General features: G+C 33.3%; 5 protein-coding genes and 1 long non-coding RNA gene across 13 annotated transcripts; 4 read left to right on the forward strand and 2 right to left on the reverse strand.

Annotated features, from left to right (window-relative positions):
* Positions 1 to 7,314: 7,314 nt before the first annotated feature.
* LOC121204611 (uncharacterized) lies at positions 7,315 to 8,624 on the reverse strand. Its single transcript, XR_005899762.1, has 4 exons — positions 8,568 to 8,624; positions 7,992 to 8,080; positions 7,692 to 7,823; positions 7,315 to 7,475 (listed from the first exon to the last, which is right to left on the reverse strand). It is a non-coding gene; the product is annotated as an uncharacterized lncRNA (long non-coding RNA).
* A 14,699-nt stretch (positions 8,625 to 23,323) lies between these two features.
* Positions 23,324 to 26,260, forward strand: LOC107919938 (syntaxin-22). The gene is made up of 7 exons (XM_016849383.2): positions 23,324 to 23,783; positions 24,168 to 24,261; positions 24,401 to 24,540; positions 24,799 to 24,870; positions 25,311 to 25,468; positions 25,566 to 25,666; positions 25,875 to 26,260. The coding sequence occupies exons 1-7, from the start codon at positions 23,596 to 23,598 to the stop codon at positions 25,938 to 25,940; spliced, it is 819 nt and encodes a 272-aa protein (XP_016704872.1). The 5' UTR covers positions 23,324 to 23,595; the 3' UTR covers positions 25,941 to 26,260.
* A 137-nt stretch (positions 26,261 to 26,397) lies between these two features.
* LOC107919940 (uncharacterized) lies at positions 26,398 to 28,500 on the forward strand. Of its 2 annotated transcripts, none has more exons than XM_016849384.2 (7): positions 26,398 to 26,762; positions 26,847 to 26,936; positions 27,022 to 27,176; positions 27,410 to 27,530; positions 27,775 to 27,894; positions 27,967 to 28,037; positions 28,131 to 28,500. In XM_016849384.2, exons 1-7 carry the CDS (start codon positions 26,655 to 26,657, stop codon positions 28,360 to 28,362), a joined length of 897 nt encoding a protein of 298 aa, XP_016704873.2. In that variant the 5' UTR covers positions 26,398 to 26,654; the 3' UTR covers positions 28,363 to 28,500. The 2 variants fall into 2 exon arrangements, with proteins under 2 accessions (XP_016704873.2, XP_040930732.1); XM_041074798.1 differs by having other exon boundaries at positions 27,452 to 27,530.
* A 154-nt stretch (positions 28,501 to 28,654) lies between these two features.
* Positions 28,655 to 35,420, reverse strand: LOC107919937 (calmodulin-interacting protein 111). Of its 4 annotated transcripts, none has more exons than XM_041074797.1 (11): positions 34,852 to 35,420; positions 34,561 to 34,719; positions 33,314 to 34,185; positions 32,530 to 32,734; positions 32,050 to 32,257; positions 31,063 to 31,556; positions 30,401 to 30,827; positions 30,175 to 30,255; positions 29,852 to 30,042; positions 29,593 to 29,780; positions 28,655 to 29,006 (listed from the first exon to the last, which is right to left on the reverse strand). In XM_041074797.1, coding segments are annotated over exons 1-11 (3,114 nt in total). In that variant the 5' UTR covers positions 35,140 to 35,420; the 3' UTR covers positions 28,655 to 29,005. The 4 variants fall into 4 exon arrangements, with proteins under 4 accessions (XP_040930731.1, XP_016704869.2, XP_016704870.2 ...); XM_016849380.2 differs by having other exon boundaries at positions 28,655 to 29,010; XM_016849381.2 differs by lacking the exon at positions 30,175 to 30,255 and having other exon boundaries at positions 28,655 to 29,010; positions 30,569 to 30,827.
* A 1,643-nt stretch (positions 35,421 to 37,063) lies between these two features.
* Positions 37,064 to 41,345, forward strand: LOC107920110 (alpha,alpha-trehalose-phosphate synthase [UDP-forming] 5). 4 transcript variants are annotated; one of them, XM_016849638.2, is made up of 4 exons: positions 37,064 to 37,307; positions 38,032 to 40,107; positions 40,292 to 40,565; positions 40,818 to 41,345. In XM_016849638.2, exons 2-4 carry the CDS (start codon positions 38,120 to 38,122, stop codon positions 41,142 to 41,144), a joined length of 2,589 nt encoding a protein of 862 aa, XP_016705127.1. In that variant the 5' UTR covers positions 37,064 to 37,307; positions 38,032 to 38,119; the 3' UTR covers positions 41,145 to 41,345. The 4 variants fall into 4 exon arrangements, with proteins under 4 accessions (XP_016705127.1, XP_016705129.1, XP_016705128.1 ...); XM_016849640.2 differs by having other exon boundaries at positions 37,085 to 37,307; positions 40,768 to 41,345; XM_016849639.2 differs by having other exon boundaries at positions 37,090 to 37,307; positions 38,016 to 40,107.
* Positions 41,346 to 41,640: 295 nt separating this feature from the next.
* Positions 41,641 to 43,656, forward strand: LOC107919112 (transcription factor MYB39). Its single transcript, XM_016848641.2, has 3 exons — positions 41,641 to 42,529; positions 42,626 to 43,282; positions 43,396 to 43,656. Exons 1-3 carry the CDS (start codon positions 42,261 to 42,263, stop codon positions 43,430 to 43,432), a joined length of 963 nt encoding a protein of 320 aa, XP_016704130.2. The 5' UTR covers positions 41,641 to 42,260; the 3' UTR covers positions 43,433 to 43,656.
* The last annotated feature ends 28,248 nt before the right edge of the window (positions 43,657 to 71,904 follow it).

Here is a 71,904-nt window from a genome sequence, read left to right on the forward strand (position 1 = left end):
CTATGAAGAAATAAATGAGGCACATGAATCTTGTCTCCTTAAATACTGCCTAACTGATACAATCCTCCTTTATGGTGGATCAATAGTACCCAAACCTCATGATTAGTATGCCTACCGTGAAACTATTAACATGTGTCTTTCTAACACTGTATAGACATTAGCATCCACAGGTCTTAATATCCCGGGCATATCCTAACATGATTATGCCAAAACATCTTTGAATTCTTGGAGTAACTCAATGATGATTCGCTTTGTCTTCGTGGCAATGCAGGCTCCGATCTTTACCTCATGCTCAAAATGTCCACTGACCCTTTATAGAGTAGGATCTATTTTTCATCATGTTCTACCATCCTTAACAAAATCAGGACATAGGTTACAATCTCTGTCATCTTCAAAGTCTTGAAATCCACTTAAACACATATCTCACCCTAAAAGGGAGTCAGTTACAGCGTTGCTCATGTCGTTGATATCTGGGGACCTATTGTAGGTACAGTATGGAAGGCGATCAAATTTGAATTTGACGTAAAGGCATATTTCCAAAGAATAAATGATTCTAAGGATAATTATTTGTATGATATGATCATGAATAAAGAATAAAAGAATATTTAAAAGATAGTCCAAAAAACAAAAGAATGTATACTATGAAATGGAAAAAAAATTGAAAGAATATTTGCTCAAAAAGATGCATTTTATTGAAATAAAAATTCTGGACACAAGCTTATGTCACAAAAAGGATTCTTATTGCCTCTAGGCCTAAAGCAACAAACGTGTTTTGAATATTACTCTAAATTAGCTCTAAAAATATAAGGATCTCTTCTACAGTCCCATTGTTAAAAACACTCCCAAGTATGCAAAGATTTGGAAACTTTTATTCTTCGATTCTCTCTTCGGATATGTCATTTAGATTCCCCGATATTCCTTCCCCTTTTGACTTTTTCAAGGCATAGCAGCCCTTTTGCCCTCACTTTCAAATATCGCATTTACTCCATTATCAGAGTGATTAGGTTCTGAGGAATCGTCGAACTTCACAATTCCCATTTCAATGAATCTTTCGACCAACTTTTTAAATGTAGTGCAGTTTTCGATTGAGCGTCCCGTTATTCCTGCATGGTATTCGCATTGGGCATTCTCAATGTACCATTTTAAGAATAGAGGTTGCACGGGTTCCAAGTAGAACGAAGACAACACATGCACATCGAAAAGATTCTAATTTGGAAGGTATGCTCACAATGTTCACTTCATTTTTCTTGTTTCTCTGGGTTGACTTTTTAGCGCTCTGTCCCGCATCTATCTTCTAACTTCTTACCATATTTTCAGTCATCTCACCGGACATTACTATATCTGAAAAGCTCAGAGTAGTGCTTCCCAACATATGGTTAATGAACAGGGCTTTCAGAGTATTGATGAAAAGTATGGTAGTCTTTTTTTTTAGGAGAGGTGGCTGAACTTGTATGGCAACTTCCCTCCATCTTTGGGCGTTTTGCCAGAAACTCTTATTCAGTTTCTTTTTCATGCTTTGTAAAGTGATCCTATCAAGAGTCATATCCGTCACATGACCATACTGCTTCATGAAGGCCTGTGTTAAATCCTTCCATGAATTGATCTGGGTACGGCTCAATTGGTTGTACCATTTGGATGCTGCCCTAACCAAACTTTCTTGGAAACAGTGAATCAATAATTAGTCACTATTGACATACCCAGTCATTCGTCTGAAAAGCATGGTGATGTGAGCTTTGGGACAGCTAGTCCCGTCATACTTTTAAAATTCAGGCATTTTGAACTTGTAGGGAAGTATTAAGTCCGGAACCAAGCTCAGGTCCCTGGCTTCAATTCTACGATAATCATCAGCATTTTCCATCTCCTTGAATTTTTCCTCTAGCCATTTGTACCGGTCTTCTTGTTGCTTTAGAAGTTCCCTCTTTGCTTTTTTCATTTCGTCTAGATTAGGAACTACAGGAATGATTGGATTGCCCCTCAGATTGGAGCCTGAGCCTATTGGGTAATCCACTGGTGCCGAGGTACCGACCTGATATTTCTGGATAGGATGAACATTTGTCGGGGTGAAACCTAGAGGGTAGAGAAGCCCCCCGTTGTCCTCCTCAGCATTATCATGGAGTTTTTTCCTTTTCCTAGCCCTTTAGTCAGTAATTGGGACAACTGATTCATCATATTCCTTTGAGCCTCTAGCACTTCGTCTCTCATATCTTGTCGGATCTTTGTCAGTTGCTCTTGCATTTGTATTTGTAACTGGTCTTGCATCTCTTTTTAAAGTTGCTCAAGTCTTTCCAATCTTTGGTCCATATCTTTTGTCTTAGTACGGGTATCGTAACGACGCTTGGTTGGTAAGTTTTTATGGGTTTCCAGATTAACTGAAATGATTTCAATTAATTAGGGTCTTTTTTGTGAAAATCTAATGCAAATGATGCAATGCAATGCAAATGCATGGGATGAATGCAAAAGAAAGATAGGCGTTGATTCTGAATTCAATTCTATTAGAACAACATTTCTAAAAACCAAATTCCTTTACATAAAACGGATTACATATACGGCCTTGCCCTCATATTCCAAGCAAAGACATCGATCCCTTTTCTTCGTAAAAGTCAAATCTCACAAACTTCCAATAGATGCCTCCACTAGCTCCTTTTTGCTTGATCCTGGACGCGACTTATTACTCACTTATCCTCGTGATGCTTGTTAACTCATTTAAGAAAGTCGAGACATGATGGCTCTCGAATAATCTTTATCGGCTTGAATCCTCAAGCAATAAAACAAAGTCTTGTTTTCCTCCGCGATCTATCAGCCTTATTTTGTTGTGTTTACTTGGTCCATATTCAAACAACCGTATTATAATTCACTTTATCAAGAAATCCGTTTTCCCATGACAAACTGTTCTATTTAACAATCGAATATAAATCAACACCTCCTTTCTATGATGATTAATGCAATGCAATTATAAACAAAACAAAAACAAACACATTAGTAAGAAGAAATAAACAACAAATAAAGCACCTATTTGGGTAACCACTAGATTTCGGGTACAGTTCTACTTAAGGTGGACTCTTAAGGTTCACTATATATGGCTCGATTCTAAATACAAGGGTACCTGAACCAGCAGATTCCTCAATCCTTACCCATTATAGGCTCATGTGGATCGAGTTCAATTTAGGGGAATACATTTCCCTATGGCTATGCAAAGGTGAAAGCCTCACGAAGACATAGGTACTGATGTATCCCAAAAGCAGTTTACTAACCCATGCGGAGGTGAAAACCTCACGAAGGCATAGTTTCTCACTCCCACTTAAAAGGTGTGGCCACAACGGTCATGCAATATAATGCAAGAATATGTTACGAGACTCAAATCACAATAAACATATGACATGACACAAACAAATGTAATAAAAGGATTGTAATTTTTCAAATCTGATTTTCTATTTTCGACAAAAGGACATAAATTAATTAATTTACGGCTTGACTCTCTTGTAGTCCCCAATGGAGTCACCAAGTTGTCGATACCATTTTTTTATTTGAAAAACGGGAGTCGACTTAAAAACAAAAATGGAGTCGCCACCGATCTTTTTCGAGGTGTGATCGTCACCTTGAGATTGATCATATTAATAAAACATTCTGATTTATTAAAACAATGATTTTGGGTTTACGAAATTCGAGAAAAAATGGTTCGGTAGTCGTTACGCATGAGGAAGGGTTAACACCCTCGTAACGCCCAAAATTGGTACCAATTGATTAATTAATGTCCTATTGTCTAAAATTAAAAAAAAATATTTTCAAATACAATTTCTTTTAAAACAGTTGAATAACTCAAATTGAACATTAAAATTCTCTTGTTTCGAAGGAATATAATATCACATCCAGCATGTTAGGACATGATTCTTTAAACCTTCGAAACCACAATCAATTCTTGATTTCCAAAAGCTCATACATTTGAAAATTACAAAAGGATATTCGATTATTTGGTCCAATGAAAAATCGAAACCCAACACGTTAGGGCACGATTTCTCGGATTTCCAAATATAGAACATTGCCTTTATTTTTTAGAAATCCTTATCTCGATATACAAACTGTCATATCCAGTGAGTTAGGACATAACACCTCGAATTCTTGAGAATAAGCTTTTATTTGAAACTTATGCAGTTTGATTGAAAAAAGGGTACTCGGTTACTTAGATTCAACGAGGAAAATTGGAACCCAGTAAGTTAGGGCACAATCTTCTCGAAGATGCCAAATACCAAGTATTGCCTTATTTTAAAAACTTTTGAATAAAATAATTTTAAAACTTAAACGATATTAAAATACGACCTTTTAAGCGAATAAAATGCGATGGAATAATAATGTACAACGCAATGTAAGAATTCATAAACAAAATGTTACAATAATGAATCACAAATAACAAATAAATACAAAGTAAGAAAATCTAAAATAAAATATAAAACAATTCTAAGCAAATTATACATAAAAAGAATTTAAAATAGATGTTATAAAAGCGATCTAAAGTATATAAAATAATATAAAAAAATAGTATCCATTCAAGATAAAATAATATATAAAACTCTTTAAAAATAATATATAAACAATTCAAAATATATAATGTGTAAAAAAAGTTTGAAATACATAATATATGAAAATATTAAAATAACTAATGTATAAAAATTTAAAATGAGCGTTATATAAAAAGTTAAAATAGATAATAACAAAAAATGTAAAATAAATAAATAAATAAATAGAATGTTAATAACAAAAGTTAAAAACATATATAAGAAAAATAATAATGAAAATAATATTAGTATATAAATAGAAATAAAAATATAATAAATAGAAATATAATAATAGTAGAAATATAAATAGATAAATAAAAATTAGATAAATAATAATGGTATTAGAAGAACAAAATAAATATAAATAGAAACATAATAATAATAGCAATAATATATTAAATTAATTAATTTGATAATAAAATAGAAATAATAAAAAAGAAGAAGATTAAATCGAACCTTAAAACAAAATTTTGGGGAAAATAAAAAATAAATAAAAGGAAATTGACCAATTTGAACATGCGAATAACAAGGAGGGACCAAAAGGGAAATAATCCCCACCCTCCAAAATGCACAGCTTCAAGGAGGACCAAAATGCAGTCAAAACAAATTTTAGGGCCAAATTTTTTTTAAAAAACTTAATTGAAAAACAATAAAAAACGGAAGGGCTAAAAGGCAATTAGACGAATTTAGAAAAAATAAAGAAATTGAAATGAAATGGACAAATTCCTACTTGATTGAAAGAGAAAAGAAAATAATTCAATTCCAATAGAAATAGGAAAAGAGAGAATAATCCAATTCTAAATTGAGGTAGGAATACAAAAGTCCTCCCTTCAAAGAACAAAATACCTTTATTTATATACATGAGGTTTACTAAAAATAGCCTAACTAATTTAATAATAAAATAAAATAAAAAATAAAAATCATATCTTTCTATTTTTAGCCTTTTACCAAGTCAACAAATTTTGATAACTCCTTGGCTTTCATCATCTTTTTGATTTGGCTACAATTTAATGATTGTCTTTCAATTTAACCCCTTTTGGCTTTTTTTCGACCGATTGCATTATTTAACTTCGGTTATTATTTTTTGGGGGGCCCAGGCCAAAATTAGCCTATTATAGACATATTTTAAAATTTTGATCCTAAATCTACTTTTATCCATTACCTCTCCTAACTCTTAGGTGGTGTTTGGCCCATTCTCATGATAAGAATTTATTAAAATGTGATTATTGAGAAAGTAAAATTACAATATTTGGTATATTAAGAAAGCACTTACAGTAATATGTTTGGTTCATTAAGTACTTTACTAAAAATTTGTTGGTAAATTTCGAAATTGCGTCATTAAATAAAAATACAATTTTGATTAATTTTAACCCTTTTCAGTTATATTTATTATTAATAAAAAATTAGTTTATCATCAACAAACAAGTAATTTTATTTATTTATTTTTGATAATATTAATATATTTGTTTTAAGTAAACAAAATTAATATATTTATCTCATTAATATACGATTAAATTGAAAATAAGATTTAAATATTTCTTACATATTAATTTAAAATATAATTTAAAATTTAATTCAACAGTATTTAAAATAAATTGAAATTAAATAATTTCTATGATTTTATGGTAAAAAAGTATTGAATAAAAACAAATTAACAAATAATAAAAAAGATGGGTGATTTTATCTCAAAGATAAATTTAAACTTTCCAATTACGCAGGGAAGTTCTTTTCCTACCAATATTCAAAGGAATCACATTCCTATGGTTAAAAGAATGTAACATCCCTAATCCGTATACTTAGCCGGATTCGAGTCATGGAGTATTACAACATCATTTTTAAACATTTAACATTACTTACACACAAATGTTTAATCATAATTACAAATAATTAAATCACATTCCATTTATATCAAACATGCATTTACGAGCCTTATACCGAGTTTACGGGACCCTAAAAATAGTTTGGAAACATTCTGGGGTCAATTTGAATCAAAACAGAAAATTTAGGAAAAAGTTGAAAATTTTAGAAACAGGGGTCACATGGCCATGTGACACAGCCCAGACCGTGTGGACATTCGAGGTTCAGACACACAACCGTGTCCCAACCCATGTGTCCGCCCGTGTGTGTAGTTGAATTAAGGTCACATGACCGTGTCGCAGGCCGTGTGCATTCGATGTTGGGTCGCATGATCTTGTCGATGACCGTGTCTCAGACCGTGTGACAAACTGTTTTAAGACATGCGGCAGTGTGCCAGATTGTGTGAAACCTACACCTAAAGATAATAAGGCACACAGCCGTGTGGATAGGCCGTGTGTGACACATGACCGTGTGACAATTTGTGTCTTAGGTCGTGTGCACCAAATTTTACTTCAAAAACAGGCAAACTTAACACCTAACTTGTCTATCAATTCGTACCTAAAACCAACCTTAAAATATCACCAAATACACTTCAAAACAAGTCAAAACATACCAATTAATAGCTACCTAAATGACTAACCAATGTGCTCTCATTGACACCACATTTCATACAACAAATAGCATGCAAAATCTTCCACCAAAACACACATATATACACCTAAACATCAATAACCCTCAATCCTATTTACCACATTAAACTATACAACATTCCAAGCTACTCAACTTGTAAAATTCACATCCAAAGAGTTAAACTCATAAGGCAAACATATAATCATTTATAATTTATATACAATTATTTGCTTTAGAACAAAGCATAACTCAAAAGTTTACATAACAACATCCACTACATGTAACCTTTACTAAGATCAACTATACACCAAAATGGCCATTTATCATGACCTTAACATCTTAGGTACATGCCAAAATATAAAAAGAGAACATTACCAACATTGAGTTCAGGATTATCGCTGAATGCTGGGTTGACGGTAAAAATTATAAGTACCTAACCTGCACTCAAACAAATTATCAAATAATGAATAATTTCAATAACACAAAGAACTACATATGGATTGTTAATTTAACAATCCATAAGTTTAGAATCTTTAACATATAATGGTTATTACCACATAGTTTACCATGAAGTTCATCATATCCATTTCATGCTATCTCTTATTTAACAACAAATTTCAAGGGATCAGTTAAACATCAATAATATTGAACAACCTGTTATTGGCACCAAGTGCCTGACGGATAAACTGTGACAAAGTTTTGCGCCCAGCGCTAGTCGAATAAACCGACGATAGGTGTGCCCCGCACTAGTCGGATAAATCGATGATATCAATTGTGTGCCTAGCACTAGTCGAATAAAACCGTCAAATACATATGTAATTTCATAATCCACATATCCTCATTTCATAATTCAAGCATTTGCATATACATATAAAAATAATTAAGATATCAAAGTAATTATTAATTTATTTAAAATAAATAATTAGAGTTCGAGTTCAAGGACTATGAACTTACCGAAATACAATAGATGCTATGGATTGGGGACAACTACTCGATGACCTTTTCCTGTCCACGGTTGATGCCCGATCTACTCTTTTCTCGATCTAAATATAAAAATTTGATTCAATTATTCAATTTGAATAACATAATTTATTTCAATTCAATCAATTACCCTTAAATCATATTTTATACTTTTACCCTCAATATTTGACTTTTTAGATAATTTAGTCCTAATTTCGAAACTTAATTAATCCACCTCCTTAACCAATCCCTTAGCTAACCGAATATACATATATAATCCTATACAGTCCCTAACTCTTGCAAATTTATAGATTAACACTATACTATTTTAATTTATAACATTCAAATCCTTGAAAACTAATACTAGCAAGAATCCGTGCTCAATATAATAATTTTTCATACCATAAAACTTAATAATTTAACCTACATTTCCAGCACAAAGAATAGCCTCAAAAAATCAGTCCCTATATTCATTGTATTTTATCAAATTAGTCCCCAAGTAGCTTGATTTAGCTTCAAAGGGTACCGAAAATGCAAAGTCTATTAGAAATAAAAGTTTAAAATGCTTACATGCAAGGCCTTCAACAACCGAAGCTTCAATTCCCCTCTCCTATGGTGTTTTTCGATGGCCAAGAGAAAAATTAAAGAAGATGACCACTTTAACTCAATTGTTTGTTTAAGTTAATTTAATTTCCAATTTACTATTTTGCCATTTAAAAACCATTATATTTACAACAAAAATCGATTCCATAAACCTTCACTAACTAGAGATTTGGTGTTATTACCCACTAAGTCCAATAATTTCCTTCTTATAGCTATTTAACACATTTCCTAATAAACCTCAACTTTTGTATATTTTATGCTTTAGTCCTTTTTACTTAATTAGTTATTTAAACCCTAAAATTTCACCACCAAATTTTAATTCGACATATATAATACCATATAAATATTAATTAACTAATATATATTGACTCACTAGCCGTAATTGTGATCCATAACCTTAACTCCCGACACTACTGAAAATAGGTCGTTACGAGAAAGTTGCATTCACAAGATTGTTAATAGTTCTTAGCATACCGGCTTTTTTATAAAAGTAACCCTAAAAAATAAATTAATTATCAAAATAACCTACCTTTTTAATTATGTACAAAAATAACCCATTTTCTACAGTAAAAAGTGGTGGAGCCATATGATATGGCGCCACCACTTTGCCACGTCAGCCAAGGGTATTAAAAAATTATTTTTTAGTGGAGCCATGTTGAATGGCGCCACCAGTATAAAATACTAGGGAAATACTAAAAAATCTGAAAAAACGGGGGACTTAAAAAAATTTCCATTTTTGGGTGGAGCCATTCTAAATGGCGCCACCACTTTTCTAATTTGTCAGGTTCTTATATTTTTTTTTTACTTTTTTTACTTTTTTAACTTTTTTACTTTTTTTCTTATATTTTGCCTCTTTCTTAGATTTTTTTCTTTTTTAAGTTTTATATTATTTTCTTAATTTATTTTACTTATTTAATTTATATTATTAATTTTAAAAAATTTGTAATATATATTTAAAATGTTTTATAATATTTTTTTTAAATTTTTAATTATTATTTTTAAAAATATTTTTTAACTTTATATATATTTTTTTGAAATTAATTATTTATAAATTTTAAAAATGTATTTTTCAAATTAATTTTTTAAAATTTTAAAAAAATAATTATTTTTTCTTTTTTTTAGTTTTTTGAAGTCTAATTTTTTTCTTATTTTATTTTGTTTATCTATTTTATTTATTTTTATTATACATTTCTAATTAAATTTTAGATTAGTTTTTCATAGATTTTGTCTTTTTCTTTAATTTTTTTTGTTTTTTAAGTTTTATATTATTTTCTTATTGTATTTTGTTTATTAGTTTTATAATATTTGAAATGTATGTTTAATATATTATTAATTTTACATAGAATTTTTAAATTAAGATTTTATAATTTTTTTGTTATTTTATTTTAGTTTATTTAATTTATTTATTTCTTATTATTAATATTTAAAAGTTTGTAATGTATATTTGAAATGTTCTATAATATATATTTGTTAAAATTTTAAATATCAGTTTTAGATTTTTTTTTAAAATTTAAATGTATATTTCTAAAATTAATTTTTGAAAATTATAAATATTATTTTTTAAATATTAACCATATTTTTAATAATATAAAATATTAAAATAATTTAAAGATATGATCTTTCAAATTTATTATTTTTTTATTTTAATAATATAAAACATTTAAATTTTTAAATAAATTTGTATAAAAAATTTAAAAATGTTAAATATTTTTAAAATAAATAAAAATTATAAATTTAAAAATTCTATGTAAAATTTAAAAATATTTAAAATCATTTAAAATATTAAAAAATATTTTAAATCATTTTAAATCATTTTAAATGTTTTATAATATTAAAAATATATTTAATATTTAAAAAATATTTTGAAAAAATATTTTTAATATTTATAAAAAAGTATATTATAAAACATTTTTAAAAAATACATTTCGAGTTTTTCGAAATAAATAAAATAAATAAGGACTTAAAAAGAAAAAAGAAAATCAAAACTTAAAAAAAAAAAGGCTGAAACAAATAAGTTGGCTGTCAGACTTGAAAACTAGTGGCGCCAAATTATTTGGCTCCATCAGGAAATGGCAAAATTGCTACGGGGCCCCCTATACTTTAAAAAATCACAGTATTTTGGTGGAGCCATTCTTTATGGCTCCACCTCTTGGTTCTCTTCTATATATAGAGTGGTGTAGTTGTTGTGTTAAGTGGAAAAGTTTAAAAAATTTGTTAAAAATGAATAATAAGGTGTTTTTGGTGTATGTTGTTTTTTATGGTGAAATTGTAGAAGGTGATATTGGCTGTGTATTTCAAGGCCGGCAAAGAGTAGGTTTGCGATTCAAAAAAAATGTGAAGCTAGCAGAAATGAAAAGGAAGATCAGTGCGAAAATAGCTATCCATTGTGGAAGGGCGATGTCCAAATTATTTTACAAGTTTCCAATCTCTACAGATTCATTCAAATTTTGTGCGATACAACTGTTAGATGATGATGACTTGGGCACTATGATGGAAATATGGAGGTCCACTAGGAGTGTGAACCCCCAACCAGTTGAATTATTTGCTGAGTTAGCAGACTTAGAGCCTGTTGAGAATGTTAGCCCAATAAGTCAACATCGCGAATTTGATTTTGATCTTAATGCTGGATGGACAGGCTAATTAGAATGCGGTGGAACGTCGCAGATACCCAAAATTCCTAATTATGGTGAGAGTTCGTACAACAACTCAACCCTCGGTCCCCGTCTACAAATACATCCGGAGGTGATAATAAGCACTGAGACAAATGTCAGAGAAATGACCAATAATGGTGAAGATTCTGATCAAGACGTTGAAGATTTTAGTGACCCCGATGTTGATGAGGTTCCGGACGATATCGATGATGAAGGCCCAGAGGAGGTTGAAGATGTTCACGGCACTTCATTCTATAACCCGAGTCATGGTATTATTTTACGAAATGAACCTGGGGGCAACATGTTGAACGTAGATCCAGATGCAACGCATGCATCCGAGTTCCCTGAGTACGCTGATATAGTACCTGCTCATTGATTGGCGTCAAATTCATAATTCGACGAGTTGTTCGTTGGCAATAGTTCGAGAACAAGGCGGATTGTGTATTTGCCATCAAACAATACAGCATGAAGTTGTCGATTGATTACAAGGTTGCCAAATCTACACCGACATTATACATTGGGGAATGTTGGAGAGTCGACGATGGGTGTGGTTGGTGAGTTCGTGCTGCATTTATACAGAGGACTCAACAGTGGCAAATACGAAAATTAGAAGGGCGTCATACATGTACTGTCGCACGCATGTCTCACGACCACCGAAAATTGGATGCCAAAAGTATTTGCAAATGCATCATGCCACTGGTGAAAGATAGCCCAATCATTCATTTGTCGACATTGATTGCAAACATGCAAGCTCGATTTCAGTACAGAGTGTCATACAGGAAAGCGTGGTGGGCGAAACAAATGGCCATGTAACAATTGTACAGCGACTGGGAGGAGTCATACAATGAACTTCAGAGTTGGATTTCAGCAATGGTAGAGTATGTCCCAGGAACTGTCGTGGAATTGCAAACGTTACCTTATAGAGGCCCTAATGGAGAATTGGAACTGGGAAAAAGAGTGTTTCGTCGACTGTTCTGGACTTTCGATCCATTTGTTAGGGTCTTCTCCCACTGGAAACCGGTAGTGCAAGTTGATGGAACATGGCTTTATGGAAAATACACGCAGATACTTCTGATTGCGGTTGCACAAGACGGTAATGGAAATGTACTACCAATCGCTTTTGCCATCGTAGAATCGGAGAACTCTGAATCATAGGCATATTTCATTCGAAACTTACGGAGACATGTTGTCAGGCAAGACAACATTTGCATTATATCTGACAGATCGAAGGGTCTTATTGCTGCAATTCGACAATCGGAGGTTCCGTGGAGGTCTGTCTATTGTATTCGTCACATCGCTGTGAACATCCACAATGAGTATAAGAACAAAGACTGGCGCAAACGAATTGTCAACATGGGTAAAAATATCGTATTTAAATTCGTATTTGTAATTATTTCTAGTCCATTTCCTAATTTTAACGCATTTTATCGGAATATATACATAGGTAGAGGTGATCATGGGCCGGGCCGGGCAGGGTTCGGGCCGGGCCCATACAAATTTTTAGGCCCGTCTACTAGGCCTGGGCCCAGCCCGAAATATGGACCTAAAATTTTGTCCAAGCCCAACCCGAAATAAAATTACTAAGCCCGAGCCCTGCTCGGCCCGGCCCATATTAATTTTTTTATTTCATTAAATAAAAAAATTTAAAAATATAATAAATCAAATATATTTAAAAACATAAAAACAAATATTAAAACAAATAAAAATAATACTAAAACAATTCTTAAAACAATACACAAATTAATAATATAATAAAAAATGGTTATATTAAAAATTTAAAATAATTAAAAATAAAATAAAAATATATATTAATATATAATTCGGGCCGGGCCAGGCTAGGCCCGGGCTAAAAAACTCTTACCCGAGGCCCGGCCCGTTTTCTAAACGGGCCTCATTTTTTTGCCCAAGCTCATTTTTCGGGCCTATATTTTTATTCAAACCCTCCTATTTTTCGGGCGAGCCTTCGGGCCGGGCTGGGCCGCCCAGCCCATGATCAGCTCTATACATAGGGTACGAGCTGGAACCACACCGATTTAGACATAAGTTGGTGAGGTTAGAGACTGATATGGCGGGCTGCAAACCTTCTTTTACACTGTGGTTGAGTAGCATGGAGACGTGGCAATGGGCTCAATGTTTTGACGAGAGGTACCGTTATGGCCATATGACAACTAACCTTGTTGAGGCTGTTAACTCCGTCTTAAGGCGTACGTGTCACTTGCCAATTTCAGCTATTTTTTCAACCATATTTTACAGGTTAGCAACCTTAATGCCAAAAATGGGGTTGAAACAAGCAAAACAGTTAGAGGCAGGACACGTGTACGTCGAAAAAATCAGAGATGCCATGAAAGATAAAACTCAAAGGGCTAGGTTGATGAATGTAGAACTATATTCTCGAAATTTGGAAACTTTTCGAGTGACAGAGTATATCAGTCGTCGGTCAGGGATCCCGCCACGGTCCTATGGAGTTGATCTCCGAAACAGGCGGTGTGAGTGCGGGATGTTCCAAGCACTATGGTACCCGTGTGTGCATGTGGTTGCAGCTTGTGCTACCTATAGTTTGAATGTCAAACAATATATCAATGATGTATACACACTTGAACGTACGTTGCGTATTTGGGGTAACGAGTTCCCTTTATTAAGGGATATATCGACATGGGAAGTGCAATCGCCTGTATTCTAGATGTTGCCTGATCGGTCACTACGTAGGAGAGTCAAAGGTAGACCGACAATAACGAGGATTCGAAACGACATGGATGTAAGAGAACAAGTCGATCCAAAGCGTTGCACCATATGTAGAACAGTTGGCCACAATCGGAGCAAATGTCCCTATGGAAACGTCTACACTGGCCAATCTTCACGGTCTGAAAGAAATTAAATGTTGTAACTGAGGTCTGTCTATATTATGATCTTTTAGAAATAAAGTTTGTATTATTTAGTGTTAAAATTATATTTAAAATTAATAGTTACAACTTTTAATACTTTAAAAGATTTTATAATAAATTAAATAAAAAAACACTAATATATAAGTTGTGAAACCTTAAACCAATACAACAATCACATAATACTTGAAATTTACATAACTTAAAATTGAAAAGAACTAAGAGTGGTATCACCATTCAGGGTATAACGGTTTACGGGCCTTCGTTGACGGGGTGGACGTTGAGGTGTATTGTACACATCTGAAGGATTGGCAACTGGGTCGATCGTAGCCTGAGGCGGGGTGGAGTACATGTTATTACCAAACATATCAACTAATGTCGGTGGTTGCTCTAGGTCAAATGGACTCGAACTGCCTATATCCAGGTGATATGAACTCAAACCACCCATGTCCGGGTGATATGAACTCGAACCACCCATGTCCGGATGATATGAACTCGAACCATCTATGTCCGGGTTATATGAACTGCTCTAGGACTCATCACAAAAAGTGTCAACCAATTGCTCCGATGTGTTTAAAACTTGGTCCTCCGAGTCGGGCTCCGTCATATGTTGATCCTCTACCTCCACCGTAGGTTGATTTCCACGTCTGTAGCCGTGACCTGGTACTATCATAAGTTGTCCACCATATAAATAAACTCGCCATCGATTCATGTACCACTGCATATATTCAGTCGAGGGACTGAAGTCAAACATGCAAGAGTGCATCTCAGGCCGCCTGTCGTACCTGGTATTCCATAGTGCAACATAACATTGATGTTCCACGCTCCAATCTAATGTATGTCTCCCCTGCATGGTCTTGCCGTGGACATCAACAAACTGTTGTGGCTCGACCAACACAAATTGTTTACACCCAAATTGTCACATAACTCGATCAATGTTGTACCATTCAACGGTTGAGAAGTTGAGCACCGGCGTGTTAATGCACCACATACGAGCTTCAACGTGAACCCTTTGAGGAATAAGGGTTGCAATGTTTACTACAGAATACGGCATCCACAAGAACTGCACAATATAACATAATGAGTCAATTCACATCACATACTGTAAATGGATAAGTTAAATAAACGTTACTTAAACTATATTAATATATACTAATTTCTCTCCAGCGTACGCCTCTATCATTTGACGGTAAATGATTAATGTCTGGCTCGCACCAATTCCCAGAGACGTCGCCCATCTGAAATCGAAACAAACACGTTGGTAGTTAAACTTTGAAAAATATTATCCACACTTATGAGTCGTTAAATGTTAAGTATAATTTTGTTTTTACCTATTTATAAGTGGCCACGAATATGGTTGGTGCCTAACAGCCGCTAGAAACGGTATCCTGTATAGAGCCCAAGACTGCAGTAGACCCGGACAACTAGCCATATTACTAACCCCATGTTTTGTTGCACGACAGAGCTCATAGTATAATGCAGCCAACACTGCAGGTCCCCAGCTGTAACTACCGGCACGAGAAAAATCCTCCAATAGAGGCAAGTACTTTAAGTGGACTCTATTAGACGTGTTGTTCGGCAGAAGTACCCCCCCAATCAGCTGCATAATATAGGCTCGAGCAGAATACATCACCTCTTGCTCAGTGGCAGTGCTCGATAACTACTTAAAATTTGCTCTCAACCATGCTAATGTCAATCATGTGAAATTCTGTTCCCCATCACGAGGGGACCGTCCAAGCAGTCTGTGGCATACTACAGAAGTTTCCAACACTTTGCTTCAACCCGTGACCACAGCACCGTCAACTCGTAACCCAAGTTGCATAGCGACGTCTTCTAATGTGATAGTGCACTCCTCGCACGACATAATGAAGGTGTGGGTCTCCATACACCACCGCTCAACCAAGGCGGATAGTAAGTTTGGCCTCAAGTTAAACCTCCGGATCAATGCGACATCCCCAAATCCGGCCAACCGTAAGTATGGCATGATCCGCTCGTCCGGATCGTACTTGGGAAAATGACACCGCAACCTCAAAACCCGATAACCATCCTGTATGGTAAATTTTTTATAAAAATATGATAAATCAATTATCTATATAATTTAAACATAAAAAATATATTCAAGAGTAAAATTGAAAGGTTGAGAAAATAAAAACATCACACTTATATTATACCAACGTAACCATTCTAAGTATTTTTTTTATTTAAGTTAAATTAAATAAGTAATAATATATTAATAATAGAATGAAAATTTGTCATAAAATATTAATAATAACACGTAGAAATCAAATGTGATTATTATATCCTAACCATAGTTAAGCATTAAATTAATTAAAATAAATATATTAATAATAAAAGAATGAGAGAAATTACAGGAATATGAACTGGGGACTAGTAAAATTACAAGAAAAGAGAAATTAATTGAGCAGCAACTCAAACTCCACCAGTGTAAAAAATAAGTCCAAACCAGAAAGCAACCCAAGAGAAGATGATTGGTTCAAGCAAGTTTAATTTGACACCAATGGCTACAATACTTATATATTTCTAATTTTAAAATTTTATGATATCTTATTCAAATTTTAAAGTGAGTAATAGCGAAAAATTGTATTTCAAGGAATACTAATATTTTTTTATATGATAAAATTTAAAAACATAAAGTATTTTTTAAACAAATACTTATGTTTTCTAGTTATTTATAAATTAACTAGTAAATAATCAAATATATTCACTTTTATTATTATTGTTTTAATAATATATATTGAAATTAAAAGCATTTTTGTCATAAATCGAGCTCGTCAAGTAATAGTTTTGCGTATTAATCCCTACACACCGTCTAATAAATTAAGTATGAAATTAGTAAAAATAGAGTAAAGTTTTAAGTAAGTCGATTTTAAGGGGTAGTTATTTAAAAAAATGAAAATATCCTAATTTATTTTTATAATATATCTATTCTATTATAATTTGTGTGATTAAATTAGGTGTTTGGAGGTGAGTGCTACTAACTTTTTTTTAAGTATACAAATACAATTACAAATAATGTATATCTAAATCAATTATAACAAAAATAAAGTATTACAAAGTATAATCAAATTAATAATCTAAAATGTTCAACAGAAGCTAAATAACAACTAATTAGATATAAGTATTTTAAAGCAGTCAAAACATGTTCAACAGAGTAGCGATTAGCAAAAAAAAAATGAGAAACTAAACCAATTTTTTTTTAATTTATAATAAATTTTACTGTTTCGTCGATCATCTATGAAGTGCGGTCCGTATTTACTCCAGAAGACATCTTCAAATCTGTATAATATAAAAAAACAAACATACAATACAATTATTTATTATATTCATTAACTATAAAATATAAAAACAAAAAAAATAAAATTTTAACAAACGTACCTTTTTTTTCCCTCACTCAACTTCTTCATCTATACAAGGGGGGACCAAGCCCCCCCCATATATATAACAAATTTCTTTTTAAAAAATAAAACAATAAAAAGAGTCAAAATAAAAAAAAAATATTTAATATATATTTTTTAAAATTTATATTTATATTTAAATTTATTAATAGTCATATCACTGACATGATGTGACAAGTTATAATAAATATATATATATTTTAATTTAACTTTAAAATTTAAATACATATATCTAATGTTAAAAAAAGAATTTAAAAATAATATTTAAAATTTTAAAAAATATATTATAAAACATTTTAAATATACATTACAAAATTTTTAAAATTAATAATAAAATAAATAAACAAAACAAAATAAGAAAAAAAACATAAATTTTCAAAAAAGTAAAAAAAAAGGAAAAAGACAAAATTTTAAAAAAATATTTAAAATATTATGATTTCTTATATTATTAAAAAATTATAATCTTTTAAATGTATTTAAAAATTGTATTTAAAATTTAAAAAAATAATCTCAAAATACATATCTAAAATTTACAAATATGTATATTAATAAAATATTTCAATTTTTTAAAGTTAATAATAATTAAACATAAAAGAAAAACAAAACAATAAAAATAGTAAAAAAAGAAAAAAATATATTTAATATTTATAAAATAATATTTAATATATTTTTTAAAAATTTATATTTATATTTAAATTTATTAATAGTCACATCACTGATATGATGTGACTAGTTATAATAAATATATATATTTTAATTTAAACTTTAAACTTTAAATATATATACCTAATGATAAAAAAAGAATTTAAAAATAATATTTAAAATTGTATGTAAAATTAATAAAATATTAAACATACATTTCAAATATTATAAAACTAATAATTTCAAAACTAATTTGAAAAATACATTTTTAAAATTTATAAAAAATTAATTTCACAAATATATATAAAGTTAAAAAATATTTTTAAAAATAATAATTAAAATATTAAAAAAATATTATAAAACATTTTAAATATATATTACAAATTTTTTAAAATTAATAATATAAATTAAATAAGCAAAATAAATTAAGAAAATAATATAAAACTTAAAAAGAAAAAATCTAAGAAAGAGACAAAATATAAGAAAAAAAAGTAAAAAAATAAAAAAAGTAAAAAAAATATAAGGGTCTGTTTGATAGGGGGAAAACCATTTCCGGAATTGGTTTTCCCCATTTTCCAGTGTTTGATTGAAGGAAAATATTTTCCTTTTGGAAAATCAATTCCGCAACACGGGTAAAAGCCTCTCATCCTTCCGGAAAATGTCTTACCCCTTAGAAATCGGTAAGACATTTTCCACAGCTCCTCTCTTCACCCTTTCCACTGTTCATCTCTTCACCCTTTCCACAGCTCCTCTATTCACCCTATCGATTGCAGCATCATCATCTCTGCCTCATCTTCTCTGCTAGTTCACCTATTCTCTTTGCTTGCCTCGTTAGCGTGTCGGTTCACCTCTGCTGGTTTATCGAATGTAAAATTGCAAGCTCTATGTTAGGGGATCTGTTGATTTCTGCAAGTTTTATTGCAAGTTTTTGTAGTAGATGTGTTTTCTGCAAATGGGTAGTTTTCTGCAAATGTTTTCTGCAAACAGTTTCTAGGTTAACTGGAAAATGGGTAATTTGGATACTTTCATGGCCAAATCAGTTAGCAAAGAGATAGTTATGTCTTCTCTTTCAATTTTCGCTACTAAAGGATGATTCTTTTTAAGAGAGAAAATGTTTGGCTTCTTCATCTCTGCCTGCAAAATGGAAAGGAAAATTGAAAAAACAAAATGTTTGGCTTTTTAAGAGTCCAAAGATTATGATTACAGTTCGTATTATGCTGGAAAAAACAAAAGAAATTTACATGAGTGAATAATGTTAAATGGAAAGGAAAATTGAAAAAAATTGCAGCCTTAACACCCTAATTTCTCGTCCTACTTGTTTGCCTAAATTCCCAACAGAATAGATGAATGTTATGGTTAGGGGAATAAACAACTATTTATGCTTTCATTAAAAAAAATCAGTAGAGACAATGATTTGTTTTATCTACTTGCTGAATAATTTACTTCAATCTGAAACATTTTATTCGATTATAGTCAAACTAATGCTGAACCATATTGTTTCAAATTGGTGTTCAAGACTTGTTCTGTTGTTCCTGTTGCTTGAAAAAGATTCAACGCCGTTCCTGTTGTTCTGTTGTTCCTGGTAATGGTCCCAAATTTTATTTTCCTCTATAAACTACACGTGGTCCTGAAAATGGGTAACAAATAATGCATAACAAATTAAGGTATTAAATAAATTTGGTCAAAAATTGTAATTCAAGCTTACTGATAATCTGCAGCAATTGTAGGCGATGGTCTGATCATTCATCAGCAGAATTTCTTTACCTTTCAAGTTAACCGAACATGTTTATCTCCCAAATATATTAACAAATTTTTGCTGGATTTAAGAAAAATGAGTTTGTGGAGAAAGTTAAGTCCAGTTTGATAAGGTTCTGCTTTTGTAGTGGCTGAGACTTGAAAATACCTTTTTTTTCATGTTAATTCATTTGTGTGAAGTAGTTAGGAGTTAATCTTTAGTTTTAGAAGGGCATAAAATTAATGGATGCTTTATACAGGGATTTTTTGTTGTAGAATACTCAAACTGAAACCTTTTAAGAAGTGGGGAGTTTTGATTAATATAGAGTGCCTGCTGTAATTACAGACTTGAAGTGTTTAGGATACTGAATTGTCTCAGAAGTCCATTGGAGGTTTTAATAAGCTTGACTGAAATTTATTTTTTTAATTCTTGTGGGGATTAGAAAGGCATATATATATATATATTTAATATGGTTTTCAAATTACTCATAAATTCATCAAACCTTAATTAATTTAATGAAAAGATACTATCAAATATATAAAAGTTTCAAATTATTATAACAAGTCAACTAAAATATTTTAAGATTTTAGGTTAAGTATTTGGGAGGTTTTCTATTATAGGAATCGAATTAAATTATTTTTTTATTATTAAATAAATTAATTTAATCTCTATATTATTAGAAAGAAGTTAAATAAGTCCAATTTGTAATAAGCTTAACATTTATTTTTCCCGATTGCAATTCATTTCAAACAAAAGATTTCTTTTACAGAACCATAAATCCTTTTTAAAAATATTAACTTTGTTAAATTAATGAATGATATTTTTTAAACAGTAAATATTAACTCTATTCCAATTTTACTTATTTGATTCTTCTTAATAATATATAAATAAAATTAATTTATTTAATAATAAATAATTAATTTAATCAAATCGTTATAATAGACACGCTTCCTTAATACATTCACCATTAATTATGTATATAAAATATTCAAGTATACCTAAATATTAACAACATATTATATAGTAATCATTGAACTACAATAATCATGGGGCAGCACTAATACTCCATGTTTATTCAACTCATTACCATCCACTATTGCAATTTCCCATTCAAATTCATGATTAATTAATTAATTATACATGATATTGAAATCCTAATAATATAAAACAAAATCTTGGAGCAATTGTAATTTCCTACAAGAAAACTAATTTCCTACAATATCAAATATGTTGAAGTATTGTATTAACCAAATTATTTTGTTGAAGTTTTGTATTAATTATGGCAATTAGCTTGATATGCATGTATGCATAGTCATGGCAACTTTATGTGATCTTATGAAAATCTTGCATCTTTTTTATAATGATCATATATTTGTGGGTGAGCAAATTAAATTTGTGGGTGAGCAATTAGGCGAAATTGCCAATGCTTTGAAACAATTTACTGCCGACAAGACAGCACAGCTTTACGAACAAGTGATGTCGATGGAGGAAGAAGGATTTGATGATGACTTCTTGTGTTCTGTGTGTGATTATCTAGGGAGTCATGAATCAGAGGCCAAAATGTTTTTAGTTAAAAGTAAGAAGCATAGAAAAATTTGGCTTCAAAAATTTTCTCAGGGTTGAAGATATTGATACTTTTATGTAGTGTAATATTATGCACTTCGACAATGTTGTTACTATGTGGTGTACTACTAATTATGTATTTGGATAATATTATTTCTAGTACTCATTATGGTTTCGAAGCAATTTATAATTATTCAATATTCTTACTAGTACTCATTGTGGATAATATTTTTCCAATTTATAACGATCAATATTGTAGCTTATTATTGAGTATTATTATAAATAAATCATTGCAATATATGTAAAAACAATTTAAAATATAAAAATTTATTAATATATATTAATATATGTAAAAAACAACTTTTCCGGAAAATATTTTCAGGAAATCTGTCAAACAGCAGAAAATATTTTACACAGATTCAATCAAACACCAGAAAATATTTTCCTGTAAGTCATTTTACAGAAAAGTAAAACATTTTCCAGAAATTATTTTACGGAAAATATTTTACTGCCAATCAAACAGACCCTAAGAACCTGACAAATCAGAAAAGTAGTGACGCCATTTAGAATGGCTCCACCCAAAAATGGAATTTTTTTAAGTCCCCCGTTTTTTCAAATTTTTTAGTATTTTCCTAATATTTTATACGTATTGGTGGCGCCATTCAACATGGCTCCACCAAAAAATAAATTTTTAATACCTCTGGCTGACGTGGCAAAGTGGTGGCGCCATATTATATGGCTCCACCACTTTTTACTGTAGAAAATAGATTATTTTTGTATATAATTAAAAGGGTGAGTTATTTTGATAATTAATTTAATTTTTAGGGTTACTTTTATAAAAAAAGCCTAGCATTCCAAATGCAAAAATCACATTCTTACCTATTAAATTTTTAAGAAAGTAGCCACTTTCTATCATACCAAACATACTCTTAAATTGAAAAAAAAGATAAGTCTAATAGCGACAATACCAATTGAATAAATGCATGATTGACAAACATATCCTAAAATTAGATTAAGCTTAAAATGCATCCATTTATACAGTACTAAATCAAGATTCTTATTAATGTTTGTGAAACTAGATTGATGGTCAAACCGATTAGATCATCGATTTTCAATTCGATTGGTTCGAATGGTTCAAAGTAAATAAATGTTAAAAATTTATAAAAATCAATTCAATCATAAGTTTAATCGATTTTTTATCTCGTTACAATTAGTCTATACTAATTTATTAATTAATCAATTTTATATATCTCACTAAATTGATACCTAACCAATTTCCAATCCAATTGATCTGATGTATTAAATCAACATTGTTTTTTTTTTCTTACATAAATTAAAAATAAATAATAGCAAAATCCATATTCATAGGGACCCAAATAAAAAAGAAAAAAGAGCTCCAGTCGTGGTGGAAACTCAGCTGTACACTTTCCATCACCCCACGTTTCTTTCTTTTCACCTTGTCGGAATAAAATAAAATACACTACAACAGAATAATAACCAAAATTTAAAATTACGAGGAGATAAATTGAATCAATTAGTAAAAATAAATTAAAATTAATTAATTCGAATCAAAGTTTTATTTTAGATTTATAAAGTTGTGTAGGACAATTAAACTAAACATGATTGACATAATAAAAAATATATAATGTATTTAATAGAGTTTCGATTTGTTTGAAAACTTAAAAGAAAAAATAACCTAACACAAAAAAAAATTCAATTAAATATCAGAATTTACCGGAATTAAAAGAATGATGTGATTGGATTGGGTTAATCACTTTTTTTCTTTGGTGTAAATCAAAATTTAAAATTACACTGATTAAGAAATAATTATCATTCTTAAAAAAGAAAAAAAAAGAAAATTTATTTTGAATACGTCAAATTCGATTCTATTTCTTTTTTTAATTGCTCTGTTACAGTGCCTCAAATCTCGCCCTGTTCTTAGGTTCCTTTTTTTCACCCAATTTCCATCGTCTTTCCTAACCGTTCAATTGAACATCCCCTCTTTTCTGGTCTTTTTGTTTTCCCATCTCTTTCTCTAGAAAATTTTGACACCAATTTTCTCGAGAAAGTTAGGGTTTTTACAAAGACAGATATAGAGAAGGAGCAATCATGAGCTTTCAAGATCTGGAGGCTGGACGGCCATTTGCGTCGAGGCAAAACATGATCAACGGAAAGCAAGACGCTTCGCAAGCTGTGGCTTCTGGCATTTTCCAAATCAACACCGCCGTCTCCACATTCCAGCGACTCGTCAATACCCTTGGCACTCCCAAGGACACCCCTGAGCTCCGAGAAAAACTGTAATTTTGACTGTCGACGTGATTTATAATGGATCATTGTTTAATTTGGAGTCAAAATACGTACAATTATGGTTTACTTTTGTTCAATTGCGTTTTCGAGGGAGTCCAATTAGGGATGATAAATTATTTCCTTGGTCTAGTTCAATATGACTTTCTTTTGGAGAAAACTCAGAGAATTCTCTTTTACGCTTGGATGAACGTGACGATTCTCGAAATAGTTTATATATTTTTTGATATTTAATCTTGGACTTTCTTGATTTTATAGTAATCTGCATCGTTGTATTGCATGGGAAACAGTTGCTTTCTTTCTATTTTCTTGAGTGGTTTTCGGTATGCTAATTATATCGGGAGTGGGCAGTATAGCTGATATGTCTCACTTGGCAGGCATAAAACAAGGCTACATATTGGGCAATTGGTGAAGGACACTTCAGCTAAACTTAAACAAGCTAGTGAAACCGATCACCATGCTGAAGTTAGCGTAAGTTTGGTTTCTGGTTGATTATGTCTACCAAGCAAAGCAGCTGTGATGTTTGTTGTTATTATTTTTATTTATTTGAAATTCATGGTAAGTCATACGAAGTAAGAATTTGATGCCTTTTGTTTCCTTGTAATTGTAGACAAGCAAAAAGATAACAGATGCCAAACTTGCAAAAGATTTTCAAGCAGTTTTGAAAGAGTTTCAGAAGGCTCAACGGCTTGCAGCTGAAAGAGAAACTTCATATTCCCCTTTTGTTCCCCAGTCAGCTCTTCCTGCAAGGTATGTATCATGGGAGGGCCTACATGTACATGGATGTGTGGCAGAGTGAGTTCTATGTGTTTGTGTTAGTTTCATACATGGAAAATTGAGTCGTTAGCAACGTGGTTTTGACAAATGACATAAAAACCTCTATACTGAATACTGAAATTTCTGCCATTTACTGGTTGCAAATTTAAATTGTTACTTGGTACTCTTCAATCCTGCTTTAGGCTTTGGCATGTTATTTTTATACTCGAGATTTCTTCCTGTTATATGCAGCTACACTGCAGGTGAGATGGATGCAGGTTCTAATAAAAGTGCTGAACAGCGACCCCTTCTTGTTGAAAGAAGGTAAGTTCTTTAGGAATTTTAGCAAGCCATCCCCATTGCATGTTGCAGGCTGTTTGGTTCACTTTTGACTTTTCTAAATAAATTCTGGATTTGTATGAACCCTCTGTGCCGGTTCTTTTTTCCGGCATCCATGTGTCTACATGCATACTTGCCTGCTTGTATATCAATATGCCTTTATAAGATTGGAGCATCAAAAGTAATCAAAAGATCCTAGTTTGTGCTTCCTAGATACTTGTGGGAAGGTTTATAATCATATTCTTTTCTCCATTCCATGCATATTTAAAATATGTATTGTCTAGAGAACTTTAAGAACAAAACCTTGTGTAATACAAGGAAGCTATTTGTTTAAACTGTTTATCTGTTGCGTTATCTTATTGTTGATTTTTTTGAATTTGATAGTCCAACTGCAGCTTTTAGCTTTTGAGTATTCTTCCTTGCAGACAAGAGGTCGTGCTGTTGGATAATGAGATTGCATTTAATGAGGCTATCATTGATGAAAGAGAACAAGGAATTCAAGAAATTCAGCAGCAAATTGGTGAGGTGAACGAGATCTTCAAAGATCTTGCTGTGCTAGTTCATGAGCAGGGAACTATGATTGGTAAAAAAAATATTTAATCATTTGCAATGAGTTAACTATGGCTGTTCTCAACTTCTGGATCATGTAGAGAAGTACTGAAAGTTTATCTGTGGTGCAGATGACATCGGGACCCATATTGAAAATTCCCAGGCTGCCACTTCACAGGCAAAATCCCATCTCGTGAAAGCCGCAAAGAGCCAGAGATCAAATTCTTCTCTGGTAACATACAATGCTCTGTTTCTTTTATTTTATGAAGTTAAAATTGTGTGTTGCATGTAAAACACAATTAAAACAGAGGTTAGGTATTTGCTTCTTTTAATTGTAATAATGGGACTTGTGTGGGGTTTTCGTAAGCTGTCTTCTGACCTGCCTATACAAAGCCGCCTTCATTCCAAGGAATTAATATGTTTATATTTTTTTTGGGCAGGCATGCTTGCTCCTGGTGATATTCGGAATTGTGCTTCTGATAGTGATCATAGTACTGGCAGCCTAATCAGAAAGTCGTCCAAGATGATCAAGGGCAAACTCAAAAGATCTTCCCAGCAGCAAGAATGTGGTCTTCTGAGTAATGTGTTTGACGTTTGTTTGCAAGACATGATGGCTGACTCGAATTCGCTTAATAGTTTTTCAAGTATATAGCATGTGATTATCAGTAAATCATAATGATATTTTTGGTTAATCTTTGGCGGAGTGTCTCTTTTCTAAGTTGGTGTTTTGGTTTTTTTGTTGAGGATGTCTTTACAGCTTTCGTGTTGTAATAAGAGTTGCAATTCTTTGTCTTTCTATATAAATATATATCTATGAGTTGTTAAATAGCTAGCTTAAAATATTTATGCATTGCTTCAAAGTATGCTAGGTTATCTGATTTCCATCCTATAAAAAAAAAAAAAAGAAGTAGAAATTCATGTTGGCCGATGTCTAAGAAATTGGTTTGGTGCCAATACAATTGAAAGAGCGGATATGAAGGGCTGGATCAATGCCAACAATCCATGACTTTCACACTAATTAAATTTAATCTCAAGTAATAATTTTATTTATTCCAACTATTTGAGTTGAAAATTGTACTACACCTTTTATATTACAAAATCATCAGAATTAATGGTCTTCAAAACTGCTGAGCTGGAAAAGATTAGTAGATCACCGGTCTTTTAGGTCTCGAGGGGAATTGGCGGGAAAGGAAAACAAGGAGAGAGAGATTGTGGAAGAGATGAGCTCGTCGGCAGTAGAAGCAGAAGCGCCGGATCTGGTGTGCCAGTTGGACAACGTCCAAGGTATGGTCGACGCACTCTCTGCCGTTCGATGGAAACGCCATCAGGTCTCTTTCTTTTCTTTTCCTTTTTTGAAAATTTACGGTTAGGGTTTTGGGGATTTCAATTTGCTATTTTTGCTATAAGCATAGGACGCAGTGGTGGAATTATCAGAGCATGGTGTCGTTTTGATCGTGGAGGATACTGGTTGTCTTCAAGCCAAAGTTTATCTTCAACGTGAGGTACTCATTTTTCTTCTTCTTTTCCCCATTTATTTTAGCTAATCTGTAGCTGTTTGAGCTTCAGCCGTTCCTTTCCTATTTTCAGCTATTCGTTCGCTATGAATATCATGCTGAAGGGCGACCACGATTTGGAGTAAGTTTGGGCCTCTTTGTCGACTGTTTGAACTCATTTTCTGCACCTGGACGTTCAAGTATGATCGAGATTCAATACCCAGGACCTGATATGCAGCTTCTTATCAAGTATATAAATCATATTCTTTCTTTATCAGCATCTAATATAGTAGAATTTCAATTCAATGTTGAGAATAACTCCGGTAAATACGGTATGAATTTCCAATTGTTTCTAATTTCAACTTAAATAAGTCAAGGGAGCAAGGTCCCTCTCATCCATGATTAAGTTGATTTCTACATATTTAAAAACTCAGCTCCTGGTGTGACTGTTTTTTTTTTCTTTTCTTTTCAATGATTGTTAGGTCTGTTGATTCACTTGATGCTTGTATTTATGCGGAAATCAGGACAAGAATTCCAGATACAATTTCATGGGACTACAACTTTGAACCTGCCGGAAGCACGCCACTTACTTTTACTGTCAAGGTATTGTATGTTCGTGGTGTGATCATATCATATAAGAAAGAACAAAGCATGGTTAATGGCTGCTTCAACCCCTTGTACACCTAAATCTCTGATGTAATGGATTTTTGAGCTTTTCCAGACACCATTGTTGTCTTCTATTAAGAAGATGATACTACATGGTTGGAATGTCCACTTTTGCTTTAAGATCCTGTTAGGTTCAACCAATTCTTACGGCTGCAAATTACAACCATAGTTTTTTATTCAGTCCGCAGCATTAAAAGAAGCAATTGATGATCTAGAATGGCCAGGGTCGAGCATCCAGATCAATCTACAGCCAGATCCCCCATGCATTACGTTTAAAGGAGAAGGCCATGGAGACTTGCAGGTGCTGTTTTACTTCCACATCCGTTGAGGTTTTTGACCACTCGGAAGCTTAACTACTCATCCTTTCTTGCAGATAGATTTCACCTATTATGTAAATACGGATCTTGTGATTGCATTTCACTGTGATTGCCAAGTATCCTATAGGTATGTTTATTTTCAATTGATTCTTTATATCATATACTTACCATTTCACTTAAGCAAACCAATATCATCTGTTACTGTGTTGGAACTTGGCAGGTATAAATACAAGTTTCTTCGAGCAACAACATCGAATCTACCCAGCAGTGTTATTAAAGATAACAGAGGAAGTAAACTGACCATTGGGAGAGGAGGGATGTTGAAAGTTCAACACTTGGTTTCAGTTGCTAGATCAGCTACTTCACATCCTCATATTGATTCTGCTGGGCATCAGCAACCTAGTCGAATTGCTTATATCGAGTTCTTTGTGAAGTCTGAGGTAGATGAATAAAGTTGATTCATAGGACTTCTGTTTTATTTTTCGGCATTCAATTTGGAGCTGTCAGTGATCTATCAAGTTGTAGCAGTGCAAAGGAAAACCGACTTTTGAATTTTTCTTAATGATATATATAATTTCATACTTGATTCATGACACTGAAGTTTTGGGACTTAATTAATAGATAATATATATTTCAATTGTTGTTCTCTCTAATCCAAAGGAAATAATTATAGTAGATAATGAAATTAGCACTGTTTTAAGGAGAAATTAGGTCATTAGATAAAACTTATAGGGGTCCTCAAAGAACTCTGAAGATCAATAAATTACAAATATATAGACGTGCTATTACATTTTACAAGGCAAGCCAAGTCAAAATTTTGGGTTTCCATAAATCCGTTCTACTCTACTGCATCTTCTAGCATTGATAGTACTTGCAAAAATCCTGAACCAGACACGGCTAAACTGAAACTCCATCTCACTGCCAAAACTAACTCCATTTGATATAAAATGCACATATTAATTGCTCCATTCTTTCCACAGCCACTGGACTGGGCTGGACATTTTGTTTAATGTATTCTTGATGAAAGCATTCTCTGAGCCTATGATGGCTGCTTTGCCAAGCCACCAAACAACTCTGAGACGGGCTTTATTACAGTCTGCCTGCATTTAGATTGAGAGAATAAACCACATTGATTCAATCACATTCATATTACAGAACTCCAAAGTTTCAACTACTAATAACATCAAAGAAGTCATCTTTCCTTGATAGAAACCAAACTAGTTTTTTTATTAATTTTGATGCTATCAAATTCTAAACCCCACCAGCAGGAAGAAAAAAGAAAAGCCTTCAACTATGTCACAAAGTGTGTTGATCACTATAGTTTGGTTTCTTCTAACAGAAACAGTGCAATGGGTTGCCATCCTATAAGATCTGATACGGAACAGTTGAGCTTTAGCACTTTGGCTCTTTTGGATTAATATTTATAGTTCCTTTAAATCTTTCCAGCAAAGCTTTAGAACATTAGTCCCTAAGGACAAATCACATATACGGTAATGCCAAATCTGACAGAAACCCAGAATTCAAGATCATATGCAAATATGCAAGTTCTCATTGATTATATATATTCAGTTGCTGTGCGTATTTCGCATGTTGAGATCGTTAGAGAAAGAGAGCTACATCACAGCTACTCAGTCTCATTGACAGAATATCGAGGAAAGCGAAGTAAAAGAAGAAATGTTTACCAAAATGTGAACCCAGTGAATCTAGTTGAGCACTGTTGAGATCCTAGTTTCTTTTCCACAGAGCTGGAGTGAACAAGCCTTTCAAACTTTGCTGATAGCTCTTGATACAACTGAATCTCCGATGGCCGTGCTTGTCTGATTGCAGTTTTTATGTGGCACACTGCTAATTCTTCAGCATCAAGGCTCTCCTGATTCCAACTTAACATTAAATAAAAAATGATAAAGAAAGGTCCAAAATACAAAGCTTGAACTCACAAACCTCAAGAGCTATGACAGCTGCCTCCCGGCAAATCAATGATATATCGGCACCAGTACAGCCCTCCGTGAGATGAGCAAGTTCTTTTAAGCTAACATCAGAGCTGCAAGGACTTTTGCTCAAATGGATGCGAAATATCTCTTCACGGTCATTCTCATCTGGTGGTCCCACATATAACAGTCGATCGAAACGTCCTGCATGAATCTTTTGTTAGATAATATGAGAAGGTAAACATGTTCATGCCATACAAGGACTAGAAAGTTGTAATGTTGGCTGCAGTCCCCTGTGCATCAACAGTGGCAGGGAAGGAGAGAGAAAGAAAGGACCTGGTCTTAGAAGGGCAGGGTCAATCTTGTCTGGTCGATTAGTGGCTGCAATAACAGTAACATCAACTCTTTGATGCAAACCTAGAATGGCGAGAATTTTAATCCAGTCAGTATACTACAAGAAGAAAACTACAGAGCATTGATATCCCATATGAGAAAATATATATATGTGAATGAAAGCACCATAAATATATGAGAGAAATAATGCTTAGCATCTAATACTAACCATCCAACTCAACAAGAAGTTGACTCATGACCCTGTCAGAAACCGAAACCCCATCATTATCCTTCCCACGAGTTACAGCAAGGCTATCAATTTCATCAAAAAATATGATTGACGGAGCATTAGCCCTTGCCTTTGCAAAAAGGGATCTTACTGCCTTCTCAGACTCACCAATCCATTTGCTGAAAAGTTCTGGACCCTTCACCGCTAGAAAATTCAATCCAGCCTCAGAAGCCACAGCACGAGCCATGAGGGTTTTGCTACAACCTGGAGGTCCAAACATCAACACCCCTGTGGGAGGCCGAGTACCAATCCTCTTAAATGCATCCTGGTGTTTTTGAGGCCATTCAACAGCTTCCATTAGCTGAGTTTTGACCTCCCTTTGACCGCCAACATCTTCCCAGTTAACTTTTGGAACCTCAAGTATGATCTGGAGGTAGAGAAAAAGGGTCGAATACATGGTAAATAAATCAACTTGCAACTCTAAGAAATATCAGCTTTGATCCTTTTTAGTTAAAATATTCTAAAATCATGTTGGAAGGATAAATTTGTGTACACGGCAACTGTTATTTGGTGTTGTCATAACAATAGTAGAGACCAGTTCCATTGAACAAATTGCAAGAAAAGATTTCCCCAAACAACAGTTATATCTCTTAGTCACATACCTCACGCATGGCACTAGGTCTCACTTTCATCCTGGCCTTTTCAAAATCCTCAAACACCAAACTTAGCAGGCAATTTTCTTTCACCAAAGACAGCCCTTCAGAATTATTGTTAATGCCATTCTGGATGTTAGCTGTTATTTGTGAGACCATCTCAGTAGAATCAGGCAATTTGCAAGAGGATGCAGAATCTGAAGAACTAGATGAAATGTCTCTTAAATCACTTCCACCTTCCATTCCTTCCATATTATTGCCTGACTGGCCCACATATGTTATTGGCATTTCACAGGATCCCAAACCATGACAAGAAACTCTAAATTTAGAGTAGCGCCTAAGACAACCTAGAGCTGCCTCATTACAAAGGGAAGCTAGATCAGCACCTACAAAACCATGTGTAGCCATGGCAAGTTGCTGAACTTGCATATCTGAAATGCAGTGGTCCATGTTTCTAAGAAGAGTACGTAGTATATCTAGCCGTTGCTTTGGAGATGGCACACCTGCATATGAATTATCAATCTAGCATATCAGAGATCAGGGAAAAAGATTTGCTATTTGTATTTGCACCAATTGGATGGACAACAAAAGAAACAACAAAACCTATTATTCTAAGTTCATTTATGATACCACAGGCTTCCTTGAATATGGTAAATGCACTAAGAGTTCCCAGACTTGAATATTTATTATATTCATTTATTTCTTAGATATTTTAAGCTACTAAGAAAAATTTCTAAACTCAAATATCTTTCCATTTCTTCCTCCATGCAAGCTTTGAGGAAAAATAAACAAGAAACAACTCCATCTGTTCGATATTGATTAAATTATAACTGAATTACACTTTACCCACAACAAATCAGTTTGTGAGAACATCATAAACAATACATAGTACTTGAGATGGAGTAGATGATGTCATTTATCATGTGAATGTAAGAAGAGTTACCATTAAAAAAATTATCAAGGTAATGAAATTTAACATCACAAATTCTATCTTACCAATCTCAAATTCCCTGTCAAATCTTCCAGGTCGTCTAAGTGCAGGCTCAATGCTATCAGGCCTGTTGGTAGCAGCAATCACAAGTACTCCATCAGTTGTACTAACCCCATCCATCAAATTCAACAAAGTAGCAACCATTCTTTGGGATAGTTGTTCACCTCCTTCTTTCCGTGCAGGAGCTATGGCATCCAACTCATCAATGAAAACCTACAGAGAGGAACTTGGTTAGGACGCATCTAAGAGGTACAGGAGATATGCAATGATTCTTAGAAGACATAACCTTCAATTTTTTCCTTCAAAAGATAAAACGGAAAGGTTAAAATTGACATGTTAACATTTTTCTACAATGTCTTATCAAGAATTTGTTGTTCATCCTCTTTATGGTGTTACAAAGTCACAACAACTAAGCATAGAGTTATAATGCACACAGTGAAGAAAGCCAACAAAACTAACCAAAAGTTTGAGAGAACAAAACTAACCACGGAAGGTGCAGCCTGTATAGCTGACTCAAAAACTTTGTGTAATTCTTGCTCACTTTCTCCATGATATTGACTAACAATCTCTGGTCCATTAACACAGAAGAGGTTAATACCAGCATCACGAACACATATCCGTGCCAAAGAAGTCTTTCCCGTTCCAGGTGGGCCATGAATAAGCACCCCCTTTGTAGTTTGTAAACCAAAACTAAAACAGTTACATTAGTGATCAACATTTAACTTTTACCATGAGAAACAAAAGAGAGAAAAAGGATAAAAACAAAAAGCATCTGTGAATGAATGCATCAGTGAACTCCAACATCTGAGAAAATAGCAACAAGAACACTTTACTGCTTAAAACAACAAACTGCCAAATTCAATTAAAAGATAAAAAGAGATTTTTTCCATGTTATGGAAATGGAAACCCACATAATATATAGATTTTACATCACAGGCTCGATTGTCTAGCCCTCACAACCTCATTCAAGTTAGCTGATCATGGACCAAACTTTCATCAAGTATAGGTAAACAAGTTTTAGAGCCTGATGCTAACCAGCTAGTGCATAATCTGATCCTTTGTAATTTGCTTTTTTACAAACAAATACATTCTACGCATTACAACATGCCTAATCTTCATTGTAATGGACAATTTCAACATCATAATAGTTTATTTATATGGAAAACAAAAAATTTTCACAGAATAGACTAGTATTTTGTATAACAGACCACTCAGTAATACTATTAGTTCCAAAATGTAAACAAGCAGGAGCAAATTTATATCATTTACCTTGACAAAGCATTCTTCACCAATGAGGAAATGATTTCCTTCAATGTTGCATATTCTTTAGACAAGCCACCCAAATCTGGAATATCATGCTCCATAATGGTTTTCACATTGCCAGAGTCATTTTGCACACACGGTGAAGATCTTTCAGCTTGAGTTTCAGAAGACAAATCCAATGATGACTGTAAGTATACTTCAGTCTTGTGGTCTACAACAAAAGCACTATTCACATGCTCCATTGGTTCAAGAGTTTGTGGGGGCAAGCTATGATGACTTCCATTTGTCAAATCTTTGTTACTGATACCAGCACCTATCACACGGAAAATGCAAAGCTCCGAAAGAATTGGAATGGCCACAATATTTCCACGCAATAGATTTCGTGAATACAACCATGAAGTAGCACAGGTCTCTAGTAGCTTCTTAGAACTTTCATCCCTTAAAATCTCTTTAACATCAAATGAATCAACACATAAACCATTTGGTTTGGAGATATTTGATGCAGAGCTTTCACAAAAGGGTGAATCTACCTGAGCAGAATGAAGTGAACTCAGCTTTGACTGATATAATGGCGTCTTAGGGGAAGATGTTATTCCATTCTCAAATCGATCATGACTTCTCCCTGTAGAGAATTCCATTTTAGATTGTATATCATAGCTTGTATTTACTGTATTCTTAGAAGTCAGTTCCAGATGCAATTGCTGGCAGCTATTCAATGAGAGGCAATTAGAATTTGGGTTATGACCCTTTTCACTCTCATTTATAAGACCAGTTTGAAATTCACTTTGTATAGGGTAAACAAACACGATGCTGCCAGAAGAGGGAGAACCCAGTGTATATGAAAGGCTTGAAGACAATCTGACTCCATTCTTCAAAACCTGGAAAGAAAGAAAAAGATGAAGGTAGAGCATAGCATCAAGTCCATTTGTAGCTTCCAAAATTAAGAAGGTGCAAGCTAAGAGACATAGCATCAAGTCCATAATTTACAACTTAAATGATATCCATCAATTCGCCTTAACAAAATATGCAGCCCCAACGGACCCTCTGAAATATATTCTACCACATAAACTTAAGTAGTTACCCATATCCTTTCAGAAGTAACCAACTTTTATTTAATTGTAATGCATCTACATTAGGTATAACGGTAGCGGAAGCATCCACTTCCTTTTAACTTTTGTTTAAATTCATACAAAAAAAAAAGGAGAAGATAGTATATAAAGAGTGTTAGACTACCATAAGATGGTCATTCGAACCTTACAAGATGGAAAAACTGTAGCAAGTGCAAAGTAGTTTCCAACTTCTTTTGTAGTTTCATTGGCCGAACCAACACCAAAAGGTAGAGTATATTCATCTGTTACAGAACTTAAAGGACATCCATTTGAATGTTTATTCTTCAAAGCAGAAAGTGAGACCTAGCAATGGGATTAGAATATAATTCAGCAGCAGAAAAGCGGTGGTGCAGCAAGGGTAAGAACGCAATCCTTGAAAAGTTACTAACATTTCCTATCACATACTAGAAAGTAGAAACAGTCATAATGAATTACCGATACTAATGAACCAGGAGCGAGATAAGAAGCGACCATAGAAGACTCTGACAACCAAATTTTACAGCTTCTAGTTTCGGAATCAACATAATTAACTCGTCCAATGAAAGCAGATTTTCCAATAAGAGAAGGATATTGCTTCGAAACTTCATCAATGGAACACCTAAGATCTTCTTCACTAACTTCTGAATCAAGAGAAGTCACCGAAAGTGTCCGTGGAGAAGCCGATAGGTCGGAATTTGATTGCCTTGAAGGCGTCTTCGATTGCTTCTTGGACTTTGAAGGCATCTCCACAGCAGGCCCCAAAGCCTGGGATCAGAAAGTAAAATAAAGAAGAAAGAAACTGACTGCAGTGGAACTGAAGAATGGCGAAGCTTTCTTCTTGAGGGAGGCGGCTCTTATTGTGGTGCCGCGAACAAAGCGAAAACAAATGGTGAGCACTAAGAAAGCACACTGTGAGGTCCCTAAGGTCTCAAAACAACCGCAATTTGTAGGATACAGTCAGATTTATATTTTGGGGCCAAATGTGAGGCAAGCTTATTCTCAGTTTTGGTTCAAAGCAGCCCACCCTGGGTTTTGTTTTTGATGCTATATATCGAACAATAAATTCAAAAATAAACTCTGAGGAAGAAAATTTGAAAGATAAAATCATTATATAACTTTTAATTTTTAATTTTTAATTTTAAAATAAATAAAAATTTAAATAATTTATTTTGGTACAAATTAAAATTTTAAATAACATAAAATAAAATAAAAAAATAGTTCACTAATTTTTATGGGAGGAAAAGAAGAGAATGGAGAAATTGAGAAAACAAGTGTGAAGTAAGTGAAAGGTGAATGAGTAAAGTAAAAATAGGGTAACATTTGTAAAATGTTTTACGAGTTCTCAAAGTGTAAAACATGAAGTTAATTGTAAGATATTTTGCATTGCCCAATTTTATTTTCTGTAAACAAGCACATAAATATGAGAACTATATTTTCCCTAAAATAACAAACACACCCTTATACTTCAAATCCAAATTTCGCTACTAAATACAAACAATTTAAAATAATAAACTAAATTAAGAGTGTCACTTTCGCAACTGTTCTTAGATACAATTATTTGTTGTTGTGAACCTAGCCTGCTATAATTGAAAGGGTTAATAAAGTGGTTAATCTGGGGTTAATGTAAGTTTTGCCCCTTCAATTTTTTTTTTACTTTTATTCCTGAATTTGAAAAGTATTATTCATTTAAGCCTATTATGAAAAAAAGGGGGATAATGTGATTTTTTGCTATTGAACTTGATAGTTACATCCCCATTATCCTCTTAAATTTCATAATTAGCTTCACTTTGATACTTATATATATTTTTTAACCTAGTTTGAACTTGAAAACTATGTCTATTTTCACTTTAAATAAAGTAGATGATGATGTCATACAATATTAGAGTATTATATTTAGTTTTTAATAACCGAACCGATGGTTGAACAAGTTAAATCATCAATTCTCGATTTAACCAATTCAATTGTCAGACTAACAATAATTAAAAAATTTATAAAAATATAAAAAATCAAGTAAAACCGGTTTTATCTCTCTTTTTACTTTTTTTAGATTTTTGAGAATTTTTAATTACTACTAGTTTGACAATTGAACTAATCAAACTAGTTGAATCGAGAATTAGTGGTCTAACCTATTTAACCATGAGTTCAGTTATTAAAACATTGAATAGGACAACTATGAGATTATACCACATCATGATCTAAAAAATTTTTAATTTTTCAAATTTAGAATACTAAATCATCAAACTTTTAAGATTTTTTTTAAAAAAATTTAAGTTTAGAGATAAACATAAATTTAATTATTAAATTCAAGAATAAACCCTAAAAAAATATAGATACCAAAATTAAGCTACAGGTAAATGTAAACCTCCTTATCAAATTTAGAGGTAAAAAGTTACATTATCATTAATGATACCAAATTAATTAATCAAAGCAATTAATTATTGAGTTAAAGGCGCAGTGTGATGAGTTCTAAGAAATAGAAAAGAACAAGTGTACCAACTAGCTAGGGCCATGGCAGATACGTGTCGACCTCGCATGCCATCAATGTCAGGAGTTTGAGTTAGGTTTGGTAATTAGAGGAGTTAATCTATGTTTGTAATGAAAACTAACCATAGTTAAAATTTAAAAGACATGTTAGTGGCAGTGTTGGGTTTTTTTTCTTTTCCATTGTTTGGATTCATTCTTTACCTTCACTCATCACTCAACAAGACAGCACTCACACAACTCTTTCAGAAAATGACAGCACAGAAAGAAAAGCATTAGATGCTTTGTACAAAGAAATACCATATGCTGTGAACTTCACACATCAAAGAGAAAGTAAGAAACTTTTTTTCGGGGGTACAACAAATGAGAATTGGCATGAACTAAAAGGCCTTCCTTCTTCACAAACAGAATCTTTCTCATAGCCTCCCAAGGTATGTTTTTTTTCTTCTAATCTTCTTCACTGCAATAACCCTTTTCGTTTTTGGTCTTCGTATTGCCTGCCACTATCTGCTCTGCTTTTTTCTATTATTTGACTTCCCACTTACTTGGTTCCTTTTATCACTGCATGCTCTTTTGAAGGCCTATGTTGTTTCTTTCTCTGGCTCTTCTATATAAAGCTTTTAACTTTATTTATTTTTATTTGAACATGGGTTGATTGTACATTTTGATATTTTTCAACTACCTGTTTTGATCAGCCTTGCTTTGTGTAATTAGTTGATTACTTTGTTGAGGCTGATTAAAATCAAGAGGCAAATTTGCCACTACTAGATTAAAACTTGTCTGATTTAATTTTTTTTGGTTGAGGCTTTAGTGTATTGGTTCTTTTTGGGGTTTATTTCAAACCAACCAGTGTAGGTTGTAACTTGTAAGGTATTTGTTTTCCCCTTTAGAAGAGTTAAAAGCCCTTCTTAGTGATGTCTTCTCAAATTGGAAACTTGTATGGTACATGCATCTTGAGAATTATATGCCGCTTTTGGCTTTTACTTGCTGTTTTCAATGGATTCTTATACTATTGTTGCTTTTGAATTTTTCATTCATGCCGCATCTGGTAGGCTGATGAATGATATGCTAGGATGCACTTAACATGTGTTTGTTTTCCATATTGCCTTCTGAATTCTGATTATATTTTGATGTGCTAGTGTTTTCTCTTTGTAGATTTCTGTCAACTAGTTATAGAAAAGAGGATCAATAAGGTCTTGTGCAATTTTCAGAGGCAGGAAGGATTTTTCTATCCTTTGCTGTCATGGTTTCGAGGTCTTATTCTAACCTCTTGGACCTTGCTTATGGTGGTACCCCAACTCTTAGTCAAGAAAAAAAGAGGTTTCCTCGGGTGGCTACTGTCCCTGGGCTCTTGTCGGAGGTAGAAGACGATAACTGCAACAGTGTTAGCTCTGATGCTCCTTCTTCAGTTTCTCAAGAAAGGATGATTATCGTGGGAAACCAGCTTCCACTTCGAGCACATCAAAATACAGATGATGAGGGGTGGTGCTTTAGCTGGGATGAAGATTCACTTCTTTTGCAACTCAAAGATGGGCTTGGAGAAGATGTAGAAGTAATCTATGTAGGTTGCCTTAAAGAGGAGGTTCCTCCTAACGAACAAGACGATGTGGCCCAAACATTGCTTGAAACTTTCAAATGTGTCCCTGCATTCCTCCCTCCCGAGCTTTTCACTAAGTTCTATCATGGATTCTGTAAGCAACATCTGTGGCCTTTATTTCACTACATGCTTCCTCTATCACCAGATCTTGATGGTCGATTTGATCGCTCCCTTTGGCAAGCTTATGTTTCTGTGAACAAGATTTTCGCCGACAAAGTGATGGAAGTCATAAACCCTGATGACGATTATGTGTGGGTTCATGACTATCATTTGATGGTTTTGCCAACATTTTTGAGGAAGAGGTTTAATAGGGTGAAGCTTGGATTTTTCCTCCATAGTCCATTTCCATCATCTGAAATATATAGGACACTTCCTGTAAGAGAGGAACTTTTAAGAGCACTACTCAACTCTGACCTCATTGGCTTTCATACTTTTGATTATGCCAGGCACTTCCTCACGTGTTGTAGCCGAATGCTCGGTCTTTCTTATCAGTCAAAGCGTGGCTACATAGGGCTTGAATATTATGGTCGGACGGTGAGTATTAAGATTCTTCCGGTTGGGATTCATATAGGACAGCTTCAGTCTGTGCTGAATCTTCCTGAGACTGAAGCTAAAGTGGCTGAGTTACGCAATAAATTTAGGGGTCAAACTGTTATGCTTGGGGTTGATGACATGGACATATTTAAGGGGATCAGCCTGAAGCTTTTGGCCATGGAACAATTGCTCATGCAACATACTGAGAATACCGGTCAGGTTGTTTTGGTTCAAATTGCAAATCCTGCGAGAGGCCGAGGAAGAGATGTAGCAGAAGTCCGGTCTGAAACTTATGCCACAGTGAAGAGGATTAATAATGCGTTTGGAAGACCAGGATATGATCCAGTGGTTTTAATTGATACCCCTCTCCAGTTTTATGAGCGGATTGCTTATTATGTTATAGCTGAGTGTTGTCTGGTTACAGCAGTGAGGGATGGGATGAACCTTATACCATATGAATATATTATATGCCGACAAGGAAATGAAAAGCTAGATCAGACCCTGGGGCTAAATCCCTTGGAACCAAAAAGGAGCATGTTGGTTGTTTCTGAATTTATTGGATGCTCACCATCCCTGAGTGGGGCAATTCGAGTAAATCCATGGAACATTGATGCTGTGGCTGACGCTATGGATTCCGCACTTATTCTCTCCGAGGCAGAAAAGCAATTGCGGCATGAGAAACATTACAGGTACGTGAGTACACATGATGTTGCATATTGGGCACGTAGCTTTTTGCAGGATCTTGAGAGGGCTTGTGGGGATCATTTAAGGAAGCGGTGCTGGGGAATTGGTTTTGGTTTAGGGTTCCGAGTAGTAGCTATGGATCCAAATTTTAGGAAGCTTTCTGTTGAGCACATTGTTGCAGCTTACAAGAGAACCAAGAACCGAGCAATTCTTTTGGATTACGATAGCACCTTGCTGCTGACTAGTTCATTAAGTACTATCCCCAATGTAGAGGCTGTTGGAATCTTGAACAATCTGTGTAGAGATCCCAAGAATGTTGTTTTCCTGGTCAGTGCAAAGGATAGAAAGACTCTAACTGAATGGTTTTCCTGTTGTGAGAAGCTCGGAATTGCAGCAGAGAATGGCTATTTTATCAGGTGTGTTTTTTTTTCCTGTTGCTTCAGCTCGATGAACATCTAATTCTTGTCGCCAATGCTTACAGTATGATTCAGTATCAGTTGAAGGTCGTTATTCCTTGTCTGTAACTGAGGAAAAAGCATTGCATAGAGAGGATCTAATTGTTCATAACTTGTCCCTTTATTTACTATCTTTTGTCCCCAGGCCAAAACATGATGCAGATTGGGAAACTTGTATCTCTGTGCCGGACTTTGATTGGAAGCAGATTGCTGAGCCCGTGATGAAATTGTACACTGAAACAACAGATGGTTCTGCCATTGAGACTAAAGAGAGCTCCCTTGTGTGGAACTACCGAGATGCTGATCCTGATTTCGGATTTTGCCAGGCTAAGGAACTTTTAGATCACCTCGAAAGCGTTCTTGCTAATGAGCCAGTTTTGGTAAAGAGTGGCCAGCACATTGTAGAAGTTAAACCTCAGGTTAGTAGCACATGTTCAACGAAATACCAGTTTATATCAATTACATAATTGCATTTTCTGGTTAACAAAACAGAGCAGAGCGAGTTATATAATTTAGTGAAAGCTTGTAGAGAATAAGTTCTGGAAGAAGTTTTAGGCATTACTTTTGAATGTCAATATCATTTAAATCCTCACTTCAAAACATTCATTTCCATTTTTGAAGTGCATAGAATATGTGTGCTGACTGCCATGCCCGCACGTCTGCTCATTCAGGGTGTGAACAAGGGTCTGGTTGCGGAACATCTCCTGGTAACAATGAAACAAAAGGGAATGCTACCCGATTTTGTTCTGTGTATTGGGGATGACAGGTCTGATGAGGACATGTTTGAGGTGATAATGCGAGCAACGGCTGGCCCCTATCTCTCCCCAGTAGCGGATGTGTTTGCTTGCACGGTTGGGCAGAAATGTAGCAAGGCCAAGTACTACGTGGAAGACAGAACTGAGATATTGAGAATGTTTCAGGTTCTAGCCAATGCTTCTGAACATGCTTCCAAGATTGCTCCCCGCCCTTCTAACCGAGCCATTATTGACAGAGTGTGATCATCTTCACTCTCGTATCCAAGTCTACTTTGAATTTTCAACTACTAGAAGAGTATAAAATATGGGGCTATTGGTCCTTCGCATATATATAGAGTTTTCCAGTACCTATTGTTTACTATATTTATCTTGGGCTAGTTTTTCATGTCAGTCTCCTAAGAACATGAATAAAATAACTTTACAAATGAATAATCTTTTGGTTAATAATGGTTCTTCCACTTCCATATAAAAGCAACACAAGGGCTAATAAACACCATTATAAGATGCTTAGTAGACTTTGGAAATGAGTGTAATATTGGGCTAAATTAGCCCATTTTAGTGGCACAGTTGTGACCTAATTCTTAAACTCGAACCAAACTGGCCAATGTCATAGTCCCCTGACTGGTCTAAGCTTTATCCATGCTTGAAGCCAACGAAAAGGTGGTGATTAATGCAACTTTCGTTCGTCGCCTTCAGTCAATTTATGATTTCCTTGGTAAAAGCTGAGATGTCGGGATTGAGGTTTTTTGGGTTTTAAGTTTTATTATGGATGAGTCCAATTTAAATTTATTCGATCTAAATATAGTTTTAATTGGTTGTATTGAATTGATTTTAATTCTATTTGATTGAAAATATGATTTGCATTTTAATTATACTAATAAACTGATTATGAATTTCAGAATCTGAATTTTATTTATTATATAATGTTTATGGATAAATTGATTAATAAAACGATATATATTTAAAAACAAAATTTAAGTAGCCATGCATGGTTTAAGATATTAAAATCTCGTTTATCGGTTACTGTATCGACCCCTCCATTCTATTTCTATTACTGCCTAATCCGGATTTATAGGGTTTTAAATAAATTTATGAATTTCCAGGTTACTTCTTAAGAATGTGTGTGCCTCTTGATCTAGGAAACCTTCAAAAAGTATGACAATGACATCATAGGTTTGAATATGATAGTCCATCATGCACCTATAAAACCAGACCACCCAGGTCAATTCGGATCATCAAGTATCCTTAAAATTTTCAAAGTTAAAACCCGCATCTAAGAGCGGTTCAGTTGAGCTAACCTGATACCTGGTTCTTCTGTGCTCTGCTGGTTTATTATTAGTTTCGTTGGTGATCAGCAAAATGGGAAGGTCTCCATGCTGTAGTTCTGATGATGCTAATCTCAAGAAGGGTCCATGGACTCCAGAAGAAGATGAGAAGCTGCTTGATTACATTAACACGCATGGCCATGGCAATTGGAAAACTCTTCCAAAGCATGCTGGCTTGAATAGATGTGGAAAAAGTTGCAGGCTAAGGTGGGCAAACTATCTGAGGCCTGACATCAAGAGGGGGAGATTATCCGAAGAAGAAGAGAGACTTATCATTAACCTTCATTCCACTCTTGGGAACAAGTATATATATTTATATCTCATATCGTTTATTCCAATGATAAATCTTGGCAATTGTTCATGTTAAAGGTTTAACGGCTTTGATTTAATTTTGTACAGGTGGTCAAAGATTGCTACTTATCTCCCTGGACGAACAGATAATGAGATCAAGAACTTTTGGAACACCCACATCAGGAAGAAGCTTCTCAACATGGGACTCGACCCAAACACCCACAAACCAAGAACCGATCTCAATCACCTTTTGAATCTTACCCAGCTGATTTGTGCTGCACAGTTAGGCAGCTTGATGAATCCTTGGGACAGTAGTGCTCTTAAAGTGCAGGCTGATGCTGCTCAGCTGTTGCAAAACCTAATCCAAACCCTGAATACCAACCAACTCTCAACTATTACTGCTGGTTTAATGGGGTCCCAGAATTCTTACCCATATGAAGGATTGATAAATGGGACAAGCTCTCTTTATGCCGATGAACCAGCCCCAGTTCCTCAGAAATTTCATTCAATATCTCAGGGTGTAATTGACAATTCGTGGGCAAGTTTTGAAGGTTATGAAATCCCAGATATGAGTGATTTTCTAATTTCTGAATTGGTTTCGGAATCTCCTGAGACTGCTACTACTTCCATGAACCAAATGGGAGACGACAAGACCAACACCAATCACAGCTCAACCATGTCACCTGCAGACACTTCCATGTTCCAGGCTTGGGAGAAGCTAATGGGTGATGAAACTGATAGCTCCTTCTGGGAAGATATTCTTGAGTAAGTCTTCTTATTTTTTATATGCTTTGCTTAATTTTCTTGTTAGTCACACTAATTAGTATGTTTACATTATTTATTTAACACTTATATATTAATTGCTTTTATTTTTGCAGTTTGACATCGTCCCCATCATCTCCCATAAAATGGTAGAGGCATTCCATATGAAGATACTCGACAACATCAACCTGATCAAAGAGAAATATTCCATTCATTTTTCCTTTAATTTCCTTTTAGCTGATTTCTTCATTTATTAATTCATTTGGGAAAAGCTTGATTTAGCTACCTGTATGTTGTAGGAGACACCTACCTTTTCTTGTAAATCTTTTTTCTTTTTGGTTATTTTTATTCAAATTAAATGGCCGTAAATTCCTTTCCAATTAATAATAGGCTGAAAAATATTTAAGTTCATAACATCGAGTTTTTTCTATCTTAGATTAATGGGAAATCGATACTTTACTCATAGCCATATATTTATATCCATCGATGAGATGCGAGTGAGGTTAGGTTAACATGCATGCCGCCCGAAATCCACTTCCGATGATCAACAATGGAATAGGGACCCTACATTCCTGGCAATATGTTGATCGATCTAATGGCAACACAAAATACCTAATACATACGTGTATATAATATATTTCAAGTGTTTGTACTTTTTGGGCATGCAGTATGGCTGCTAAGGGTATAAAAAATGTACTTAATTCCCACTAGTTCATCATTGTTCCACTCGGTTATGATTCATATGTATCAAAACTAGATAAAACTTTCCTCATTCTCAGTTGATTTTTCGTCAAAATTCTAAAACTTCGATCCAAATTATTTTAAATATTTTAATTAATTAATTTTAAAAAAGGAAATTTAAAAATAATTTCATTCAAGGTTTTAAAAACATAATTTTTTATTTTTTTTATCAATAATAAGTAATAATAATAAGAAGTTAAAAACTTCGGCTATCAAAATTCTATATGTAGCAAATTTATTGTGATGGAGAGAATATAAAACTTATGATATTAAAATATTTCAAAAATATATAAATTAAAAAAAATTAAAGATTATGAAATTAAGTGGCGCATGATATTTGAAAATATTTAATATGATTTTGATAATTTTGTAATTATTTTGGATAATCATGCAGTTATTTGAGGTGAATGTCATTAATCTCTCGTCTAATGCAGTGCAGAGGCGTAGTTAGGGGTGGGCAGGTGCCTCGGCCCAGTAAAATGAAAAATTATTATTTAGGTTCTTTAAATTTTTTTAAAATTTTAAATAGTAAAGATAAAATTATACTTTGCCCCCTAAAATTATAAAAATTCGATTTAATCTTTTAAAAATTATAAAGATATAAACTATAAAAAGTTAAAATTTCATTCGGCCCCTAAAATATTGTTCTGGCTTCGCCCTTGATGTAGTGTGTATATTTAAGTTTAATTAGTTTGGTTTTGTTTAAATTCTTGATACATCTTCTTCATAATATATAAAGAAATGATATATTTCTTACTAAAACTCTTATCACACATGTATGTATATGAAGTTATAAATTTAAAATATAGATATGTGTTTAAAAATAATACAAAATTATTGACTGATGGAGGTAATAGAGCGTGCATAGTAAAATTAGAATGTATAATTAAATCAAAATAAAGTCTTGGTTAAATGATAAATTTAAAGTTTTTTCAATATAATTAATAAGGGTTCAAATCCCATCGAATTAAAAAACAAAAGGTTATTATTGTAATTCATAACTAATGGTTAGTTTAGCATTACTTTTGAGAATTAATTTTGAAAAGTTTAGTTTAAGATTTAAGTGTTTAGAATTGTTGTCAAAATGTACTTTTGAGAAATAAAATGTTCATTTTAGATATAGTATTATAAAGTAACAAACATGCATTTAAATAATGTTCAAATTAATTAATATTATGATATTTTAGTAAGAACATAAAAAAATAATTTATTGTAACTCATTTTTAATATTTTAATATATGAAATAGAAATTTTAAATATTTTTAAGCAATTAATATTAATTATTTATAAAAATTAATTAGAATATGTAAACTATATTATAAATATTTAAATATAACTATTAAATATTTATAATTAGATATTAACATATTTGTATTATTTTAAGAAATGCTTTTTTTTTTATTTTTAATTAATGATTTTATTTTAAAATGTAATTTGAATATATAACTCATATCATATTATATATTAACATAACATATAAAGTATAAACCTAACAAGTTAAAATACTACAAGTATTTGGATTAAAGTTTTAAAAAGGGGTAATATTCATATATCAAATATAACATTAAAAATTTTACATTAGCATTTGAAATTTAAAGTGAATGAAAAATGAGAAAGAAAAATGAAAGGATGAAAAAATAATAATGTTTCCATAAGTGATTTTGGCTTAAGAAAATAAAAATGCTTTTGAAAAGCCATTCCTTTAAGCCATAAGTTGTTTAGTATAACTTTTCTTTCAAATATGCTTTTCAAACCAAAAGTGTTTTTTTTAAGTATTGCTAAACACAGTCTAAATTAGTGCTTGATTAATTCGTGACATCAAATCGACCAAACATTTTAATCATAGCAGAGATGGTCTAGTTTTCGACAAAACTACTTTGTTTGTTGTGTTTTTGCTACATTCGATGCATGTCGTACTTACATTAGTTTCCTGTCTTGCTCCTTGCTAGAGGTGTGCATGGGCCGGGTCGGGCTCAACTAAAAATTTAGGCATATTTTCTAGGCCCGGCCCTAAAAATGGCCCTATAATTTTGCCCAATCTCGACCCGGATAAAAATGTTTAAACCCAAACCCGACTTAGCCCGCCCATATTAATTTTTATATTTTTTTATATAATTTTAAAATATATATAATACATCAAAGATACTAAAAACATCAAAATAAATATTTCCCAACAAATTGAAAAATAAATTTTAAAAAATATGTATACTTGAATAACACTAAGATAGATGCAACTTAACAAGCAAATGCCTCTAAAATAATAGCAAAATTAACAAATGTCTTTAAAAAAATAACAAAATTAACAATAAAATAAGTTTATACAATATCCAAACAATAACAACAAAATAGTAGCTACATAATAGTAAAATGGTAGCAAAATAGAGAGAAAACAATAAGAAGATAATATTAAAAAAAAATTGTCCTTTAGTGAATTCGGGCCGAGCCTGGACCAAAAATGCCTTACCTGAGGCCCAACCTGTTTTTTAAACGGGCTTTATTTTTTTGTCCAAACCCATTTTTCGGGCCTACATTTTTGCCCAAACCCTCCCACATTTCGAGCGGGTCTTCAGGCCATTAACAGGTCTACTCCTCGCCATCCTCAAACATTATTGTTTTATGTTTATGAGAAGTTATATTATACACAGTTTCAAGTTTTATTTTCATAACCCTCCGTTGACGGGTATTAAAAAACTAGTTGATCGCTGTCTCTCTCTTCTAGTTATTCACATGCTGAATATTCAAGTTTGACCCAACCAAATCCTACTATCCGTATCTTCTCATTCACCTTACAACCATTTTTAATATAAAAAGTTTTTCTGAAAACATTCTGTAACGGCCCAAATTTCAGTGATATCGGAATAGTGATATTAGATCAGAGAAGTTATATTATACACAGTTTCAAGTTTTATTTTCATAACCCTCCATTGACGGGTATTAAAAAACTAGTTGATCGCTGTCTCTCTCTTCTAGTTATTCACATGCTGAATATTCAAGTTTGACCCAACCAAATCCTACTATTCGTATCTTCTCATTCACCTTACAACCATTTTTAATATAAAAAGTTTTTCCGAAAACATTCTGTAACGGCCCAAATTTCAGTGATATCAGAATAGTGATATGAGATCACTAAATCCGACATATGAGTTTAGATATTAGTAAGTAAAAGTTAAGTGTGGTTTTAGAAATGATTTCGAATTAGTGAAATTATGAATTAAAAGAAATTTGTAGATTAAATAAAATAAAAACGAGGTTGTCGAAACCATTTCTAAATCGAATTTTGGAAAATGAGAATCGACTTTAAGAAAAACGAAAACGGGAGTCGCCACCAATCTTTTTAGGTGTGATTGGATCACCTTATAAAATGTTTTGTTTTAAAACATTAATTTTGGTCTACGAAAGTCGAGAAAATGGATTCGGGAGTCAGTTACGTACGAGGAAGGGTTAGCACCCTCGTAACGCCCAAAAATTGGTACCTAATTGATTATCAAGTGTTTTTAGTGTCGGAAATTTGAAAATTTTAAGATGCAATCCTTTTTAAAATATTTTGATTTTGAAAATTGGGGTTCACTTGTATATTGATACTGAGTTAGCCTTTTTGGAAATTCCTATCTTGAAACAACAAAGCCATTTGCGGGTTTTCACCTTGGCCTCTCTATTTTTTCTTTTTTTTCTCTTTTTCTTTTTTTTCCTTTTTTGAAATAGAAGTCCCAAAGTGCCCTTTACGGGTTTTCACCTTGGCTTCCCTTCTCCTTTAGACAAAGTACTCCTTGACCGAGTTCAAATTCACTGGATCAGATAAATTTTTCCTATCCATTTGTTGTCAAAATTAGTGCACCTCTAGAGAAAGCCCTCTTCACAACATATGGCCCTTCCCAATTCGGCATCCTTTTGCATGGAAAGGATCCCTTTCAGCACAAGGTTTCCTTTATGAAATTCGTTTGGACGAACCTTCTTTGTCATAAGTCTGTGTCATCTATTCTTAGTACATTTGCTTAGGATGAATACTTTCAAGTTAAGTTTACTAGAGGTATTCAATTCTTGACTCCATCAAAGCTTTGAGGAAAAATCTTGATTCATAAACCCATGAGAAAGGGATTGCCCCAGCAGCAGTCCTGGCTGTTGTTTGTCAAACCCTACAAAAAGATGGTTCAATGATTCTTAGCAGACAAGAATGAAGTTGCTGACTTTATCCTTCAACTTGGAAAGCTGAAGTACAGAGATTACGCTCGGAGCATGACTCGATGATGTTTCTGAAGCATCCCTAATCTTCATAAATTGCCCCCAACTGTGAAGCTGCCAAATGAGCGTAGAAAATAGGAGCCACAACAAATATGGCTGTGGTGATACATATAGGATAGAGAATGAACAAACTTTTGCAGATCATTAGCTGAAAACCCAGCCTGGTCTAAGTGAACATGATAGTGGGTCTGCCTCGTGATTCCAATCATTCCAGTATGGGTACCAAGGTAAAAATCGTTGTTCTTTGGATGGCATATTTTGTTGTCAATGACAGTACCATGTAGCACATTGTCAGGAGATCCCTGCTGAAAAAACTTGGTAAGATGGTTTTTCGTACAACAATAACCACAATCTTTAGGGTTCCACTTCTCGTCAAGGAACTTACAAGCCTCAACAACTTGATCAAAACTTGATTGAATTGAAACTCGCTAACCCCATCCTTGAAAATAATGATTTGATCAGGTTTCCTCTTCCCTGAACTTGTACAGAAGTCTAAGAGAGCTTCCTTCATGATACCGTCATCCACTTTGTTAGAAACTGGTTTTGATGAAAGAATCTATCATTTTAAGCTTCAGAGACTGTGTACGGCCTGATGCCCCATAGCTAGAAATCAATGGCCACCGCTTGGAGCTAACCATTGACGGCACATCAGACTGCTCAGGAAAGCCAAACAATGCACTCATTCCAAGGATGATGGTTGGAACCTTTGAAACAACTGGAATTGAAGGTGTTTGCCCCAGCGTAAGCATAGAGAGTAGGCGGTAGTTTCTTATGCCAATTTTTACCAGTCTCGGTCATCTTCTATAATTTGTTTTTTTTTTCTTCTTTTTCTTTTCTTTTGGCAACCTTTGTTGTACTTTGGTATGGCGCATTACCTTTGAAAAGACTGCAAACTTTTGGCATTGTGCAGTTATATAATTTTATTTTTGAAATGGATGACTTTTAACTTTGTAATATTGGCATATGAAGCTATCTCTCCCTCTTAATGGAGTAGTTGACGTCCACAAAGATGAGTCATTGTCAGCTTGAAACTTTTGACGAGCTCGGGCCCATAACATACATGCCCCATAAGTCTTGACTCCTTTAAATTTGGCATTCATTGTACAACTGATGCGATCCCTTTCCATGGTGGACTAACAATACCCCAAAACCTCATGTTTATCCTGGCAATTGTAAATCCTCCTACATACGTCTTTGGACCACATTTTTTAATTCCCATAATAGTCTCAATAAGGTCTTGTTTTGTCTCCTCAGCTAATTCCAATTTCGCAATCTTTCATTCCTCTAAGGCTATATTTCTTACCACCACTTCATGGGGTAAAAACCATTTTCAACAAATTCAGAAACAAGTCACAATTTCTGTCACCTTCAAAGTACTAAGATTCCTCTAAACACATATCGCACTCAAAAGGAACTCTGAATCTGTAGTATCGTTGCCCATGTCATTGATATCTAGGGATCTATGATAGGCACATAAAAGAATATACAAGGAATAAATGAATTCAAGAATGACTATGTAACGTCCCCTAACCCTATACCGTCACCGGAACAGGGTTACGAGACATTACCTTACCAGTCAGTACAGTCCAATTTCGGTCATTAATTAAAATAAATATTCACACACATCCTAGTTTTAAGATGTCATCCCTTTAATGGGCCCTCGCGGTCCAATATGAACAGTAAATTTCAAAATTCATACTACATACGGTTGCCAACCATAATTTACTCATTTCATCAATACTTCTACAACCTAAATGACTCTCATTAAACATCCTGGGTACATGCCATTATCAATACTCAACATACTTTACCTTAATGAATTCGGGATCGTCCTGGGATGCTGATTCAACGTACTATCTTTACTTAACCTGCACACGGAAACAAACCGTACGCTGAGTATGGTATACTCAGTGGTATTTCTAAAATCCGAACATTTAATAATATAACAAATACTTAAGATCATAATAACAATTACAATTATGCAATTATTTATTCATAGAAAAATTTCAACTACTTACCATATAAATTTTATACAAATCATATAAATAAACACAATAACATAATTGTTCAATTCTTAACTAAATCCATTATAATTTACTCCATTCTTTCACTTACTATTCGGTATAGCTTTCCTTAATTTATTCACAATTCAATATCATTAAACTATATTCAACTATACACTTATCAATCATATTCCATTTTAATTCATTTCAATAACGGTCAATTTCATTTATATCATATCAACTTATTATCTCTGATAGCTTTCAGTATATACATACGATTCATATATCTCAAATCACATTTCAATTCATCAAGTGGCATCATATATCATCAATTCGCACTCCAATCATTTCATGAATCTTTGGTTCATATTTTCAATTTCATATCTAAATTTTCAATTCTCAATTCAATTTCTCGTTTCATTTCAATAGCTTGATCAATCAAATTTATTCGATTTATCTTTCACTTATTTACCCCTATTAACAAACCCGGACTTTGACGGATACACGGATTCCAACCCAAACACACCAGTACGGCACATTGTGCCTAAAACGGTAAATAGTACCTGATCAGTATACGACACATAAAGTGCCTAAAACGACACACGAGGTGCCTGATACGACACACGAGGTGCCTGAAATACGACACATAAAGTGCCTGATCGATAAATCCGGCAAATCCCGTACACTTCCAGATCCTATGGCATGCCAATTATATCCGACTCAGCCCGACTAGTTAATAGGGTATTTCATTCACTTTCTCAATTTAATAATTCTTTCATCAATATACCATTCTGATAATCACATATATTCACCCATTTTCACAATTCATACAATTTCATTCAATTCAACAATATATTTCAATTATTCACATTAATTCATAATTCAATACAATTCAATTCACTTTTCAATATCAAATATTCAAATATCACAATCTCATATATTCATATCAATTTCCTCATATTTCAAATCAATATATTTTCAATATAATATTCATTCAATATTCAAATTTCTACATAAATCATATATATTATATAATTCAATCAATATAAATTCAATCAAAATAATTTCAATCAATATAAATTCAATAAATTCATCGCATACCAAAATCAATCCATTCCAATTGTAAAACATCATAATTCTAACACTAACGATTGCCATATGTATATAAATATAACAAATAATAACTAAGTTCGGATTATAGAAATACAAACCGTAATTTTCGAGCTAACTCCCGTTGACTTTGTCTTGTCCTTTCTTAACCGAGATTTCTGGTACCACATTGACTACGAAATTAATACAATTCATAATCATTAATACATTACTAATTCATATCTTGAGTTACAGAATTCTAAATTAAGATCCGCTAATTTTTCCTGAAACTAGACTCACAAATCTTCTTACAATAAAATTTTCAGAATTTTTGGTTTAGCCATTAAGTACAGATTATTCTTTAAATTCACTCCTATTCTGCTGTCTGACAGTTTCGTCCCTTCTTCACTAAAAAATAATTATCTCACAGTACAGAACTCGGATAATATTCCCGTTGATTTCTCCTGAAAATAAACTCATTAGGGATTCTAAACATATTACTTTAAGCCTCTAATTATTTTTCTTCAATTTTTGGTGATTTTCCAAAGTCATAACAGGGGAACCCGAATTCATTCTGACCTTGTCTCACAAAATTCATTATATCTCATAATTTACAATTCAATTGCTTATATTGTTTCTTCTATAAGAAACTAGAGTCAATAATATTTAATTCCATATTTTATTCATCCTCTAATTCAATTTCTATAATTTTTGGTGATTTTTCAAACTTAGACTACTGCTGCTGTCCAAAATAGTCTTAGTACAAAATGTTGATTTACTTTAATTTCAATTTAATTCTAACTAAATTCACTTACTTTTCTATCTTAATTCATACTTTATTTCTACTCAATTTTTAACCAAACTTAGACATAATTATCTATTTTTCATCATAAAACCATAATTTCAAAATTCTTTCAATTTAGTCCTTAAAGCATAAAACTTATGAATCACTTTACAATTCAATCCTTGTATCATTTTTAACTTGAATTTCTATCAATTTAGCCCTTAATTCATCATTTTATTTAACATGGACAATATCTAGAAATCTAATAACTATCAAAATATCAACTTAATTTCATCAAAACTTTGTTCTAAAACTTCTAAAACATCAAAATTAAGTAAAAATGGCTTGATTGACTTACCTATTAAAGCTTAAAGCTTCAAACCTTCAATTTTCCATTTTCTCCCTTTCTTTCTTTCTTTCCTTTCTTTCTCCCCTGTTCTTCTCTGTTTCGTTTGCTTTCATTTTGTTTCTTATGTTTCTTTACTTATTTATATAATATAATATAATAATAATATCATATAATAACAATTTCTTATATTTTAAGTAATTATTTAGTTGTATTACAAGTGTATGTATTTAATTTATTACACATGTATTTATAATTACCATACAATTGTTAAAATAATATTATAATATCATTAATATAAATTACAATATAATAAAATAAATATATAGTCTTATTAAATAATACATTCATGAAAAAAAAATCTAAGATTTTTATCCACATTTGCCGCCTCATTTATGGGACTTGGTATATTTACCTATTTGGTCCCTTTAACTTTTCTTTAATTTATAATTAAACTTTCACACTTAATTCAATTTAATCCTTTCCACTAATTACTCTTAATTAAGCTAATTTTACTTAATTAAAGTCTAATTAACCACTCAATTGACTTCGTAAATATTTTTAATAAATATTTACGAATCCATTTTTTAGAAACGGAGACCCGAAAATACACTTTTTCGGTAACGGTAAAATTCGGGTCGTTACAGACTATTTACATGAAATGAAAATTTATAAAGAATGTCAAAGGTCGAAAGAATCAGGATGAAAGAATATTTACTCGGATAAATAATAAAAGTATGTTTTATTGAAAATAAAAATGTCTGAACATGAGCCCACTTCTCAAAAGAAATCTCATTACTCCTAGGCTTTAGAGCAACAAGAGTGTTCTGAATATTACTCCGTAAAATTCCTAAAGATTACAGGAAGTTCTTCTGCAGTCCAATTGTTTAAAGAACTTCCCGGTTCGTAAGGGCGAATGCCCTCAAGGTTTCTTTGTTCAGTCCCTTCCTCATGTATGACATTGATGGGATGATTTTCATTTCCAAACACCCTCTTCTACGGGTAAGCTATCCCTCCTGACACAAAAGTCGGGGATATGTAAGGGAACATCATTAATTCCCATTCAACTTCTTTTTCACTCAGCCGTGACCCTCTTCTCTCTCTTTTTTTTTTCTCTTTTTAATAACTTTAACTAATTAGGGTCTTTTTATAATTTTGAATGCAAATGATGCAATGAAATTCTATAAGATGCAAATGAATGCAAAAGGTATCGATCTCGATTCAATCTCATTTAGAAAACTTTATTTAGAAAAAGAATATCTTTACATATAAATGGATTACAAATACGCTTTCGCCCTAATGCCCAAAGTTTTAACTCTATCTAATAAAAGGGCTAACTCTCAATCTACATTCGACGATGACTCATGCATCATACTCAATACGTCAGTTCGTACTGCTAAGTCTCGAACGTGTTCAGTTACCTCTCGGATCTGAATTATGGCTTCTCCAATAAGGTAATCTCTATCTCTGACTTGTTTTTTAGACTGGCGCAGTTCTCCCTTTAAATGATCCTCTCGTGCCTCAAGCTACTCGATAAAAAGCTTACTATCTTGCAATGCTGATTCCAACTCCTCAACTTTGCCTTTTAGCTTCTTTACCTCTACCGTGGAATCACTACTTCATTGCAGATGAAGGGATCGCCCAAGCTCAGTCACCCTAATTTTTAACCTTTGATTTTCTTTCTCTAAGGTCAAATTCCGTAATTGCATCTCTTGGAACCTCCTCTCCCAATATTCGGCTTTGGACTTTTCCTCTCGGACCTCTTTCTGCAACTGATCTAAAGACTTTCATAGTCTTGCTCTCTTCCAAGCTACTTGTGCCCTTTTGTAGTACTCTTTTAAATCATCTCAATCTTCCTCTATCTTTCTCTTTTCCTTCTTTACCTTCTCGACCTCCATCTTTTGCATATCGACGTCTAGGCTCAAGTATATCTTTTCTTCCTCGAGCTTTGCTACCCTCTTCTCGAGCTCCAAGTTCTTTCTCTCAAACTCTTGCTTTATAATTTCTAACTCCGAGGGCGTCACTTGCAAATATTCCTCCATCAGTTGAGCTCCTTCCACGCTTGGCTTAGGGATGTTATCATTAATCCTTCTACCTCTCCACTCGACGTACTCCGGAGTTGTAGTAGAGCTAATAACTACTCCCTTTAATCGACAAGTCTTGTTTCGAGCACTAGAGATCTCACTGACCTTCCTATTGTAGTCAGCTCCTCTATACATGAACTCACTCTGAACCAAACCGTAAGTTGCTGGTATGAACTGTCTCAATCCATATTGCTTCAGCATAAGCAAAGGGGCATAACCAATGGCACCCCAAATTCCCAACAGAGGGACCCAATCAAAACTGCCGCATCGGTAAAGAATCTCACCAGGAATCATCCATAGAGCCCTCCACTCTACGTCCTTTGACGGAAGATTTTGAAGTAGTGCTATCCAACTTTTTCAGGAACATCAACTTTCCTAGTTGAAGCTGCTATATCCTTCAACGGGGAGTAATCCTCGAAGACCCGACAAATCACCCTATCTATCAAACGGAAGTGATTGTAGAACCAAGCTAAAAGTAACTGAGCACAACCAAAAAACCTGCCCGCACTGGCCTTCCTACATGCATTCAAGGACCTGAATGTCTCCGCCAAAATCGCAGGAACAAGAGTGACCCGTTTGCTAAGTCGATAGAAGAGATCCGTGGTCTCCTCATCTACATATCCCAAGGCCTTGGGGAAAACCATCAATCCGTATAAGCTTAAGGAAAAAATGTTTACCCTCTTCGCCTCGTCTGGATGTGTCTGGATCAGATCTTTCAAAGCTCCCCACGAAATGCACTTACTCTCACCCTTTTCCTTAATTCTAGCCATGATCCACTGCTCGCTCATCCCCGTAATGGTCATCAACTTCTTACCAAAGGTTGGGACACAAGTAGCTCGAGAATAAATCCTATTACACTGAAATCTAGGACACCGAAGTAAGGCTATGTATTCCTCCACAGTAGGCACTAAATCTACCTCCCCAAAGGTAAAACAACTGTATGCTGGGTTCCAAAACTGAGCGAGAGCTTGAAACAAGTTCTCATCAACCTGAATATCAAACAAATAGGGAAAATATCCGCACTTACCATAGAATGATTGCTTGGTCTCATTGCCCCATTGATCCCAAATCGCCTTAAGCTCCTGCAAATTATTCTGTGTGACACTGATGTGAGTGTAGTCTGACAACTCCGACATATATCCCACAGTTATGCTATCCCCTTTTCCTAGCTGAGTTTGCTCAGACCATCTATGGACGTTAGCGTTGCCCTCCACTCTATCAAGAAGTCCGTTCTCCATAATAAAACTTTCTAACTTAGAAACTGACCGTGAATTACCTTTTAAATGCAAAATGACATGCAATGAAAAAAAGAAACAGTCAGTATCACATAATATTAATAAACTCAAGAATGATATGTGAAGGTAATATCTAAAATATAATTCTAACTAAGTTGAGCTCTTACGGTTTTTCTATATGAGGTTTTAGTTCTAAAGTTGAGGTACTTGAATCAGCAGATTCCTCGATTCTCACCCATTATAGGCTCATTTGAATCGAGTTTAGTTCAGGGGAATACATTTCCCTATGGCTACACGGAGATGAAAATCTCACGAAACCATAGGTACGGATGTATCTCGAAAGTGATCCACTATCCTATACGGAGGCGAAAACCTCACGAAGGCGTAGTTTCTCACTCCCACTTAAGGGTGTGACCATAATGGTCATGCAAATGCAATGCATATCAGAATATATAACATATGCAATAATACAAACACATGTAATGCAAAGAAGATTGAATTTTAAAATTTTTCAAATTTTTGACATTAAGAAAAAAGGTAATCAATTATACGGCTTGGCTCTCTTATTAGTCCCCAGCGGAGTCGCCAAGCTGTCGAAATCATTTCTAAATCGAATTTTGGAAAATGAGAATCGACTTTAAGAAAAATGAAAACAGGAGTCGCCACCAATCTTTTTAGTTGTGATTGGATCACCTTATAAAATGTTTTGTTTTAAAACATTAATTTTGGTCTACGAAAGTCGAGAAAACGGATTCGGGAGTCGGTTACGTATGAGGAAGGGTTAGCACCCTCGTAACGCCCAAAAATTGGTACCTAATTGATTATCAAGTGTCTTTAATGTCGGAAATTTGAAAATTTTAAGATGCAATCCTTTTTAAAATATTTTGATTTTGAAAATTGGGGTTCACTCGTATATTGATACTGAGTTAGCCTTTTTGGAAATCCCTATCTTGAAACAACAAAGCGCCATATCCAGTAAGTTAGAACACATTGCCTTGCAATTCCAAGACAGTCGCTTACACTTTGAAAACCTTTTAAAACTTAGAAGGGTGCTTGACTATTCGGACTCAATGAGAAAAGTTGCAACCCAATAAGTTAGGGCACTACTTTTCTCGAAGCTTCCAAACACCAAGCATTGCCTTTTTATTTTCAAAAACTTTGTAGTCCTTTTTTTTTAAAACCGATGCATGAAGGAGCATATTAACATTATGGAATGACATACAATATGGCATATTATCATAATAGGTAAGTAAAAGCATGAATTTAAACAATATGATAGCAATAATATAAAGATCATGCATTAGATACATACATATAAAAAAAATAATAGATATAGCAAATCTTAACAACATACGCACAAAGATATACATAGCATATATTGAAGATAAATAAGCAAAACATACAAAGTAATAATTAAAAAATGACATTTAATACCCAAATGATATATACAATATAAAAATATAAAAGAGTTATTATATATAAAATAAAGTGAATGATTGTTTAACAAGATATACATATAATACACATAAAATATGATATTTAATAATAAAAATAGTATTTAATATACAATATATAATATATAATAACAAAAATTTATAAAAGGATAATAATTATATAAAAATAAAAAAATATATTGGTTTAGAAAAATAATGTATAAAATACCAAATATGTAAAAGAATTTATATTTATAATAAAATAATAAAATAATATAAATAAATATAAGTATAAAATAAGTAATTAATGATGAAATATACGTATTATACAAATTATAATATTATAATATCTTCAAAATATATAATAATAAAATATAAGTAAAGTAATCATTAACATATGAATAAAAAATAAGTATATAATACAAGTTAAAACTTTTAATGATAATAACATATGGATAAAAAATTTATAATGGTATAAAAAAATGACATAATATAAAATAATTATAATTTATAATATGAAAGTATATATATGTAAAAATAATATATAATATGTATAAATAATTAATAAATATACAATACAAGTAAAAAAATATAGATAATAATGTAAAATATTAATAATTTGTGAAAAATAATATATAATAAATAATAATAATATGAAATAGTATATTGTTAAAATGTAAAATAATATTATAGTATAAAGATATATAAACATTATGTGATAAAAATATACTATAATAAATAATAAGTAATGATATATGCTAAAATATATATTAATATAACAATAGAAAAACATGAAGTAGTATAATATAATATATATACATGCATAGAAAATATATATTTGAAAATAAACTATATAAAAAGGTTAAATATTATAATATAAAATACATAATCAAATGTATAAAATATAGGAATAAATATACGTATTTGAAAAATGAAGAAATTAAAATAAAAAAAAGGTTGAAAAACTAAGATAGACGAAGAATAAAATAAGAACAAACCACGGAGAGTAAGAACGCAAGAGGGAGAGAAATTTGAGTGAATGCTCTCAAGAATTCTTATTGCTTCCCAAAACTTCAGTGATTTACAATGAATGGAGAGGCCTCTATTTATAGTTGAGCCTCCCCAAATCCAACGGTACAGATCAATTACATCAACGGTTAAGATTAAAGGATATCTACAAATTAAATCTCCAAGATTACAAGATCATATCTTCAAGATTACATATCATATCTAAGATTGCATATCATATCTAAGATTGCATATCCTTAAAGATTATATTTCCATATGAGTCAAGGTTATAGATGGACCTTAAATCTTTTCAAGTAATGGACCATTCTGATTGGGCCAAATTATATGTTTGTAATTTTGTACTGGACTTGGACTTTGTTTTATTTTTATTTTTTGGGGTTTATTATTTTAAATACTGAAATGGGCCGGGCAAAATTGAGTGTCTACAGAGGTATCGAGACCTCAAAATCATAAAATGAGCCATAAATATTTTTATAAATATTTATGGAGTGTTAGTAAGTTAGTATTAAAGTTTTGTTAAGAAATTTTAAGGTTTCGGTAGTCAATTAGGTAAAAAGGACTAAATTGAATTAAGTGTAAAATTGTGAAATATGATTAAATAGCTCTAGTAATAATTAAAGGAAGACTAAATAGGCAATTAAACACCTATTATTGGGCTGGACGACATGAGTGTTCAGGAAAAATAAAAATCAAGTGTGAACAAGGGGCAAAATTGGAAATAGGGTAAAAATTAAATTGAAAAATATGATATATTAGGTAAAATCTAGAGTTTTCTTCATTTTTCTTCATCTTCTCCAGCAAAAACACCATTGAAGGGTTCTTTTAAGCTGGTATTTCATATTTTATTACATGTAAGCTCAATTCTTGATTATTTCTTGTAATTTTTGTGATTTTGAGACTTTTACAACTAGGTCCTAATATCTAATTCATTAGTTTTTGATTTTATGAATATTTTAGAAAGTTACCATGAGTAAGTGCTGAAATTTTATGATGATTTATCATGGAATTAAGGTTTTAATTTCATTATATGATGATTTTATGAAGAGATTTGCATAGAAATTTATTTTAGGACCTAATTGTGACAGTTGTTGGAATTAGAGTTTTGTGTTGAATCTTGGAATGTCAAAGGCTGTGAAGCAGTTTGTATGGTTTAGATAAAATGATATTTGAAAGGAATTAGTTTAATTTATAAATGAATTGAGCAGGGACTAAATTGTAAAAATTGAAAAGTTTGGGGTAATTGTGTAATTTTGAAAATTAAGGGCATAAATGGTGAAATAGAATGGAATTGAAATAGATGCTAATGAAGGAATGATTTTATAATTATAGATCAAGAATACGAAGTGAATCGTAGAAATGAGAAAATTCAAAAATAGTCCCTGAATTTCTACGACTTTTGCAAATTAGCCCAGGTAAGTTCATGTGGCAAATTTCAATGTTTGATATGAAAATCTTATGATTGTTAAAGTATTTTATTGTAGATGAAGATTATCAAATTGTATTAACTAATGAATAATGTGTAACTAAAAGAACAAATTAGTTGGAACAATGGTTTGAATGCTTTTATTTTATGACTATAATGAATTGACGGAAAAGATGTGATATATGATTCCGTATAAGACCATAGCCGGGCTATGGCATCAGTACAATGTGATTGGTGTTCCCATATAAGACCATAGTTGGGCTATGGCATCGGTGTGATGTGATAATGTGATTCTGTATAAGACCATATCTGGGATATGGCATCGGTATGATATGTGATCCGTGTAAGACCATGACAGGGCTATGGCTTCGGTGTGTGATGTGTGACAATGTGAAAGTCCATGGTTTACTATGGCAATGTGATAATGAAGCACTCAATTCCATTATTGTTCCCTAATTTGACAATGAAAATAAATAAGAAATGGGCCTAAAGAATTAAGTTCGTGAATAGCAACATGGAAATTATTCAAACGAGTTTATTAATGAAATTTTGATTTGCAGGATGAATTAGATAAGCTAATAAATATATGATTGTGTACAATATTTGGTAAGATTTGTGAAATTATGCCTATGAGCTTACTAAACTTCTATAAGCTTACTTGTGTGTGTTATTTGTTTTGTAGATTGACTTATATACATACGGAGGATCGGATCTACAACAAGGATCACACTATCTAGATTTACTCCGGTAGATTTTGTTAAACAAAATTTTGATTTATATGGCATGTATAGGATTTGATTTAGTAATGTAATTATATGAATAATTAAGTATGCAAACTATGTTGAATGTGATGTTTTGTGATTGGAAAATGAAATATACATGTTTTGGCTTGAAATAATTGATTGGTTGGATTCTATTAGTGTATAATTGTATTTAGGTACAAGAAATGGATAAAAGAATGTTATTTGATTAAGATATACAAGTAAATGTTTTGGGCATGAATAGGGTGTGTTTAGTATGTGAAAATAGTTTTAAAATGGTCAAAAATTATGTTTTCATACGGCCAAATCACATGGGCATGTGCCTAGGCCATGTGGAAAAGTCAGATTCTGCCTACGGGTAGGCCACACGGGCATGTGCCCCTATCTTCAAGGAAAATTTTCTAAAGTTGTCAATTTAGCTCCGAATCACTTCTAAAACATATATAGGGCCCCGTAGGCCCATATTAAGGACTTTAAGATGAAATTTGATAAGAATTGATCTGAAATGTAAAGTTTATGACTCGGTTTTGTATAAATGTTAGTGTATAAGTTCGGTAATGCCTCATAGCCCTATTCCGGTGATGGCTTGGGGTTAGGGGGTGTTACACATTCGATCGCAGAAATAAATTTTGATAAAAAAACTACAAATATTTATTTAACTCTCAAACTTTTAAAAAATCATTTTAGTCTTTTATTTGATTTTTAATTTTCTTTTAATTTTTGAATTTTCATTTTTATGAAATCACATCAAAATGCAAGGAAAAGTTAACATCTATTCAAATTTGTTGATGTGGCGTCCATGTATATCTCCCATTAAAAATTAATTATTTTTTAAAAATTTAAAAATAATATTTAATCATTTTATACCTTTTAAATAGTTTTTAAAGTTCTAAATAATTATTATACTCTTTTTTGGATTCTTTATATTTAAAAAATTATTTAATTGCTAACATTCATATGTATGACACATAAGTAAAGTTAACATATGTTAACTTTTTCATCCATTTTGAGGTGATTAACAGACAACGTAAGTCTAAGAGCTAAAAGAGACGAAAAATTAAATAGAAAACTAAAATAATTTTTTTTAAATAAAATTGAAGGGGCAAGTAAGTCATATGCCTAAAAAATCGTCCTTAAAATATGACCAAGCTCGATTTTTAAAATTTAAAACTTGAGCGTAGCTTGACCTAACCTATTCTCAAGTTTATAATATGTTACTTTTCTTTTATATATATAAATATTATAGTTGGTGAATGTTCATAAAAAAGTCTCTTTATTAGAGATACTTGATCAAATTAGTAAATGAGCAAGTTAAAAATTGAAATTTAAACATTCTTTTCAGTGCATAAATGAAAGCAAAATAGAAATCCTACAGTCTAAGAAATCCTTTGCCACAAACATCAACTTGCAGCAGAGGAATACTACTCGCCGGAGGCTCCTCAAGAACTTCTAACCTCGGCTCTCTCGTTTGAGCTAAGTTTGCTAGATGATCTGCACATGACTTGCCTTCTCTATGTTTGTTAAAATAAATAAAAATAAAGAACATACAGATTTTACGTGAAAACCCTTTCGAAGAAAAAACCACGAGCAGAGGAGAAGAAAATTCACTATGTCGAATTTGAATTAATACAAGAGGAATAGATTATGTCTATTTATAAGTTTTGTAAAGCCATATTCTAATAGGAGTGGAGTAGGATTGAAACACCTTATTCTAATCAATATAAAATAGATGGAGTTTAATAAGGTTTAAAAAACCTTACTCTAAAATAAAATAAAAGAACTGTAGTTCTATTTGAATTTTACTTTTATTTTATTTTACCGCTGTATTTTATTTAAATAAAGATTCGGGTCACTTAATTCTAAGAATCTCCATCTTGACATGGATTCTCAATGAACAAGTTCTTCATCGTGAACTCTCAACGAACAAGTTCTCTACCTCTTCTATAAAACCCCTTAAGGGTTTAACTTCAACAATGAGCACCAACCAAGTCTAAGCAATGCTCAAACTTGGTTATAGGAAGTGACTTAGTCATCATATTTGCAGGATTTTCATGAGTACTAATTTTGCTCACAACAATATCAGCACGAGCAATAATATCATGAACAAAATGATATCGAACATCAATGTGTTTTGTTCTCTCATGAAACATTTGATCTTTTGTAAGGAAGATTGCACTCTAACTGTCACAAAATACTGTACTGATTTGAAGGTCTTCATTGAGTTTACTAAATAGTCCCTTTAACCAAATAGCTTCCTTACTAGCCTTAGTAATCGCCATGTACTCAGCTTCAGTGGTAGACAAAGCGAATGTAGTTTGTAAAGTAGCTTTCCAACTGATTGCATAACCTCCGATTGTAAAGACATAACCTGTGAGAGATCTTCTTCTTTCAAGGTCTCCAGTAAACTCAGGATCAACATACCCAATGACTCCATCTCTAGTTCTTCCAAACTATAAGAAAACATTAGTAGCACCTCGTAAATATCTTAAAATCCATTAAACTACTTTCCAATGTTCTTCACTGGGATTCGCCATGTATCTCTAACTGCACTGACTGTATATGATAAATCTAGACGTGAACAAACCATACCATACATGAGAGATCCCACTGCACTAGAGTATAGAACATGTGACATGTACTTAATCTCATCATTTGATTGTGGAGACAAAGTAGATGAAAGTCTGAAATAGGCTGCTAAAGGAATGCTAACAGGCTTAGCACTTTGCATATTAAACCTGCAAAAAACTTTCTTAATGTACCTCTTCTGACTTAGGTACAATTTACTTGCTTTTCTATCTCTGAGAATCTCCATACCAAGTATCTTATTTACTGGTCCCAAATTTTTCATATCAAATTCTTCACTTAGTTGGGCTTTGACCTTTCTTATCTCTTTTTTTATCTTTTGCTACTATCAACATGTCATCAACATAAAGAAGTAGATACACAAAAGAACCATCTCTGTTTTTCTTAAAGTAAACACAACTGTCAAAACTACTTCTTTTGAAATCATGAGAAGTCATAAAGGAATCAAACCTCTTGTACCACTGTCTTGGTGACTGTTTCAAACCGTAATGAGACCTTTTCAGCAAGTAAATATAGTCCTCTTTTTCGAAGACTGTAAAACCCTCTGGTTGTTGCATGTAAATATCCTCCTCAAGTTCTCCATGCAAAAATGCAGTTTTTATATCTAACTGCTTAAGCTCCAAATCATGCATGGCCATAATACCAAGCAAAGCTTGAATCGAACTATGCTTCACAACTAGGGAGAACACATCTGTAAAGTCCACTCCTGGAATTTGACTGTAACCCCTTGCAACAAGCATTGCTTTATATCTGGGTTCTTCAACTCCTAGAGTCCCTTTTTTCTTTTTAAACACCGATTTGCAACGAACAACCTTTTTACTTTTAAGAAGTTTCACAAGATCCCGTGTTCTGTTTTTTTGGAGTGATTCCATCTCTTCTTGTATAGAAAACATCCACTTTTCTGAGTCTTCACAGCTAATCGTCTCAGAATAATTAGATGGCTCTTGGTTCGCATCTATATCTTCAGCCACATTTGAAGCATAAGCAACTATATCAGCCTTGGCATACTTCTTCGGAGGTTTAATTTCTCTTCTAGTTTTGTTTTTGGCGATAAAGTATTGTGGTGAAGAAGCAAATCTATTCTCAATTTTTTTACTGGCTTGAGGAGTCAACTCTGTATTAATCTGATGCTCCACCTGCTTTTGATTTTCTTTATTGGAAGAGTCATTAAGAGATAAGTTAGGTAGCATAGCAGTTTCATAAAAAAACAACATCTCTACTAATCACAACTTTTCTATTTTCAGGACACCATAACTTATACCCTTTTACACTGGCTTTGTAACCAAGAAAAACACATTTAATGGATCTCGGTTCCAATTTTCCACTATCAACATGAGCATACGTAGGATACCCAAAGATCTTTAAATCAGAATAATTAGCAGGATTACCAGACCATACCTCTTGTGGAGTCTTTTTCTTAATGGCAATGAATGAAGATCGGTTGATTAAAAAACATGAAGTAGAGGCTGCTTTGGCCAAAAACAAATTTGGTAAGTTAGCATTCGACAATATACATCAAACTTTCTTTATTATCATTCTATTCATTCTTTCTACAACACTGTTTTGTTGTGGAGTATAACGAACTGTCAAGTGTCTGACGATCCCTTTTGACTTGCATAGTTCATTAAACTTATTTGAACAGAACTCTAAACTATTGTCTGTGCGGAGGTGTTTTATTTGTTTTCTCGTTTGTTTTTCAATCATAGTTTTCCAAGACTTAAATACAGAAAACACATCACTCTTTTGCTTCAGGAAGAACGCCCAAACTTTTCTGGAAAAATTATCAATAAAAGTTGGCATATAATTAGCTCCACCTCTCGAAAGCACTCTAGATGGCCGCCACAGATCAGGATGAATATACTCCAACGTTCCTTTCGTGTTATGGAGTCCTTTTGTAACACCCCCTAACCCTGAACCGTTGCCGGAACAAAGTTACGAGGCATTACCAGTCGTATCAGACAACTTATGAATAATTCACAAACAAAATAACATTCATAGCATAATTTAATTACAAAATCCCTATATTGAACTATTCAAATATAAATCATACATTTAAGTGAAACGGGACTCGTTTAAGTATTCCAATTTATTATTATTATTATTTTATTTTATTTTATTTTATTTATAAATTTCGACAGCATTTCTGCTTATTTTTACATAAAACCCCTTGCGATTAAACCATATTCATTTCAAACATAACCAATTCAACCAATTTATTTCACACATTTATTTTCTATCCTAAATACTTTCTAATCAACTTAATCAATATAATATCAATTTAAAATTATCTGTAATAGCCCAAATTTGACCGAGCTTAATGAACCACACAAAAAACCAAAAATAAAAAATGTCCAATTTGTACAGTCCATCTTACAAAAGAAATAAAGCCCAAAAGGAAAATTATACCCCATAAACATATTACACCCGTAACCCAAAATACCTAAACCCACACACCGGTTACAACCTGTAACCCAGCAGCCCAACACATACACCAAACCCAATAACTCTATCACCCCCTAAAACCTCTAGCCCGATCACAAAACTAAAGTGGCCCAACTGGCCCAAACCATTACACCAAGGCAGAAACCCTAGGGTTTCTGCCTTCTTTCTCCTCGAGCCACCACCGCTTCTGGAAAGTTCGAGGAGCGTTTGTCTAGCTCCCGAATTGAGGCCACCATTCAAGGCACTGTCTCAGGGTCTGTCAACATCCCATCAGCACCCCACCGCCTCCACGAATCCTCACCACCGGACTTCATGCCTCCATCAACGCCAGCAGCTCTCGAATCACCGAGATTCTCGCAGTCACATGCAAGAAATGGAAAGAAATCAGAAAAAAATCAGCAGATAGACCTAAACAGATATGGAAAGAAATTTAAGATTTCTTTCCAAAATAGAGCAGTTTCTAGGCTATAAAGCCTTCTTCGAACATGTAAAGAGGGGCTTTTTTTTTACGGACATATAGAGAGAATAATAATAGAAATACACCACAAAGCTATTGTACACCAAAGATTTTTAATAATATACTAGAAAGAATTCACGAGGACAAAGGTGACTTATTATTCTCTTTCTACTTTTATTTCATTTTTGTCGCAAGCAATCCGTATGCAATATATTAATAGACAGAGGAAGAAAATACCTTGAGATTCACCTCGAAAAGCGAAGCTTTTCAGATCCCGACCGTCGTGTGCGACTGAGTTGATGACGGCGCGTGGAGCTGAGCGCGGAGGTTTGATGAACGGAGCAGGCCGGCCTAGGGCTGGAGCTCAGAGGGCTGGGGGACTTTTCAGAGGATTTCTCTCGTTTTTTTTCTGAACTAGGGGCTAAATGAATTTTAGGTTAAAGTTTGGCTTATATAGCCTTAACAGAACGACGTCGTTTTAGCTTAGTCTGATTAGCTGAAAATGGCGACGTTTTAAGGCCCCAGGATCCACGCGTTGACCCGATTACCCGGGGAGGATCCGCGTGTTTTTGAGGATTGGGTTAGTTACCCCATTAGTCATTCCACCTTTTTTATGTTTACAATTTTGTTTTATTTTATTTATGATCGAGCCCTGATATTTTATTTCCGTTTTAATTTAGTCCTTGTAGTAACTGTTTTATGTCCTTGATTAAAACGATGCCGTTTAGGGACAAGGGAAAATTTCCCGATGAGTCCCTAGGGTTTTAATGGCCGTTTCAATTAGGTCTGATCTCAGTTATGTTCTTATTAAATTAGCCACTGACTTTTATTTACGTTCAATTTAGTCCCTTTTATCCCTTTTAATCTATTCATAACCTATTTATTTTAAACTTTATACATATATTATTTTATTTTAATATGAATATACGTATTATATATTTTATAATTATTCATATTGTTATTATCTATTATATATTTTTTCATGTATATTATTATGTATATTATTATTTTCATATTGAATTGATAGTAAATATTTTATTAATTATTTCTTTTATATTTTTTAAAATCTATGTATTTTATATTTTACATAGTACAATGTTATAGTATTTATATATATTTTTTAATTCCAAAACTAAAGTTGTTATTTATATTACATTGCCAAAAAATTTGATTTTAATTCATACATTTTTAGAATTACTCAATTTATTTATATTTTAATATATATACATAACCCTTTTTATAAATTAAGTCAATTTATTAAAGGTTGGTCTCGTAATTAAATGTTGAGTGTTTGGCATATTATTCTTTTTTATATATATGTGTCAAATTGTATATCATGCATCATTTTCTATTAATATGTTTAAATATATGTTGAATTACATGTTTATGTGTTTTTTTTTCGCCTTAAATATATATGGTGTTTTATGTATATTTTTCTTATTTAAAATTTGTCATGTTTTATTTCTTATATACGTTGGTTAGTGTATGATTTTTATGCTGTTGTGCTTTTATTTACCTATTATTATAACTTGTTATCTCGTATGTTATGTTAATATGCTCCTTTATGCATCGGTTTTAAATAAACGAGACTTCAAAGTTTTCAAAAAATAAAAAGGCAATGCTTGGTGTTTGGAAGCTTCGAGAAAAGTAGTGCCCTAACTTATTGGGTTGCAATTTTTCTCGTTGAGTTCGAATAGTTAAGTACCGTTCTAGGTTTTTAAGATTTTTAAAATATGAGTAACTGTCTTGGAATTTCAAAGCATTGTGTCCTAACTTACTGGATGCGGCATTTTGTCTTTTCTAAATAGGGATTTCCAAAGAGGCTAACTTAATGTCAATAATGTGATACAAGTGAACCCCAATTTTCAAAATCAAAATATTTTAAAGAGGATTGCATTTTAAAATTTTTAAATTTCCGACCTGAAAGACATTTGATAATTAATTAGGTACCAATTTTGGGCATTACGAGGGTGCTAATCCTTCCTCGTACGTAACCGACTCCCGAACCCGTTCTTTTTACTTCGTAGACCAAAACTAATGATTTTAAAACAAAATGTTTTAAAGGTGATCCAATCACACCTAAAAAGATTGGTGGCGACTCCTGTTTTCGTTTCTTAAAGTCGATTCCCATTTTCCAAAACTCGATTTAAAAATGGTTTCGACAGCTTGGCGACTCCGCTAGGGAGTAATAATAGAGTCAAGCCGTGTAATTGATTATCTCTTGTCTTAATGTCAGAAATTTAAAATTTGAAAATTTAATCCTCTTTGCATTACATGTGTTTGTATTATTGCATGTGTTGCTATATTCTGATACGCATTGCATTTACATGACCGTTGTGGTCACACTCTTAAGTGGGAGTGAGAAACTACACCTTCGTGAGGTTTTCGCCTCCGTGCAGGATAGTTGATCACTTTCGGGATACATCCGTACTTGTGGTTTCGTGAGATTTTCATCTCCGTGTAGCCATAGGGAAATGTATTCCCTTGAACTAAACTCGATTCAAATGAGCCTATAATGGGTGAGAATAGAGGAATCTGCTGGTTTGGGTACCTCAAACTTTAGAAACAACCTCATATAGAAAAAACCGTAAGAACCCAACTTAGTTAGAGTAAAACTTTTGATATTACCCTTATAAACTATCGTTGAGATTTATTGATATCATGTGATACTGACTATTTCTTTTCTTTTGTTTGTATGTCATTTTGCATTTACAAAGGTATCGATTCACGGTCAGTTTCTAAGTTAGGAAGTTTTATTATGGAGAACAGACTTCTTAATAGAGTGGAGGAGAACGCCGATGTTCATAGATGGTCAGAGCAAACTCAACTAGAAAAGGGAGACAGTATAACTATGGGATATGTGTCGGAGCTGCCAGATTATACTCATATAAGTGTCACACAAAATAATCTCCAAGAGCTTAAGGAAATTTAGGATCAGTGGGGCAATGAGACCAAGCAGTTATTCTACAATAATTACGGAGATTTACCTTACTTGCTCGATATTCAGGTTAATGAGCACTTATTCCGAGCCCTTGCTCAGTTTTGGAACCCGGCGTACAGTTGTTTCACCTTTGGGGAAGTAGACTTGGTACCTACCGTGGAGGAGTACACCGCCTTACTTCGTTGTCCTAGGTTTCAGAGTGATAGGATCTATTCTCGAGCTGCTTGTGTCCCTACCTTTTGGAAGAAATTAATGGCCATTACGGGGATGAGCGAACAGTGGATCACGACCAGAATTAAAGAGAAGGGTGAGTGCAAGTGCATTTCGTGAGACGCTTTGAAAGATTTGATTTTGACACACCCTGATGAGACGAAGAAGGTAGACATTTTTGCTTTAAGTTTGTATGGACTAATGGTTTTCCCTAGGGCTTTGGGATATGTGGACGAGGCAACCACGGATCTTTTTCATCGACTCAGCAAAAGGGTCACTTCCGTCCCTGCGATTTTGGCAGAAACATTCAGGTCTTTAGGTGCATGAGGGCTGGTGCAGGCAGGTTTATAGGATGTGCTCAGTTACTTTTGGCTTGGTTCTACAGTCACTTCCGGTTGATTGATAGGATTGTTTGTCGAGTTTTCTTTGAGAAGTACTCCCCAGTGAAAGATATAGTAGCCTCGTCTAGAAAAGTGGATGTGCCGGAGGAGAATTGGACAGCATTACTTCGGAATCTTCGGTCGAAGGATGTTGAGTGGAGAGCTCCATGGATGGTTCCTGGTGAGATACTTTATCGATGTGGCAGCTTTGATTGGGTTCCCCTGTTAGGAATTTGGGGTGCCATTGGTTATGCCCCTTTGCTCGTGTTGAGGTAGCATGGATTGAGACAGTTCGTACCAGTGACTCAAGGGTTAGCTCAAAGTGAGTTTGTATGTAGAGGAGCCTATTACAACAGGAAGGTTAGCAATGTTTCAAGTGCTTGGAACAAGACTTATCGATTGAAGGGAGTGGCCATTAATCCTGCTATGACACCGGAATATGTTGAGTGGAGGAGTAGAAGGATTAACGATAATGTCCCTATGAAAAAATGGAGGAAGTTCGACCAATGGAGGAATATCTACAAGTGATACTCTCGGAGCTTGATATAATGAAGCAAGAATTTAAGAGAAAGAATTTGGAACTCGAAAAGAAGATAGAAAAGCTCAAGGAGGAGAAAATGTACCTGAGTCTAGATGTCGACCTGCAAAAGAAGGAGGTTGAAAAGGTTAGGAAAGAAAAGAGGAAGGTTGAGGAAGACCGAGATGATTTAAAAGAGGAGTATAGGCACAAATATCTTTAAAGCGAGTGGGGTTAGGAAGGTCTTCGGAACAGTGGCAGAAAGAAGTTCAAGAGGAAAAAGCTAGAGCCGAGTACTGAGAGAAGAAGTGCCAAGAGATGCGGTCGCAGAATTTGGCATTAGAGAAAGAGAATAAAGGGTTAAAGACTAAAGTAATTGAGCTTGGAAGATCCCTTCGTTGGCACCAAAACCATGATCCTACGGTCGAGTTAGAAGAGCTAAAAGGTAAGGTTGAAGATTTGGAAGTGGCATTGCATGATGGTGAACTTCGGATTGAGCAGCTCGAGGTGCAAGAAGATTGTCTCAAAGAAGAGCTCTATCAAGTTAAAGGTCAAGTCAGAGATAGGGATTACATTATTGGAGAGGCTATAGCCCAGATCCGAGAGGTTGCTGAATATGTTCGAGACTTAGCAGTACGAGCTGATACTTTGAGTATGATGTATGAGTCAGCGTCTGATAAAGGTCAAGAGTTAGCCCTTTTATTAGATAAAGTTAGAACTTTGGGCCTTAAGGCAAAGGCGTATATGTAATCTATTTATATGTAAAGATATTCTTTTTCTAAATAAAGTTTTCTAAATGAGATTGAATCGAGATCGATGCCTTTTTTTTGCATTCATGCATTTGCATTACATCACATCATATGCATTCAAAGTTATAGAAAGACCCTAATTAGTTAAAGTTTACTTCCAGAGAGAGGTAGAAAAGAAAATCTGGAAATCACACATCTCTACGGCACTCTCACTAAAACTAAGAGTATGGATCAAAGGTTCGAAAAATTGCAAAAGGATATGCAAGATCAATTGCAAGAGCAGTTGGCCAAGATGCAGAATGACATGAGGGAGCAAATGCTAGAGGCTCAGAGGAATATGGTGGTAGAAATGGCTCAGCTTCTAAGGGCCACTGATAAAGGGAAGATCCCCATAGCTATCACTGGTGAAGAGGGTGAGGATCATCTTCCGGGTTTTACTCTGCCTCATGTGCCACTGCAAACCGAGGCACCTCCTAAAAGACCATCTATCACTGTAAGGCTTCAACATGGGCCGGTTGGTGCGGGAATCCCCGTGAATTTCCCGTCTGGGTCGGGAAATAATTTAGGTGATAGCTTGATCAACCCTATCACTCCTGATCTGCATATGATGGAAAGGGAAAGAATGGCAACCGAATCCTCAAAACAGTTGGAGGATCGTTGCAAGTGGTTGGAAGAGAAATTTAGGGTTTTGAAAGGCGCTGGCAATCATCATGGGATTGATGCCAAAGACTTAAGTTTGGTCCCAGACTTGGTGCTTCCTCACAAATTTAAGATGCCGGAGTTTGAAAAGTACAACGGGACTACTTGCCTAGAGGCACACATAACAATGTTTTGTGGGAGAATGACTGGGTATGTGAACAATGATCAACTATTGATCCATTATTTTCAAGACAGCTTAGTAGGAGCAGCGGCTAGGTGGTACAATCAGTTGAGCCGTGCAAGAATTGGTTCATGGAGAGATCTTGCACAAGCCTTCATGCAACAGTACAGCCATGTGACAGATATGACGCCGGACAGGATCACGCTTCAAAACATGGAGAAAAAACTTAATGAAAATTTTAGGCAATACGTACAATGATGGAGGGAAGTAGCAATGCAAGTACAACCGCCACTGTTAGAAAAAGAGACCACCATGTTGTTTATCAACACTTTGAAGGCACCATTCATCACTCACATGAT

The sequence above is a fragment of the Gossypium hirsutum genome, chromosome A08, assembly GCF_007990345.1.
Source record: "Gossypium hirsutum isolate 1008001.06 chromosome A08, Gossypium_hirsutum_v2.1, whole genome shotgun sequence".
Taxonomy (NCBI): domain Eukaryota; kingdom Viridiplantae; phylum Streptophyta; class Magnoliopsida; order Malvales; family Malvaceae; genus Gossypium; species Gossypium hirsutum.

Bases quoted from the DNA above. Each gene is read 5' to 3' on its own strand.
- LOC107920110 (XM_016849638.2), top strand. From the start codon at position 38,120: ATGGTTTCGAGGTCTTATTCTAACCTCTTGGACCTTGCTTATGGTGGT. The intron at 40,108-40,291 runs GTGTGTTTTTTT...TTTTGTCCCCAG, and splicing joins GAGAATGGCTATTTTATCAG to GCCAAAACATGATGCAGATT. The intron at 40,566-40,817 runs GTTAGTAGCACA...CTGCTCATTCAG, and splicing joins TTGTAGAAGTTAAACCTCAG to GGTGTGAACAAGGGTCTGGT.
- LOC107919937 (XM_016849380.2), bottom strand. From the start codon at position 35,139: ATGCCTTCAAAGTCCAAGAAGCAATCGAAGACGCCTTCAAGGCAATCA. The intron at 34,720-34,851 runs GTAATTCATTAT...TCCCATTGCTAG, and splicing joins CTCCTGGTTCATTAGTATCG to GTCTCACTTTCTGCTTTGAA. The intron at 32,258-32,529 runs GTTAGTTTTGTT...TCCTCTCTGTAG, and splicing joins TACAGGCTGCACCTTCCGTG to GTTTTCATTGATGAGTTGGA.
- LOC107919112 (XM_016848641.2), top strand. From the start codon at position 42,261: ATGGGAAGGTCTCCATGCTGTAGTTCTGATGATGCTAATCTCAAGAAG. The intron at 42,530-42,625 runs GTATATATATTT...AATTTTGTACAG, and splicing joins CATTCCACTCTTGGGAACAA to GTGGTCAAAGATTGCTACTT. The intron at 43,283-43,395 runs GTAAGTCTTCTT...TTATTTTTGCAG, and splicing joins TTCTGGGAAGATATTCTTGA to TTTGACATCGTCCCCATCAT.
- LOC107919940 (XM_016849384.2), top strand. From the start codon at position 26,655: ATGAGCTCGTCGGCAGTAGAAGCAGAAGCGCCGGATCTGGTGTGCCAG. The intron at 26,937-27,021 runs GTACTCATTTTT...TCCTATTTTCAG, and splicing joins AAGTTTATCTTCAACGTGAG to CTATTCGTTCGCTATGAATA. The intron at 27,895-27,966 runs GTGCTGTTTTAC...CCTTTCTTGCAG, and splicing joins AAGGCCATGGAGACTTGCAG to ATAGATTTCACCTATTATGT.
- LOC107919938 (XM_016849383.2), top strand. From the start codon at position 23,596: ATGAGCTTTCAAGATCTGGAGGCTGGACGGCCATTTGCGTCGAGGCAA. The intron at 23,784-24,167 runs GTAATTTTGACT...CTCACTTGGCAG, and splicing joins CCTGAGCTCCGAGAAAAACT to GCATAAAACAAGGCTACATA. The intron at 25,667-25,874 runs GTAACATACAAT...TTTTTTGGGCAG, and splicing joins AGAGATCAAATTCTTCTCTG to GCATGCTTGCTCCTGGTGAT.